This window comes from Bacillus rossius, assembly GCF_032445375.1.
Source record: "Bacillus rossius redtenbacheri isolate Brsri chromosome 9 unlocalized genomic scaffold, Brsri_v3 Brsri_v3_scf9_2, whole genome shotgun sequence".
Taxonomy (NCBI): Eukaryota; Metazoa; Arthropoda; class Insecta; order Phasmatodea; family Bacillidae; genus Bacillus; species Bacillus rossius.
Window position 1 is genome coordinate 32,128,866 of NW_026962013.1, and position 72,089 is coordinate 32,200,954.

At 37.1% G+C, this 72,089-nt stretch overlaps 2 protein-coding genes across 4 annotated transcripts; one reads left to right on the forward strand and one right to left on the reverse strand.

Moving 5' to 3' along the window:
* Positions 1 to 2,367: 2,367 nt before the first annotated feature.
* Positions 2,368 to 23,635, reverse strand: LOC134543300 (erlin-2-B-like). 2 transcript variants are annotated; one of them, XM_063388218.1, is made up of 8 exons: positions 23,403 to 23,635; positions 20,288 to 20,399; positions 18,567 to 18,647; positions 16,476 to 16,584; positions 14,026 to 14,132; positions 10,596 to 10,747; positions 6,594 to 6,775; positions 2,368 to 4,729 (listed from the first exon to the last, which is right to left on the reverse strand). In XM_063388218.1, exons 2-8 carry the CDS (start codon positions 20,393 to 20,395, stop codon positions 4,440 to 4,442), a joined length of 1,029 nt encoding a protein of 342 aa, XP_063244288.1. In that variant the 5' UTR covers positions 20,396 to 20,399; positions 23,403 to 23,635; the 3' UTR covers positions 2,368 to 4,439. The 2 variants fall into 2 exon arrangements, with proteins under 2 accessions (XP_063244288.1, XP_063244286.1); XM_063388216.1 differs by having other exon boundaries at positions 16,461 to 16,584; positions 23,403 to 23,619.
* On the forward strand, positions 23,541 to 39,169 carry LOC134543301 (clavesin-2-like). 2 transcript variants are annotated; one of them, XM_063388220.1, is made up of 6 exons: positions 23,541 to 23,750; positions 25,805 to 25,943; positions 26,996 to 27,200; positions 30,212 to 30,548; positions 33,493 to 33,704; positions 34,349 to 39,169. In XM_063388220.1, exons 2-6 carry the CDS (start codon positions 25,814 to 25,816, stop codon positions 34,401 to 34,403), a joined length of 939 nt encoding a protein of 312 aa, XP_063244290.1. In that variant the 5' UTR covers positions 23,541 to 23,750; positions 25,805 to 25,813; the 3' UTR covers positions 34,404 to 39,169. The 2 variants fall into 2 exon arrangements, with proteins under 2 accessions (XP_063244290.1, XP_063244289.1); XM_063388219.1 differs by lacking the exon at positions 23,541 to 23,750 and adding an exon at positions 23,767 to 24,285.
* Positions 39,170 to 72,089: the final 32,920 nt, after the last annotated feature.

The following is a 72,089-nucleotide window of genomic DNA, read 5'->3' on the forward strand; positions in this document are numbered from 1 at the left end:
CAACACCGAAGCCCCGCGCCACGCGATGGCGGACAGGCTCAAGACAAACACCTGTAGAGTCTGCTACTGGCCATGGTGTAGAGACCTGCGGACGGGAAGGGCTAATCCGCTGCAGACATGCAAATGTGCGCCAGACAGCAACTCACCGATGATCAAGACCAAACCCCTCCTGGAACAGTGGCACAACAGCATGGAGATGCATACACAGGCGAGAACACCACCTGTAAACAACACCCCCTTGCTGGTCCACACCACACCGGCGATCACCGTCTCCTACGACCACCCACGCCAGCGACTGGAGCTCGCACACCGACCACGCGCCGGAGACGACCAAGGCCAAATGTGTGTGGCCCGCCCTGGAGGACCTGGCACGAGCCCTGCTACCCAGCAGAGTGACTCTGCTGGAGCCCCTCATGAGGACCCGAGGGAATTCCTAGGACTATGTGAAGCGCTACTAGTCGGGTGCACCAGTCCGAATGGACAGAGCGGGTCAGCAAACAGCTGCAAGGGACCGCCCGGATCTGGTGGAGCATGTGGGGCAGGTTCGCAATGCTTTGGAGCGAATTCGCCAACACCTTCAGCCACCGATTTGACACAGGATCGCCCCTTGTCGAGTGTTCCGCCTACTTCTATGGGACCCAGCAGAAGGACGACGAGAAGCAGTCGAGGCGTTCATAGCCACGAAAATTCAACTGTTCTGCAGCATCTCACCCGGCACCGACCTGTCCGGGGCCATGCCTGTCATCACAGGCTTGGTGAGAGACGAGCTGCAGCCCTTCCTGCACCGCTGCCACGCCAGTTGCGTAGCAGAGTACGTGCAGGAAGCATGCGAAACAGAGCGTAACTTTCAGCGGGCCTGCAAGCGCGGCCCGGCCGCGAACGCCCGAGTGAGTGACAGCTAACCGGACGCCCGGCAGAACATGGCACCACGGGACACGCCCTCATACCAACCCAGAGGACCACGCGCCATTGAGGCGCTGCCATCTCGGCGAGCGGAGCGACCGCCGCGGGACGCCGGAGCACGGGAAAAAGTCACCCTGTGTCGCTTGGGGTGCCCGCATGGCGAGCGCCACTGGCACAGCGAGTGCCCACAGGGATTCCGGGCAGCGCAACCAACCACACCGCCACGCCAGGAGGCGCACGCGAGACCACCTCCGCCGCAATGCGCCAGCCCTCCGGCACCGGGAAACGGCTCCCGGGGGGACCGGGATTAGGGCGCCCTCCCCCCGCACAGGCCCACAGCCCCGTGCTCGGAGAGGGACACGCCCTTCCGACCTTGGGACAGCTGGGCCGCCCGCTAGAGAATATGTTCCGCATTGCCATGGAGGTCAACGGACGGCCAACCGCCGCGCTCGTCGACATCGGAGCGAGCGACGTCTTCGTGCGCCCCTCGTTCGTGCCCGCCAGCGTGTTGCGTCTGGGTGACAGCAGGCTACCACTACGCACACTGGGCGGATGCTTGGACACGCCGAGATTGTGGTGAGTACCCAAGAGGTAAACAGTTGTGTATCTGTAGAGGTAGTTCAGGATTTGTGCGAGGTGGTGGTGCTGGGACTCCCCTGGCTAGCCCAGCACGACACGGTCTTGGAGCTGGGACGGCGGAGATATATGTAGTGTAGGCCCTAGGACAGATGCCCCTCCACCAGGACACGGTACTGACCCTAGCGGACATGCGCCACGACGTCCCCCTTCCTACCAGGCTGAGGTAAACAAACACTATTTTTGCTTGTGTTTCTTTTGTCAAAGGTTAAGTAAGCTGCGGACTTGTTTCCAATAATATTAATAATAGTTTTACTTATGGTAATCTATAAGTAAAAAAAATAAATCTATTAAAATATTTAAAATTCATGTATATTAAAAAAAATTTAACGGGATCCTTAATTTTTATTTATTAAAAAAAAGTAAGAAACCATGATAGATTAGTAGGACAGTGATACAAGTTAGCAAAAAAACAAGTTAAAGGCCACACACTCAATTTAATATATGATTTTTTCATTGTTACAAAATTATGTACCTATGCTTGCACTCATAAGTTAAATAAATTTCATTCTAATGTTTTACACAATTGCTACCTATACATAAATTAATTATGCATATTTACAAAACATTATTTTAAAATTTTAATTAAAAAATGAATAATAGATACATAAAGAAACTTCAAGAAACATAAAAAATTCTCAGCTTTGCCATTAAGGCTCAGTCTAACATACCATGTAGGTTATTTAACTTGACTATCACTTCTCAATTATATTTAAGGCCTATTATTTCTCTATATTTATAATGATAGCTCTCTTAACATAACGTGTCTCATACCAAATGTTGTCACCACATTTTTAACAAGTGTTATCGAATAAGTACCAGCAGAAGTTTCACACACATGTTTATAAATGCGATCACTTACATGACATCTGACATCTTACAGCTCACAAATAACCTTTCAACCAAACATCAAATCAAGAGAGCTATCAACATATGACAGAAACAGTCCTCAAATAATAATGAAGACAAGGAAATGAAACTACCAACATGGTGTGAGAGACGCAAGTCTAAACCTGCTTTATGTCGCAGAATAATTTCTTGGTCCCATTTAAAGTGTACAAAAGAAGTTTTACTTTGTAATAATTGTTTTCAATAGTACATTTTCCTGGAATTGATTTACCTCTTTCTAAGCAATAGAAACTTCATATGTTTCACAAACTATGAGACTTGAGTGGGAAATTATTATTATTATTTTACAATTGTGAATAAAAGAGACTACAGAAGAGGAACAAATACTCAGTGTTACAGTATTGGACATCTATATATACACTGCAGTGCTCTTACACAAGCTCTTGAGCTTCAGAATTATCACAATAATTCATGTGATCTCGTGCATGATCGCGACAGGTGACAAATGGTGATCACAATCTCAGCCGTGGCAGCTACACCTCACCAGCTGCATCACGTGACGATATCGGTCACTCACTGGGTGAAGCACATGATTCGGAGCGACATCTTTCTGAATGACACAAACTCACTGGCACAGTGCAACAAAACAACCACTGGAACACGTGATTCTTCGGATGTGATGTGGCAACGTCTGCTTAAAAAAAAAAAAAAAACTAACGAAAAACAAAACATAAGATGAAAAGCACATACAAGTATGGGTCAGAGCAGAATAAAAATAATCAAATTAAATTAAAAAAACAGGTTGTGCTAAGCATTTAGGCACAAATCTTCAGTCCAGGTGTAAATTCACTTGAAACACATTCAGCAAAACTAAACCTAAAACAATTATCTAAAAAGTTACAAAATAAGCAATGTTAACAATTTCTTGACATTTAACATGAGTGCCACTCATACAGTCAAAAGCATGACTTGATTAGAATATTCTTCTTTGCAGTGTACACTAATGAACACAATTGTGATGTAAAACCACTTGCAAGTGTTTGTTGACAGTACCATTTTCTCAGTTTTATAAATTTAACATTAAATTAATAACAAACAAAATATGAATGATTTAAACTCACTTCACATCAACTATCCTTCTGTTTTCTCCCCATTCCAATTTTATTTCAAAGTAACAGTTATTCACAAGAATAAATACCAACCTATAAAAATGGCATTACATTAGAGTGCATAGATACCTGAGATATAAAGTTTGAATTCATATTTGTATGTAATAAATAATAACAACAATTATTACAATTTTATTCATTTAGATAAACACTACAAATTTCTGTCTTTCTTATATAATTACCTAAAAATGTACATATGTTAACACCTCAAATAATTTATTGTGCAAAAATTATGTTGCACAAATCACTGTTCATACCAAAGGCAAAAATACATTTTCCCCAGATTCTGCACTTCTGCTACATACAATGTAGCTCTCCAAATACCATGATTGCAAAAGTTTTCAATTATTTTTTTTTATTATCAATTATAGTTTCAAGTGGCAACTTTTATTTTTAAATTAACTCTCACAATAACATCTGTCACACACACAAAATGAAGAACTGACGCAAGCAAGTAACAGTAAGAATAAAACTGAAAAAATTAGCTTGACATTAGGTACTTCTGAATGCACAAACCCACGGAATAATGAAGGAAATTTATTCACGCTAGCTACGCTATTTTAAACTGCAACACGACTAAATTACTTAAACAGATAAAAAAAAAAAAATCCTCTGCCATTCACAACATTTGCAGACGACACTTTAAATTACTATCCCAAAAATGCTTGCACCACATAAATGAAGGTTTGAAATACCGTTTCATTCTTTGTAACTACGGCTGTTTAAACCAAAATATACTTTTTTTTTAAATAACTGATTTATACACAGATGTGCAGTCACGCCCAGCAAGAAACTAAAATCAGATGAAAGGTAAAGAAATGTGTGGTTTTAGAAGGAAAATGAAAGTGAAACGTCGGTGTTTCAGTGTCTGACACGGAGCTGCTAACAGTTGCCGGTGCAAGCAGCCTCCGACTTGGCCTGCGCGCCGCCCTTGTCGGAGCCGGCCGCGGCCGCCAGGGGCGCGACGTCCTTCGGGTCCAGGCAGCCCCCGTGCAGGAACATGCTGGGGATCTCCGGGCCGAAGAACACCTTGCTGTTGGTGGCTATGGCCTCGTACTTCTTCAGCTCCAGGTACTGCCGCGACAGCAGGATGCTGTTCACCTCCGCCTGCCGCTTCATCTCGTAGTGGTCCGCGTCCGCCCGGCTCTTCTGCCGCGCCACGTGGATCTCGTCTGTCGGCAGTCGCACAATCCGTCCAGGGTCGCGTGACGGACGGAGACCAGATTTCATGGTTTCATTTTTAGGGCAATTTTGTTTTTAAAACAGGAGGTTTTTATTTTTATAGAAACGGTTTGTTCATAAAGATATATATGTACCGTGTTTTCTCGCATAATCGTCGCACATTTTATTCTAAAATCAAGTTTGAAAAGTAGGGGTGCGACGATTATGCGAGAAAAAAAATTTTTTTTGTTAGATAAATTTATTTATGAAAACAAAACCCATTCGTGGAAAGTACGTTTATTTAAAAAGTGAAGTTTTAAGGAGCACGCCAAAAAATTTAAATAAATAAGTCATGCAACAAAAAACCTTTCCTTCAACTTAAATAGAAAAACCAAAACTCTGACGCGGATGCAAGTCACTTGAATATGTGACGTGAACTAACGTGTCGTAGTACACACTTGCCACAAAAGAATGCGGGCCATCAAATGTAGTTAACTCGGCCGTTGACAGAGAGCGCGCGTTGCAGGAATCGGCAAGATATCGATATTCAACTTCTTGTGCACTCTATACAGGAAGCAACATAACTACATACCCAAACACAAACGATACCAACTAGCACTTTCTACATTTGTAAATGGTACATCGCGACGATGAAAACGAAAAGATAAAGGTAATAACGTTTATAAACATCTTTAAAAGAAAATTTACGTCAAACAACTTTGTATTTCCGTTAATTAAATAAGTAAGTGGTAATGTTCGAATAAATATTAGATTTCTACTTTAAAATACATTGTTTTATATGGTAAACATTCCTACACAAAGCCGGCATCTAATAGCGGGACCAAAAACAACATGCGACGTTTACGCGTGAAGTTTTTTTTATCCCAATTTTGACGGCCTAAAATATAGGTGCGACGATTATGCGAGTGGAACGATTACGCGATAAAAGAGGGTACATATCTTATTATTCAACAAACATAAAACAAAATATTTATAAGTACTTATTTAACAAAAATAGTCTCATTTTTGCCTGATACATGATGCTCTTTAATAATACAATAATTCATTATAAACATGTCTAGAACAGAAATATCCAGAAAAATAAAAATAAATTGGCAAACCTTTGTGTTTGAACAACGTGCCAACATCATTAATGCAAAAATTGTGAACCATGGCCTTAATAGCTTTTCACTGTAGTAAACAAAACAGCTGCAGTCAGTAGCTATTTTACATTCATTAATAAATAAATGTTATCAAGAAGTGTAAGATTTTTTTTGCTGCAATAGTATATTTTTATGTATCTAAAAGGGGAGACCATTAATGTTGTAAACATTTTGTTAAAATAGTAAAATGCACCATACAATGCACATTTAACCACCACAATCACATTAAAATGTTACCAATCCACAATGTGTAAAATACTGAAATAACATACTAGTTACAGACATAACTGAACGATATGCAGATCAGACGTTTTCTTAAGAACGTTGCTTCCTGGGCAGATGCTTTTAAAAGGCTGCTTAAGAGAAATCAATAATACTAAAGATTATATACATTGTATCTGCTTGCCCAGAAAAGTAAAGCCACTGGTGTGGTTTTCTGTGTATATTTTTTTGTAAATTTTCGTTAAAATGATTTATAATAATTAAACCAATGCCCATTAATAATTCAATAAATTTTTGAAGGGTTAAAGTAAGTAATTGATACAATATGATTGAAAATTTGTACACAGCTCATACATGTCCACAAATTCTCATGAAAATGAAACCAACATTTCCCCAAAGTCAAACCTTTTCATTCAAATTTCTAAGAAGCTGATGGCTCTTAATTTTTTATTATAAAGGGACTGAAAACAATACAAAACAACAAACAAACCTTCTATCTGAGACATTCTTTGGATAGATTCCTTTTCCATGATTTTTTGACCAAAATGAATTTTAGCAACCAAAGCTTCTTTCTCTGCTTCAATTATGGCTTTCTTGCGTTCTGTCTCTGCATCTTTCTCCACAACCTTCTGGTGCTGTGTTGATATCAGCAATTTCGTTTTCTCAGCCTCCCTGAAAAAAGTCAAAACATGTAAAAACAAAGTTACTCTCACTAACTATGCACATAAGCAGTCATTTCCAATGAAAACAGATTTAGAACTGAATGATACAAAAAGTAGGAAAAAGCAGTCTAGATAGCTAATACAAAGAACAAACAGAACACGTACAGACAGTTACACAAATAACCAGACAGCATGCTGTTTCACACAGCAGAGATGGACACTATAACACACTGAAGTGTCTCAACTCATTTGAAACAACACAGCTAACTGAGTGACAAAGCACACACAAACAAATGATCATGTAACCGAATGATGAGGCAAAGGAATAAATGTTATGTTTTACTCAGTCACTCTAACACAGGGCTCCTTTACACCATACTCTCAACATGGTTCGTACCCTCTTCAGCAGTCAAAAATTAAGGGGTGTTTATGGACCCCTTCACCTTCAGCAATATCAAAAGGTCGAAAAGCTTTTGTAATATCACAAAATACCTCAAGAAAATTACAATGTCAAATAGAAAATAACAAAAAATTTTTTTTATTGGATGGTTAAATTCTTACAGATGACACACATCTAAAACAAACATAGTGCCTATCTGAAATGTATAGTAAGACAGTAAAATGCACCTTTTTACTTTAAAGGGGAGATACAAAATATGAAAATGAATTAAAAAAGTATTTTATTTACAAAAGCTTATCATGTGGCACATTCTATAATTTGGCATCAATCAAGCTGCTTATGTTCAGGTTTTTCTGGGTGGATTACAGTTGTTGAACTTGACCGCAAGGTTGAATTACAGCACTGCCAGCAATTTTATTTTTAGTTCACTCACAGTTACATAATTGTTAGTACTGTTTTTTTTTTTTTTTTTTTTCATTTCAGTACAGGGTTTCCTGTTTTCTAGCGAGTTCCATTTCCGTAATAATATTTTGAAGAAGATATCTGAACAATGGAAAAAAAACGTGTTATCAGTTTTTTTTTTTTAAATAGTGACACTTAGCTGTATTTTTTCTTTCACTAGATTAACCTACTAAAATTTGTTTTTAAAGAAATTGTACTGTGCATTAATTTTTCTTTGGTATTTCCATTAAAACTACACTGAAGTACAATAATCTGAGAAAATCACTTATCCCTAATGGCTGTTAACATGCAGGATTAAAGACGTGTCAATATATTATTAATAATTTTTTTTCAACTCTATCTGAATACAAATACCATAACTTCAAATAAAATTAAACAAAACAAATCAACACCTGAGTCTCACTGTCAAAACCAGAAAAGCAACTTACGATAAAAGAAACCAGTGTGAAGGTGGAACGAAACCTACTACATATTTAAGTACAGTCAAACCTCTATCTATCGTTTTTCAGGGGACCAACAAAAAAATTCAGTAGATGCGGACATTCAATAGATGTGGACTTCACTCTAAGAATTTTTAAAAAAATAATATTCCAACCTCAAAATTAGTGTCAGAAATATATCAGTTACTTGTCTTTAAAGTTAAATCAGTTGAAAAATAAATACAAATGAAAGTATTTTTTACTTAATTCAATTTACACTTCCAAAAAAAAACATACACACAATAAATCTACATGGCAATTAAAGTCTTTTTCAATATCCTGAAGTCTGAAATATGTTTACTCATGTCATCAAATGCAGAGCTGTACTGAAGAAGCCGATTTTGCCAATATTTAGTTGAATCTGCATTTCTGCCGACTTCCGATACGCTTGTTAATTTTCGGCCGATATTGGCTGTATCCGAATACTGGCCTAATGGATCCCTTAGCTAAGGGATCCACTAAAAGTGCATCGTAGTGGACGCGGCCATCTTTGTGTTGAATCCGAATTCTTACAAGGGATGCCGATGCATCCCTTCACGCATCCACTAATTCGAGATTTCTAGGGATGCGACACTCGCATCCACTAACGCGTCCCTACATCCATTAGCTTCGGAATTGGGTTTTATTTTGTTTGTGTATAATATTACTTCAGATTTTCTGCAAAATATTTGTTTAAAACTTTATAAGCGAAAGTGATAACTTAAACAGAGACAAATGAAGACGTTAATAAATATAATAAAAATACGAATTTAAACTTAAAGGATAATTCAAAACTAATAAGTATTTTTAAAGTTTACAATTTATAAAATGTATTTTATTTGGATCGCTAACATATATAACATACACGTTACATTATTTTTTAATTGGTAGGTATTTATTATTTACGTTTTGCTGAATATTCGTAGATATCCCTACACAAAATGACTGCGTGAACATTAGTACGACTGACAGTCAACAGGTGGTGCTAGTAGTAAAAGTATTCGGATACTATCCATCCATTAGAAATGCGTCCTCTACATTGTGGCTGCATTTGCTAAGGGATGTAGGGATGTGAGTGCTAAGGACGCATCCCTATGTATTCGGATACAGCCATTACTGAAAAACGAGAGACTGCCATAACCTAAAAATCCACGAGTATCCTTTTCACTTTTCGTAGTAGTACTGCATTCTTTCAGATCGCATTATTTCTTCGTAACATGTGCCAAACGTACATATAAAAATTTAACATCCTTTTTTTCAATAATGTTCTTTAATTTTAATGTCATAAATAAATACATTACCGTCACGGTAAATATACTTCTCGGTTGTTACGGTAACTGTAGTGCAAATGTGGTAGCTATCGTGCTTCTGTAGTAATTATGGTATCGACAAAGAATCTTTAGTTCTTTTTATGGTAATTATCTTAGGATAACAATTGGGTTTGTACTCTAGTTATGGTACATCATCCATATTTATTCGTAAGGTGTTGTTCATTTGTCTTTTCTTCATATTTACGTGCTCCATTACTTGGCTGCAGATTTAAGGTGATTTTTACTACTGTATACTATCGTTACTGTTTTTATGGCGGTTTCTTTCTAAGAAATTGTTATTTCTGCAAAATCTTTATGGTTAAACGATCATCTATTATAATTTATAGTGACGGGACCACATATTTTGTACGATCAATGCGGACAAAACGATAATGCCAACATCGGTACAAGCGGACTTTTTTTAACCTTAGTTGTATGGCAATATTGCCGGGACCGTAGAAAGTATACGATAAACACGGACAATCGATACATGCGAGTTCGATAGATAGAGGTTTGACTGTAATAAGCTAGCCAGTCACTTGAAACACTGATAGTTGCAGCAGCTCTAGCGAGCTCAGGCAGAGCAAGATCAGAGATGAAGAAAGGGGAGTGCATTGAGTGTGGGCCACCCCGGATGACATCACTGAGGAGCGAGACTAAATGACAAAAAAATAATTTTAAAAATGAGGCTCACAGCACCTTTTTAAAATGACATTAGCTTTTAGGATTCTTGTTAACATTATGTGTTTTAGTAGCATCATGTGAGAAACTTTTCCAAACGATAATTAACCATCTTAGATCCACTATGAATCAATCTTGGCTCTCTAGCTTAGCCATCTTGTCAATTGAAAATAAAGTAAAAAAGAAAAAAAATTTAGTAAAAAATTTGTAAGTGTTAATATGTTTCCAGCATAAAGTAAATAAAACAGAAAACAACACCTGCAACTATAGTATCTTATTTTTACTTCTTTTAATAACTTAATGTCTGGAAAAATTTGGGCCAAGAGAGGGGGATAATAAATTGCCTGCACCGGGTACCATCTGACATTGCTACGCCACTGAGCAAAACAATTTACGTGGCGATTCACAAAACGACATACACACTACACACTTCACATAACAGATACACATTAAAATTATACCCCCCCCCCCCCCCACCCCCTCTACGTGAGCACAAACAAAATGTACTGTAGTGCTTACATGAGCTCATAGTTTTTGCGAATGGTTTCCGGTATCTTTGGCTTGGTGACCCGCACGGCTTGTATGTACAAGCCAGGAGCCATCTCGTTCAGGTCACGCTGCAGGGCCACTTTGAGGTTCTCGTCAATTTGATCAAACAAATCAATGTACACCTATGCAAGGAGGAAAAAAATTAACGCATGTAGTTAGTTGGTACAGTGCCTAGGCCACAAGGAAAGCATTACTGTACACCCCGGCTTGTGGCGAACTAGCTTTGCGTAACTGGTTGCCAAGTATGCTATCGGCTAGTATGCTAGGACATTTTTTATTAGCTAGTATGACACAAAGAGTGTTTAATTTACTATGCTCATTATTAAACCTGAGCTGTATTGAAAATATTAATAAGTTAATTATTATTAAAAAATGAAAATGTTTATTTATGGGTTACTTATACAACTGTTTCAAATACTGATTCTGTCTGAATTAAAATTTATTTTTCAAAACGTACTAAAGAGTTCTAAAACACAAATTCAATGATGCTATTTTAATGCAACTATGCTGTACACCTTTAGACAAAGCCTTTAGTTTCAAACTGGAAACTTAGTAATCACCTAAACTATGTTTTTTTTTAAATACGATAAATTGCACAAACATTGATAGCATAATACATCAATATAACGTGAAAAAAAATCTTAAGTTTATAATTAATATGTAATCAAGGTTATCTTTAACTCAAAGTAATCTTTTAACCTAATTTATAATGTATTCCAATATGTCTTGTTTTGAGGTGGGGTTATACTCAAGTCAACAGTGAATTTAGCTCAAAACAGAAGGGGAAGGTGGAAATTTTTTTCAGAATTCAATATCTTTCTAGGAGAGGAAGATCTTATTACTTCTAATAGATGATGCAATGTCTCTATTTCATAATTAGTAGTTTCTTTCAAAGTGTTTAAAAAAAAAAAAACAGTTAATAAATTTCCCAGAAAGTTGTAGTTTATTTTTTCCCCCCACTTTGGTACTGAGAAGGGGAGCAGTTGCCACGCCCCCTCCTCCCAGGTTCACATTTGCTCAGGTTGTCTAAGTTCTAACAAGTCAAAGTTCTAGTTGTCCAATGTTAAAGCAGACGTGTAATTTATATTTCAAGAACTGAAAATAACAGTTTAAAATGTTGATTATTCATGGCTGCCACCCACCGGGTATATAGAAATTAGGGTGTTTTAAGAGATCTCAGGCATAACATTAGGGAATTTTTAAGAACTGTTGAAATGAAATTAGGGACTTTCTGAATTCATTAACATTTATCTGAATTTCTTACACCATACATTTTGTCAGAAACACGTCACATAAAAATTCTTACATGTAAATATTTCTACCAATTTTTAAGAATATTGAGTCACCCTTCGCCCAGGTAAGCAATGATTTTTGCAATGGGGAAAATTGATTGAAATAATTATTTTGGACATAAGCTATTGCTAGTTTGCACTGCTATGTCATAGAGAAAACCCAAAGAATAGACAAAAAAACAAAGATGACACACATAGAAAACTAGCCAAAATCAGCCAATGTCAAATATAAAATATATAATGACAGCACAGAGAATTCTGTGGAAGGAATTAGTCAGAACAATATCACAGGAGAGCAGGAGAGATGAACACAGTGGGCTACGACGAGATAGTTGCAACAAAAAACCATAAATACGAACAAAAAACAACGGCAACAGGAAACCAACGATGATACTAATCAGATAATCTGTACAACGCACCGACAATGTGATGTACTTGTAACCTTGAAATGAAATTAACAAGGTATTATGATAACACAATGAAGACAGCACAGAAGAACGCAGTAACATCTGTCCAGTTCCTCACATGTAAAATTAAGCTTTGACCCCACTAGGAATTGAAACCAGTTTGTTGTGAGAAGCATTTGCAACCTGACTGGAATACTGCAGCCATAAAGCCTTGAAGAAAATTTAAAGTAAAGGGTGTATTGCATTATAGATGACAAATACACATATTACAATAAATATTTGTTTAATTTATTACAATACATCCTCCCCTTCAGCCATCCTTACCTCACAATATGTTTCATAGTTACTGTACTGACCCGAAGATAAGCCAAACCCATTCCTCATCACCTTAAAAGGATGAAATATTTGAACCACAATTTTAACAGTAACAACTTATTCTAATATTTTAAAAAATAAAAGTTACTGAAATGATTTAGATTAAGTATTACATTACTCATGAAATTTTGTACCCTTTGTTTGCAACCTTTAACTAATAAATTAATTCAGTACACATTATCAAGAAAACTGAAGTGTGAACTCGACCAATCACTTTGTTGCATCATGAAAATAAATTGTTAGATACTGTTACGATGTTCTCATTTAAAAAGTCTTCCAGCTTAACAAGTTTAAATAATTTTGCTCTTAACTTAAACACATAATGCAACATAACTTTTAAAGAAATTTTCCTGTCTAATATGTCTACTTTTCCCTTGAGAATCTGTAAACTTCTGAACAGTTTACCTAATATTTTTTTGTCTTTTATTCAATGAACAGTATTTTGTTTTTTCATTGCAAATGTTAAACATATTTCCTTTGCAATAAATGCTAGGACACCACTGTTCTCGCAGCTTCGAGTGACTAATACAAGACCTTTCCACGGGATGAAAGGGCAGGTTTAAAATATCTACGCTGAAGTGAACAGGATGAGTGACCTCTCGGCAAGAAATAGTGGATGACGAGGGCTGGGCTCCGTTTGTGAAGATAGGAGCGTTGGGAATGGTGTCACAACACGGGGAGGTGAGAGCAGCGCGAGGCAGTGTGCTGGGTCAGGGGTGCGCGGTAAGAGACCAGCAGTAGGGAGAGCCACTGTCTAGCAGAGCTCCAGTGGGGGGAGTGAATAGTGGACTTAATGAAAGGGTGACTAATTTGTGGACAGACTTGTACCTACATTGTTATAATTTAACTACAAGTGTAAATATTAGCTATAAATTAAAACTGAAATTAATTACGTAATTGGGTTATCCTTCTGGACCTGTTTTCCCCACTCGTGACAGTTCTAAACACTGTACACAAATATAGACAACATTATGTAAATCTATGTTGGTATTGGAAGAAAAGAAAATTTTCTGAATGCAAAAATTTTTCCTCGGAAAATTTTACTTATTCACATATATCTAAACGTGATTAGATTATAGTAAATAATTTTATAATACAGAATATAAGTGTATATTAAAGTTATGTAGTTATTAATTTGTATCCTATAACTGTTAGCAGGCACATGTAGGTAACCCAGCAAAACATTATTTTGAAAAATGAGTTATCTATATCATCAAGGAAAATTACAGAAAAAAAAGAAGTTAATTTAAAGATGTGATTGAATGATTGAATCTATATAAGAATTTTGAAAACTTATTTTATTCTAACACACACAGTAATATATACCTCTTGCAGGCTGTGGACACTGCAAAACTGGTTCAGTTCATGGTGCACTTTGTTGAAGATGAGAGTTTTATCATAGTCGGCTGTGTAGTTCTTCACTATGTCAAAAACTGAAACCCACAAAAATCTTCTTTAGAACGGCAGTAAGTGAAAATGTATATTCTGTTGCACAATACCCAGAGAACATGAAATAAAAACTGATATTAAAAATTAAACACTGAAAAACCAAAATTTTGTGAGTCTGGACAATTTACAACAGTATTAATTGCTCCTGCATTTTAATGCTGTGCTTACATATTAAAAAATATATTAATTAAAACACAGTTAAATTAGTATATGTAGCACATTATAAAAATATTTATTGAGGGGCATATTGAAAATGATGTCACAGGGGTTACAACCATCCCTTTTTCCCCATATATTTTTGTTCTACAAAAATATTAATTAAATCTACTAGCAAAATCCAAAATAAGCAAACAAGAAAAATAAAAATAAAAAGTGGTAAATGTAAGGACCAATCATTAGTTCATTACCTCTAGCATGTTAAAAAATTTCTTAATTGACTCCTAACGATGAAACCCAACTAAATTGGTAAAATTTAAAGCTTTGCAGAGTCAGTCGTGGTCATTTGACTGAGAGTAGAGTAATGTTAGAAAAAGTAAAATGAGAAGACAGCTTGGTAAAAATTTTTATGATTATCCATATAAAATAGATATTTTAAAAACCAAATAAAAGCCAAGATGAAAATCAGCTAAGAAAAAATTATCATCCAGTTTTCTCGAATGAGTTTTGTATATACGTAATGTAAGACAAGAGCTAGGCAAACACATATTTTTCTTGCCATGAACATGTAAAATGGTATAATGCAGCAATGTTTAAAACACTATGACCAACAAAGATTACCAACTGGAAAAATCATTGCTTGTAGTCTTATTTACTTTTTAGTTTTATTGGTATGTCTTGGCATAGTGTGTCTACACAAATCTGTCATAAAATTTCCCTGAGTTTTCTCTGACTTAAAATTTTATATTTGCCCAAATTCAAAAACATTCCTGCACACGCCATTTTATAATGTGTATGACTATTCACTAAAACACCATCTGGGTGATGGCAAACTGGAGCATGGCATTTTCCCCTCTAATCACTATCACTGGGGAATTTCCATAACTTTTCCAGGTTTTACAGTAATTCATTGACTTTTCCTGACCAATTCCAACTTCCCTGAATTTTCCCTGACTTGCCAGACCCTGTGACAATGCCATCAAAGACTGACAAACACACATCAAAAGCCAGGAAAACTGGGAAGGGATCACTCCTGGCCCAAAGTGAGGAACAAACCTAGTATTTGCCTGGAGTCCTTTCACCGCTGTACCAACTCACTCGGAAGCACGATCATGAACATTTTTATGAAGCTTTAACACCAGAAACCATTTTAATCTATATTATAATTACAGGGAGGAAAAAATTTGCAGATACATTTTGCGGTTGGTTGGAATTCCAACCCTTTGTACCTTTATGCTGCTACTGCAACTGGTCCGCAGTTTACCTGAAGGGCCATGAGCCAATGAGATATCAGTCGAAGAGGTCACGAATCCACGACAATCCAGTTGAGACATCTCCTAAATCAGAATCCAATGAACGAGTGATCTTCGCCACAGTGTCCAGAGGTCTGTGGAGTCTATCCTGGATTTTACTGAACCCCCAAATTTTTCCAGTCCCAGATTGTGCTACACAATTTCTTCCAACAACTAACACCAAGTATACAAAAAAACATGTTCAAGGTGACATTTGAATTATCAAACAACACCCATAAAATACTGTGAGGTTATTTAAACATTTTTATGGACATACGTCATTGCTATTTTCAATTTATATCATTCATAGAGAAACCAAAAGAATTGAAAAAAAGATAAATACACAAACACTTAAAAAAAAAAAAAAAAACTATCAAATGTTAAAGTCATAGACAGCACAGAATTTCATGGAAGGAATTAATCGGAAAAACATTACGGCACAGACAAACACAGTGAGCTGACGATGACGAGACAGTCGCAACAAAAAAACAGGAAAAAAGACATACAATATCCTTGGACAAATAAAGTGACAAACAGATGAAGCTAACGATGACAGATTACATGGACAACACAACAAAACACAAACCCAGAGGTAAAATTAAACAGATATCTTGGACAACACGAACACAGTCTTTTTAAGACAAAACAGTGACATACAGTGAAAAACGCAATTGGGTTATGTCCATAGAAATGTTTTTAAATTCAATCTTCCCCCCAAACTTCCCCACTGCAAGAACTGTTCGAAGATAGCTATGAAGTCTATATTTACTAACATGTATGTACAACAAATCACAAATAGAAAACCTTTAGTGATAAATTTTTAAATAATAAAAAAAGTAAATTTTTAATTGAAAATAGGCCTACTTTGTTTTAACCTACCACTGCTAGCACTCAAAATGTTTACTACTTCAATGCGATCAAAGTAAATCATGACCCCTCCACTCGTGCCACAAGGAACGTTCTTGACTTCATCTGTCTGCAATGTCACCTGAAAACACATTTCAAAAAAAAAAAATTCACAGTATCAATTGTCTTATTTTGCTAAACATTAGAGGACTGTCAACAATAATTTGTCAATGAAAACCATTCAAAAAGGCACTGCCCCATTGAAAATTGATAATTACTGAATGCATTAAAACTTTAAAAAAGACTAAACAGTATTTCAATGAAATAATGACAACAGAAAAATTCTACATAATACATACATAATAATATTGCATCAACAAGTTAAAGTTGAACCTCTCTATGTTACAGATGATTTCAGTCTTAGTTTGTATACAATAAAAAAATAACAGGCCATATAAGGTTAAGTGTTTCAATGTCAATGGTTTGTTATAAAATCACACAAAAACAGCAAACTGCACTTAAATACATCAGTCCATAACTCTGGCTAGCAAAACTGTCGGATGTTACATACATATAAACACTTGAAATAATTTTCTGGGTTTCAAAAAATTAATTACTTAAGTTCCATAAATAATTGCTCTCAATATTGAGGCTACATATTATGACAATTCTCTTGCGTGGATAAAAATAATTTAAAAAATAGGTAAAGGTTGTTGATTATTTCTTTTCATCAAACACAGAATATGGCAGTTATTTTACAATGACAAAACATTTACAAAAATGAAATTCTCAAAAATTTTCACGTAAATGGCTTAGCAAAATACCACTTCATCTCTCGGAAACAAGTGTTGAGTGAATGTTCAACATAAACTCTGATAGTGAAACTAAAATCCCGCGTTCATTGACAACTCACGGTTCAAATGGCCAAGAACCCTTGTTCTCTCGGCATGTCCACCAAATATTAAAAAAAGGCTTCACCTTGGCCTACACTGCTAACCTGTGGTCGAAATATTCTAAGTGAAAATTGTCCAAAATAAATACCTAACAGCTGTCCTGAGCCTCCAGTATGAAATTTTCCGCAACTCACATTAAAATATAATTTAGTAAGCCACCATTCAAAAACACTACCATTCCTAAAGACTTCCAAGTGATCACTAAACAACAGTGACCAATGAGTTCACTTCATCTCTCCCGGAGGGAATTGAAGTTGTCGGCCATCACAGAGCATCTTTATAATTCTACCCAATAACAAGGCACTTTACAATACTCAAAATCTCCCAAGATTCTTTGCAGTTTCCATCCAAAACAATCTTGTCCATGAAACACCCTATGAGTACCTGTTACCAAACTATTATTGTTATTGTTATTGTTATTGTTATGGTTATTATTATTATTGTTATTATTATTATTATTATTATTATTATTATTATTATTATTATTATTATTATTATTATACTGATTTAATTTACAGACACTGCATCATTCTACATCCAGACAAAAACAATGGCAAATAATGACTAAAAAATATTTGAAAACCAATCCACAAGGCAAAAAAAAAAAGTAAAAATAGCATTCAGTAGCTTTTTCAAATTAAATAAATTAAATTATCAGAAACATTTAAAAACATGAGTTAAAGTAATACACGAGCAAAAAAAAACACATTGCTAACACACACAAATACCTTTAAAATGTAAAGCATAAATACATATTTATGTAAATATTTAATAAGTTGGGAAGGTAAGGGCCTGCCATATGCAAGTGTACTAGAGTGAAAAAACAACAACGATTAGTGTCAGAAAGCCAAGCAGTTGATGCTCATATCTGGGGATTGAATAATGTTAGATTTTTAATAATACATATTGAACTTATTAACATAATTTTTAGATCTTAAAGTAAAAAAATATTGTTCTAGATAATTCAAAGATGTTGACTGCAACATTGTGTCATTATAAGCTTAGTCTTAATTATTGCAATTTAACACTAATAATAAAAATAATAAACAATTTCCTATTTAACAGCTTAAATCCCTGATAATTTCCTGTATTTTGTTTATAAATTTCCTGGTTTTTTCCCCTGTCTATATCCACCCTGCTTATTACCTATTACTGAAAGACTCCAGCTCACCTGAACAGCTCTGAAGGTTGTGATGAACGGGACCATCATGTGGAACCCAGGGTGGCTAGTGTTCGACAGCAAAGCACCACCCTGAAGCAGAAACATCCAGTTATAAAAACCATGACACTGTCTTCTCTGAACACTATTATGAATAACTTAACGTTACAACAGGTTGAATGTTGTCACCGCAGAAACAAAATAGCCTCTGTATTTAAAAAAAATTATAAAAACCACCAGAAACCAGAGATTTATCAAATTAAAATTTCAAAACATTAACAGTTTGTAAATTTAAAAAAAAAATGATAATGTGTTGCATTCTTATTACAAATCATAATGCATATAAATGTACTGTAGAATTAATTCTAGCGCTGTTCAACATAACGTTCTTTACCTTCCGATGTAAGAACGACAGGGGACTGAAATAGTTTAGAGGAGAGATGACGAGGAATGTGGAACAGTTCAGGAGTGTAATGGAAAAGTTGGCAGGACTGCTAGCTACCGGACTTGTCCCCAAATGCAGCAGGATTTTGATTTTATTCGGAGTCGACTACGTATAATGATAAAGATAAAAAATTGTTGGGGCAAATCCGCGACTTTCATTCAGTACTGTTTCATTTTCAGTCATGGAATTTCAAGGGTACGACAGGATATTAATTTAAATTAGGTCAAGACATGACAAAAAAATCCCTTAAATGTTTAACGATCAACAATTTTAAAGTATTTACAGCCAAATTTGTAATTGAAAAATGAAAATTACTTATTAAATGTAAAATGAAAACCTGCCACTCTCTTCTCCAATATTTTTATCTGCCAATTTCTGGAAAAATTTTACAACCATTTAAATAGATAAAATAGTCGACATGCAGTACACATTGTAACTCTGGAAGATCCTGCCCTCCACAGCTTTAATTAGTATTTTTTCAAGGAATATATACGTATTATGTTATGTCATTCAGAGGGATCAGCTGGTTATGAACGTTCAAGGTCACACTGACCAAGTTTTGTATTTATATTTTATTGTTGGGAATACTCTTATAATTAATTTTGATATTTAATTATTTTATTTAGAAAAGTTTTACATATTGAATTGTTTTTTTAATGTAAAAAAATTTAAATAAAGTAAGCAGTCCACTGTGTTTGTGATTTGAAGTTGTACATATAAATTAATTTTCTGATTTTGAAGATATGTATTATAAATAGGAATGGGCCAATAAAATCCTCAAATACCATGAAATCCTTAGTATTTGAAGTATTCAATATTCAAGGAAAAATATTCAAAGAAAAAATATTAAAGGAAATAATGTAAATTAAACATTCAACACTGACAACCTCTGACATTTACTAGATCAGTTTTTTCCTTCATACCTATCCTGTTAACATTATCCAAGATATCATACTTTTAATAATAAAATTACAATATCGAAGGATTCTGGAAATTTAGTTAATGAATAAATCAATTAAAAGGTTAATATTTTTCATTTCTTATACATTATTTTATTTTGGACACTCATGACCAAGATTCAGGTTTTAGTGGTTTATTCCAAGTTCTCTTTGGGATTCGAATTCAAGATTCAGATTCGAGAAAATTGGGATTTGACACATCACTAATTACAATTAAAGCTTACAATTAAACTGGATATGCAGTAAGAAACAATTACTGACATAAGTTTGTCTCTACTGATACAATACACGTGCAGTTAGCACACGAGCCTGAACCTCTTGGTACTCACCCTGTAGTAAACACCAACATGGCCCTCTTCGATCTTGTGGAGAGAAAAGTTCATCAACACCGCCATGCCTACCATGGCCCCAACGCAAACTCCCAGCATCTCAACCATTTTCCTGCACACACAAATAAGAACCTCCACAAAACACTGTCTTTTCAAAACTAAAAAGGTGGGTGTGGGGATAGAATAAAACTCTTAGTTTCCAATGTAGTCTAACAGGAAGAGAAAACTCATAGTGCACTCAAATAAAAATATTTTCTAGCACTAAGAGCAACGAGTTGTCCTCAATGGCCCACCTATCTGGACACACAAACAGTACACAAAGCTTCAGAAAAAACACGCAATTTAAAAACTGCTCAAGATACCACAGTGGTGTCTGTTTAGGAAAAACATCTAAGAATAAGTTGAGGTTGGATGATCAGTGTTTCCACATTGCATTTTTAAACTGTATTTTTAGAAGAGTGAAATTGGCTAAAACACGTGTTTTCAGAATATTTTTTTTGGGCATGAAACATCTGGTCAGATCCTTGAAAACACTCAAAGGCCATGTATAACACCTTTATCTTCATTTGTCCACCATACCTTTAGTGTCATGGTTACCGCTCAAATCTCATGACGGAAATACTGCGCTTCAGTTTGGAGCCTTGCGTTTAGAGGAGATACAGTGCTAGAAACACCAACAAGCGATCATCCCGCCTCACTTACACAAATACACCCCTGAATAGGCAGGCCCCTTAAGACGTTAGAAGCAACCTGGTCAGGTCATCCTTGTTTTTTTTCTTTTCGTTTTCCATTTTCTGAAATCAATCCAGGCAAATGCTGGGGTGGCTCCTTACTATATCAGGGCCCATTCCTTTGATATCCCCCACCTGTGTCGTTGTGTGTTATCAACTTTTATCTCTAATGACCAAGCTGTTGATGATAAGTGAAACCCATACAAGTAAAGGTTTGACCACACAGAACGCTATGCTCACAATGTTTGTGATGTGAGTAAAATATAACCAGCTGCATCTCAGGTACCACTGCACACACCAAGCTGTGTTTGCTATGTTTGCTAAGTTGGCGATCCTGACGATGTCGCCGGGTGTTTGGTTCTCAGCTATTTTCCTAAACGGCGCAGATAATAAAGTTAGCATATGTTTTCACGTGGAATTGGGCTATACTTCTGCAATTGCTTTTTATGAAGTTTTGTCTCTCTTGGTATTGTGCTTTAAATAGTCACGTCGACAGAAAAGTTCACTGAAGAAGTATGAAAATATCCATGTTTATGGAATAAATCTAAGGAATAATATAGAAGGCAGGGCATGCAGGACAATGTCTGGGAATGCTAGCAAACTGAGTTGTATTTATTCTGAAATTATCCATAAATTTGGCTTCGTCTTCACACGCAACTGCTTCATCAAATGATGAAATTCTTAACATTCTTTTCTTTTTAGATTAACTTCTTGAACCCCTTTTTGTTTTACATTTACATACTGTGACAGCCAGCAGAAAATCATAATCATTGGAATCATCACTTGAATCCCACGCATCTGTGTCTCAGACATCGTAAACTAGACTGATCTGTCTGGCCACCTAACGCAGTGAACACAGCATACATAGCAAACATAGCGAATATCGCGACCATAGCCTAGCTTTCTGTGGCGCCTCACCAAATGGATAAAGAAAAGTTAACATGAACATTAGGGACAGGTAGGGCTACCTCCAAGATGTAACATCTTTAAAAACTTAATGGTTATTTTGGCTGTAATTGAAATTATTTTCTCCTTGTTGCTGTATTTAATTGTGCTGTTAAGCATTTTTGTTGGCACTCACATTTCATAAGTTGGAGTATGCATCTGTAAATGGAAATGAAAGCTGGAGAAGGTACAGCACAGGGCAGTGAGATGGGTAATGAGTATGTGAAAAAGACCTTCAGAGATAATCAAGGAACTGGAATGGGAAACACTACAGGGAAAAGTCAGGTAGAAAAGCTGGTGAGACTGTGATGGGGAAAGCTGGTACCTAGATAGTTTACACCGAGGTGGGTTCAAAGAAAGGTGAGACCATGAGAGGACGATACAGAGGGAGTAAAGGCGAACAGAAGAGTGAAGCACTCATTCCCGGTGAGGAAGAGACAGAAGTGGAATGGGCTTGCAAGGTATTGCAAGTGAGAGGTGCAAAGGACTGTTGAAGGAAGCTCCAGGAGATAAGAATATAAGAGGGTGAAATAAGGGAAAAAAAAAGGGGGGGGGGAAGAGAGAATCCTTTCCACCGGGAAAATGCCCAAGTACAGGTGTACATTTGAAATTCAAATGCCAATATATGAGATTTTACTTTCTAGAGCATAACTCCTATACTACTCAAGCTAGGGCAACTTCCCATCAAACCTTTAAAATTGATCCTCAATGAAAGTCATGACTAAATGTACATTAAACTTAGAGATATATTTTTGTTCAGGAATAAAATTATTGAAGTGGTATTGGCCCATTTTACGTGACAAAATGGCTACTCATCAGAGAGCACAAAATGTATCAATTTCATTATTTTTATCAATTTTATTAATTTAAGTACCTATATTCAAATAGGATATAAATCAATCTTCTGAGCCAATATCTGGTTGTACATTAAGTCCTGCAGCACTACTATTGGTATGATGATAATTATTTGTGGTTTATTTAATTTATTATGATTGTGTATCGTCAGACTGGCACCTCAATGGCAATACTTTTAGGAGTATAACTACCTTAATTTGGATTCAAAGCTAACTTATCAACAGTCTATACTTGGGCTGTTTTTATACCAAGCAAAAGTAACTAAAGATAAAATAATTTTTTTAAGGTAACCACATACTAAAGGACGTAGGCCTATGTATACTGCACTATTTATCTGCAGTATTTGTTCTTTAACAAATATTTTGTAGTCTATATTGTAATTTTGTAGAGAAGCGGCTCTGTAATAAAGCAAGAGTCGAAGCAAAATAAGAAATGATTTCTCCCTCCACCTACACTTCCTGACATTATTTTATAATTATTCTCTAAGAAGGCATTGTGATATTCCAGTAGTACTAGATGCAATAAGACTGACTATTAAACATTAAAATATTTATAGCTGTGAATTCATTTTGGTTTATACTAACCTACAAATCAGATAGTGGCTGACGACTCTTTTCAAACACAAATATAAATATAAGTCACTTTATACACATGCCACAAGATATTTAAAAACAATTTTATCCAAGCCAACAAAATTCATTATTGTAACTTATTAAAAAACGTAAACAAAATTTTCACGGCGTTACTCAAATCCAAGCACCATGTATGTATTCGTTCATCAGTGCAGCCAACGAAAAGTTTGAAGAATTCACGTGTGTGATTGAAATTTGTTTTGTGTAAACAAAAGCTCATCAATAAGATATCATGTGGGAAACTAAAGGATTGTATCATCGTCGATAATGCATAATTTGTTGGAATCATTCGCAATAAAGGTATGAATGCGAGGGCTCAACGTAACTTGTATGTTATAAGTTATTGCCTAATTATGTTTTTCGTTAATAAACGCTTACTTACGTTTGTATTTTGAAGTACCCAAGACTTTCTATTACGTAGTTGATGAGGAAATAATGGGTAAATTCGACTTTTTGACTGTGGTATATGGATATGCAGTGGCGGGAGGCATACAGGAAGATTTGTATGTTCCAAATTGGAAGAGTGATTTGAAAAGAATGACACTAGGATTAACGTGGGCAAGACAAGAGTAGTCAGTTGAGGTTCATTTATTAATAAAAAAATGGATAAGAGGGTCTAACAATGGAGGGGAGAAGAAACTAGAAGCTACAAATACCTAGGAATAGTGCTCCAGGAAAAACTTGGGGGGGGGGGGGGAGCATTTGAAGGAAAAAGTGAAAAAGAGCAGACAAGCCTTGCACATATGCACTGATGATAAGTTAGCTTTGAATCCCGGCTTCATTTCAATACTCGTACCATAATTGAAGTACAGTGCAACAAAACTCAGGAAAGAAAGTAAGTAAGGCATTAGTTCAACAACAGCATAACACATATGTCACTATCACTATGTTTAAGGAGCTTAAAAATGAAAATAGAATTTTGTTCCTGATAGACAGGTACCACACCGTAAAGAACACATTGTGGAGTGCAAAATAGAATATTGGATTCATTGTCATATATAGTTGTGTTTGTTTTACAAGCCTCTGAATTGAGCACTTTAGAACACCAATCTGTCGAAATCACCAAGTTGAGTATGCAGGGCAGGGTAGTGAAGCTGTGTACTTAGAAGGCTTACACCACCATGGTGCACCCCATGCTTGAGTATGCTGCGGCAGTTTGGGATCCGTACACAATGGTGTTTGAGAGGGAACTGGAGGAGGTACAAAGGAAAGCAACTTGGTGGTTGAAGAGGAAGTGGAAGTGTTTAAAAAAGGATGAAAAGGAAGAGTACCTATATAGACTCTCAGAACTAATGATTAAATTGGGCTGGGGGATCTTACAAAGTCTGAAGGTGAACAGAGAGGGTAGTTAGGATGTACATGAATGAGTTGGGTGGGAGAATTGGGAAAGTTGGGATACGGATAGAGAGAGGAAACAGGAGAAACTAGAAACAGGAAGGAGAACTTCAGAAATGTTTAGAGAGGAGGAGAACAGAAAGGGTAAAAACTTTCTAGTTATAAGAATTATTAGGGAATGGAATACTTTAAATGAATTAACCATATGATGATTATTAATACCTTCAGGAATGCCATATTGCAGGTGTACACCAAATTATTTGGATTATTCAATGGTAGTATCATGTGAAAAAAAGCTCAGGATGTTTTTCAGGACACTTAGTTAAAGAAGGACATTTAATGATGGTGCTGGGTCTTTCTCATCCTGCAGGACAACATTAAAAAATGTACTGTGGGGCAAAACACAGGAACATCCGGTCACCTTGCTATGAAATGTTCCGGTGAAACTGGCAAATTTAATTATCCAGCCAGGGCTGTAGCCAGCCAACCCTCTGAAGTCTTACCAAACATACTTTGCAGTGGCAGTCTTTTCCTTGGCATGTTTGGTGTGGGCGATTGCATGTGGATCACGTTTTACAGAAACACTCAGATCACGCAGCGAGTCTCCTGGTTGATTAGGCTCGAGATGTGCAGCGCTCTGCCACACCTGGCCAGCTTGCAAATTACAGCCATTAAATAATAACTTTTTTTTGGGTTAGAAAAAAAACCATATCTCAACAGTATTTTAGTATCTACATTTACATTACCTACAAGCATTGTGTTCAAAAATTACTCATGTTAATATTTTTAGCTGGTTGCAAATAATGCCTTACGGATGTTTTAGTTATCTCTAGTCATCTAATATTCATGCATTATAAAGCTATGTTTATAATATTTTGCTTACAAAGTAAAATAAATTTTACATCAGTAAAACTTTCATTATATTTAAAACTGGTGTGTATATTTATGTAAGTTTATGTTACCGGTTAGGTAACTAGTTTATGGTTGCGATTACATACCTAGTTCTTTTTTTTATGCAGGTTTGAAATATGGCCCAGTTCTTGGAATTCAGTAATGGTTATGGCCCAACTTGGGAACAGCCTGTGATAAAAGTACCTCAGAGCACAAAAAAAACCCTATTAGAGCTTCATGAACTAATGAAAACACGACCAGACATTGGTGAGTTTTGTCTTTTTTTTTTTTTTTAATTTTGTGAAATATTATTACTTTGCTGAACCGGATGTCTTGATGAATATGATGAAATAATATTGTTGAGGGCATAATAACTGGAATAAGATAACCATGGGCATATGTGCTTTTTTTTGTATGAATTGTTTTAAAAGTCCCACCTGCATGTTGCTCTACCTATACTCAATACATTTCATGTCATTTAAATTAACTCACTGATAATCAATAACATTTGTACAAAATTTCAAAGTAAATAGCATTGTTTTTAATAATGAACCTTTTTCTGATTAAAACTGTAAGTATTAAATTTGTAAGACTGAAATTAAGAGGTAGAGGTAGTGAATTCATGTTTTATTGTATTTAATTACTTTAATTTAAGTTTTTTTCCCCTGAAATTTTAACTTAAAACCTTCCTTATATTTTTTGTTTTGCAACAAATATTTTCGACACACATTAACTTAGTGCAATGTCGCCTTTTTAAAGTTTTCAAGTCTTCGTAATTATCTTCATCTTCACTTTCACAACTCTTTACATCCGTGATATTACAATTAGTATCTGTTGATAATATTTGCGGTAAAATCACAAATGCAATGGAGGTATAGATTAAAATTTTATAAAAAGCTCTTCAATTAAAGTAATGTTATATATAAACACACACATACACGCACACATGGTATGTGAGACTGAGCCTATATATAAACCTAGTAAAAATATATTTGAACAACAGATGTAGATAACATAAAATGTCTCTTAAAATGGTAGCCTATATTTGTTACTGAATAAAATTGTGTGCTCTTTTTCTTATGAAGAACTGTATTTTTTTCCTTAGAAATTGTGTGCATGTAGTAAATTGAGTAAAATGTTAAATTACTTAAACTAATCTTGCCAAACAGAATATTCCTGTGTTGTATGAATGTTTTTAGAGAAATATTGGTATTAATGACAGTTTGGTCTCAACTGGAGTACATATGTATACTGTAAGCAAAGTTTTTTTTCTACTGCCTTTTTCACCTAAGTACACATGGTAATGTACTGTCTTCTAGACTTCCAACGAACAGATGAAGATTTCCTCATGCGTTTCCTGCATGCCCGAAAATGCATAGTAGAAGATGCATTCGAGCTGTTGGTTAACTATTATTCGTATCATCAGCGCAACGAAGAGCTTTTTGCAAGGTTGTCCGTGGAAGATGAATCCATTCAGCTGGCTCTGAAGGATGGCTTTCCCGGGGTCCTTAAGAACAGAGACAGGTCAGGCCTGTTGGTTTTTCTTGCACTTAACTAGTTTTGCATTTTTTAATACTCTTTATCAGGCAAAATAATGTGACGGGTACTAACTTAATTATTTTTATTGTTTAATAGAGTACTAACTACTGCGAAGATGTTTTGTAATTTTTTTTTGGTGAAACTATTGCAAATAATTAAAAAAATATTGACTTACACATGTACCTACATACACACAGTAGTGTCTCCTTTATCTCTGCACTTTTGGAACGAACCTTTTTAAAAAAATCACTGCCTGTTACTGCATATAATTCAATTTTAAAATCCCCGAATTTACATCCCTCCCAGTAACCATCAAATCAGGATGAAAAAAAAATTCTGACATGGTATTGTTGGCCAAGTTTCTTTTTGTATGTGAACAGTAAGATACAGCTCAACAGTAACACATTTACGTTAGTGACATTTTCACAGCTGCTCGCTTGATCCTAACTTTAAGTCATGATGAGTGCTAAGTTGTTACCCAAGTGGTTTGGAGGCCACTTGAATCTTGGAGGTTCCATCACCTTAAGCCTGTGTGCATGACAGTGCAACATAAAACCCAGACAAACGAAAACAGCTACATGTGATGGACATGTGCATACAAATCTCTGGACCCAATTCAGTGTTGAATTTTTTGTCTGGCGGAGGGGTATTGAATGTTGATGTCTGGCAAGACTTCCATATTGTTTTCTGCTTAGGGGGAAGCAACTGCAGGTGAAAATGTGTTGAATCAAACATTGAAATGCACTATATAGCACCAAAAAACAACAAAAAAAGAAAACATTAAATTTACCAGCATTGTAACAAATTGTTTTTCTTTTACTTTGTTAATTTTAATGAGTGTCATTTATTTAGCAAGAGGTTTGTTCCAAATCATTGGCTCAAATGGATCAAATGGCTAGAGAAGACTTAATTTTACTTTGTTTGATCTTTGATCTCTTACTGACTTATTTTTATGTTACAGCAATTTGTACATTTTTCAAACAACTAATTGTTGGTCATTTGATCTCAAATTTTTTGGATTAAATTTTTTCTAGGCAATTAGAAGTATTGCTTATCAAAAATTATTTTATTGTAAAAATGCATCACATACCACAGTCAAAATTAAATTATTTTAGTTACATAAGTATTAAAAAAACATTCTAGTGCCATATTTGTTTAATAATACACAATATCTTTATGGATAAACAATAGTCTTAGAAATAAAAAACAGCACTAAAATATGTTGTCTCAAAAACAAAACTGACGTAAAAATACAACCCTATAATTTTGTCTTTACCAATAACTATTGGTATTTGGCAGGGTTCCCCCCAGACAGGGGAAAAGGAAAAATCTGGAAAACAGAGAAAACTCAGGGAATTGAAAAGATGTCCTCAAAATTTGGGATGAAACAAAGGGAAAGTGTGACTATCAAGATACAAAACAGTATCAGTAATATTTCATACTGTGCAATATCTTTAACATCATAAACCAGCATGTATTATAATCATCACTTCATGTGTGGTTCGGAATCCATATCAGATTTTTGACTGTCATTAATTTAATGTAAGGGATACAGGCAGCTGTGTATTATTCTATCATTCTTTAGCATGATCACAATCATAATTGGTAATGTAAGATTTCAAAGCTTGATGAAGTATTGATTCATAACTCTTTTCAGACTGGCAGTGTTGGTTATGAAGTTTTTGTAGAAATGATAACAGTGAAAACTGTATATTCTGCAGGAAACCGTTAAAATGTTATTGAACCATGTCAATAATTCGCTCCTGAGCTTAACAAGTGCGTGCTCTACTGCTGTGCTGCCAAGTCTATTTGGAATTTAGAAGGAGTACCTACATGTAACAACATTGTGTTGCCAGTTTTCTTACGTAGTTTAATAATTGTGAGTACTTTTTATTATGGCTATTTTAATTTACCAAATATATTCTGGGATAGTTTCACCATCATGAAGTTTAATTTGGCATACCATTACCTTTCGTATGTCCCCTAATGTTTATGAAAGTGATTATATATGGATTTATGTTGCTACACGTGGGTCCACCATCTTGACTACTCAGCACTGTGGGTACACATTTACGTTCCATTCACGAAATTACCCCCACCAAATGCTGTATGCCCAGAGCTAAGATGTAACGCATCAAAATTGTTAGATGTGACAGAGTAAACTCAGGGTGGAAGACATTGCTTCACGCACGAGGTTGTTTGTTCTGCATGGCAGGAAAGGCCGCTGCGTGATGGTGTTGTTTGTCGCTTCACGCGCGGGGTTGTTGGTTCCGCATGGCAGGAAAGGCCGCTGCGTGATGGTGTTGTTTGTCGCTTCACGCACGGGGTTGTTGGTTCTGCATGGCAGGAAAGGCCGCTGCGTGATGGTGTTGTTTGCCGCTTCACGCACGGGGTTGTTGGTTCTGCATGGCAGGAAAGGCCGCTGCGTGATGGTGTTGTTTGCCGCTTCACGCACGGGTTGTTGGTTCTGCATGGCAGGCAAGGCCGCTGCGTGATGGTGTTGTTTGTCGCTTCATGTGTGGGGTTGTTGGTTCTGCGTGGCAGGAAAGGCCGCTGCAAGATGGTGTTGTTTGCCGCTTCACACACGGGGTTGTTGGTTCTGCATGGCAGGAAAGGCCGCTGCGTGATGGCGTTGTTTGCCGCTTCACGCACGGGGTTGTTGGTTCTGCATGGCAGGAAAGGCCGCTGCGTGATGGCGTTGTTTGCCGCTTCACGCACGGGGTTGTTGGTTCTGCATGGCAGGAAAGGCCGCTGCGTGATGGTGTTGTTTGCCGCTTCACGCACGGGGTTGTTGGTTCTGCATGGCAGGAAAGGCAGCTGTTGTTTGCCGCTTCAGGCACGGGGTTGTTGGTTCTGCATACCAGTAAAGGCCACTGCGTGATGGCGTTGTTTGTCGCTTCACGCGCGGGGTTGTTGGTTCTGCATGGCAGGAAAGGCCGCTGCGTGATGGTGTTGTTTGCCGCTTCACGCACGGGGTTGTTGGTTCTGCATGGCAGGAAAGGCCGCTGCGTGATGGTGTTGTTTGCCGCCCACTGGGACCCGGCGGCATACTCCCTGCTCGCGGTGTACCGCTCCATGCTCCTGTCGCTGGAGCACCTGGTAAGGAAGCCGTGCAACCAGCTCAACGGGTTCGTTGTCATCGTGGACTGGAGCGACTTCTCGTACCGCCAGTCGTCCAACCTCAACCCGCGGATGCTCAAGCTGATGATCGAGGGCCTGCAGGACTGCTTCCCGGCCAGGTTCAAGGCCGTCCACTTCATCAGCCAGCCCTGGTACGTCGACACCATCCTCACTGTCATCAGGCCCTTTCTCAAGGAGAAAACAAAGAAAAGGGTGAGTAACTACTCAGTGTTTGTAATCACAGTATATTAACGATTATATGATTCGGCACATTCTGTATTTATTTATTTATTTATTTATTTATTTATTTATTTTAATTTTCACATGCCTTTCTACAGCTAGATGCCTTCGATGGTAGGCACAATACTAAGAACTTATCAAACAACATAAACATTAACATAAAGCTACATAGTGACCCAGCACAAAACTGGTACAAAGACATGAATGTTGACAACACTAAACAATACTGGACAACATATTACAAATCAGATCAGCTCTGCTAAAAGACAACCTGACTTGAACATTCACAAAAGAAAAATCTTCAAAAAAAAATAAATTCTGTAAATGTTTGTAGATATTGTAACCCCTCTCTTTGCTAGACAATCACTGCAAACCTATTACCATACTGTTGGGAGTGGAGCAGACCTTAGTAGTATGTAAATGTGCCTCCGAGGACAGACTTCAGGCTGAGGTGCCAGGTGCAGGGGTTCAGGCTGTGGATTGTGATATCACGGCGGCCATATTGGATAACCTTGACCTTTGACCGTGAATTTTGCCATCTTGTAATCAAGAGTCCTAATCCCTGAATTTTGCAATTTTCGTAATGGTTGTAATCTTTATTGTGACATCATGACCGTCATCTTGTTTTTTTCAGCTGGAGGCCGCCATTTTGAATTATAATAACATGTCCGCCATCTTGGATCTGATTTCACAGCCACTTTTTCAATTCTGACATGTCTCCCCTTTTTTTTCATCTGTTGGAGGCCGCCATCTTGGATACCGACATTGTTGTTTCCTCTGTTTACTCCTAGAGAGTGCCAGCATCGCTCTGTCTCATCACATAAGGTTGATGTTCCATTACCTATCAGAGCTGTCATGGTCCTTATTGACAAATTAAATTTAATTTTTTTATGCAAAATACATTGGAAGCGCTGTGATTCAAACCAACGCAGCTCTGACCTCTAGGTTGGAAAACATATGCTTTTAACTGCTCGGCCATTGAGATATTTACCAGACAAAATTAAATAAGGTATATAAAAATAACACATATTCAGACTTGTACATTTTTTTAATTTAAAGGAATAATAGCATTTTCAAGTCAGAACTACCATCTTGTTTTCAGTATTCACTACCAGTAGCACTAGTGTCACGTACCTAGTATACACAGCATCTACTAGAGAGTACTTGTTACTAAAAGCCTAGTGACACTTAGTACACACATCGTCTGCTAGAGTGTATTACCGCCATATTAGTTTAATTTTTACCTGCTAGAGTACAGTAATCATTTATTATTGATATTTGGATGCCATCTTGGAAATTCGTAATTGTTCAGCTATAAATTTGGGGAAAAAACCGAAAATTCATTAAACAAAAATCACTCATTAATATAATGATTGATTTGATCTATATCTGTCCTTTGTTTGATACTTGATGAATGTAAAAAAAAGTTATTTGAGAAAAAAATACCTATTTAATAAATCATGTTCAAAATCCTAAAATCCGTTTAAGTTTCTCATATACCAGCCTCCTATAAGCCGATATGACAGCCATCTTGGAAATTTGTATTTATTGACCTAGAAATTGGGAAAAAAATTCCAAAATTCATCAAAAAAATCAATTATTAAAATAATGGGCCTCGGCTGGATCACGAGTAACTGGGTGACCGAGGGGTCCCAGGGATGTGAAAGGTGTGGGTCTGTGTCGGTGACCCTGGTCCCTCAGTGGGGGCTTGCACTGGGGGTAACCTGGGGTAATACGGCAGGTTGATGGCTGGTTCAGTGGTTGGGATGGATTTCCTCAACCTCTCAACGTAGCTGTTCAGCTATCAATAAACATACCGCGTTTAGAAACGGCGTACCCATATCTCGGCTCTCGGAGCCCATGCCCTTGATTGAAATTTATTCCAATTCTGGACATGTAAAAGAACCATCCTTCACTGCTTTCGGGTCTGCCCTTCCAGGGAATAGTTACCGAGGAAGCGGATGTGCACAGCCTTGTAGACCGCAAGAGACTTGTAGGTGCTTCCTGTTTTTCTAGGGGGTTACATTTCATATTTTTACACTTAGTATGCCCATCAAAACTACATTGGTGTTTGATTATCTAGGAAAATCATTTACCTGGCTTGACCGCAGTCCTAAACATGCCAGAATAGGACTTTACTGTAGAAGTGAAAAAAAAAATTTTTATAAAAATAATATAGTATATTATATATTTTATAAATTTTATACATTTTATAAAAATGTATATTTTTATGTATTTATTCGTAGTTTACAGTATATTTTCAATATAAATATAATAATTTTTAATATGTCAATTTTTATGATTATATTTTATAAATGATATGATTAATAATTCACCTAATAGCATTTTCAGGTATTCTCAGAATTTTAGATTCTAGTAGAGAAAACAGATATAAAACCAAACTATGTGATCAAAATAAAATATATAAGGGTAGTGAGTTGTTCTTGTGTAAATTGATGTTGAGATGCATTGCAGAATGTTTCATTGTATGACTTTTCATATTATTGCATCGGTATACATTTTGTGTTTTATATTAATACAGTCAAACCCTGTTTTTGTGGAACCTGTTTGAGAACAAATTTTTTGTAAGGATTACTGTTTTGGCAGTGCTGAAAAAAATCACTTTGGAAATAGTTGAACGAAACATGGTTGCAAGCTTACAGTGTTAAAAAATTTACTAGGTTGTAAAATAATTAAGTTTTGTATACCATTTGTAGTAGTGGTGAAACTTGAAAAAAATTAATTATTTAATTAATTGAACACAAAATATCTGGGTTTGTTTGTTTGTTTGTGACCTTTAAAATATTTGGTTTATTTTCAATTTAAGTACATGAACTAGCATAAAATGTTAACATTTGAGGGCAATACTAACTTACATAAGTGTTTGGTTGCAAGCGAAATATGTTTCATGTTGCAGATTTTTTTGCACGGCAACAACTTGAGCACACTGCATGAGAAAGTGCCCAAAGATGTTCTGCCAGCAGAGTTGGGCGGGGAAGGGCCGTCGTACAATCCGCTTCTGTGGGCCAACAAGCTCATTGAGTCAGGAGCAAACCTGGTGGAGGCCACGCCCAAACCTGTCGCCAGCAGTCAAAATGAAGAAGTTCGGAATGCTAGCAGTTCTAAAAGGTAACCTCCAGCCCCAAGGAAGCTTGCTTGGAATACCACGTACAGTATTAGATATTGTTATGAGTTTTATTTATTAATCAATAACTATGCTATTTTTTTAATTTACAACTATCTAAATGTTTGTCCTTTATAAGTACACTTTTTACTCTTCCCACTGGAGCTCAGCTAGACAGTGGCTCTCTCTCATAGTTCGTCTCTTACCATGCACCTCTGTCTCAACACATTGTCTCACACTACTCACTCATCTGTGCACATACAGCACTGTCCGTAAGAGGGGCATGTAGACCCTGGTCGATTTCATTACAGTGACAATATGAAAACGGTTGAACTAGTAATAGGAGGGAAGGGGAATACTAGCAGACTACAGGAAGTGTTGGAAGCCTCAACACTCGAATCAGGCTCAAAACAGGTATCAATTCTGCTAGCCCTTGTTTTCTTTACTGATGTATATTTCGGCAGTGAGTTAGACCGCAGGAGGTTTTTTTTTCCCTTCCCTTTTTCTACTTACAAGCTGGTTCAATAATTTTCAGTCACTTACTTGCTAGCTTCAGTTGTCAAAACTCATTCAAAAGGACAGGGAATAAGCTGCATTCCACAGTAAATGATTAAAAACAAGAGTTGTGATAAAATGTGTTTGCTTTCAGGACGTCTGAAACGTACACGTTTGATGCCTTTTCAGAAGGAGAGGAGGATGATTAGATTATGGTCATGATCATGAAGTGTTCAGGCTGGAGTTATTTACTTAGCTGGATGATTCTGAAGGATGACAGTTTTTGGGGTTGAGTGAGTTCCTGAAGTTCATGAACATTGTTTTTAGACATTCATCTTCAGTTATGGTGTTTGAATATAAATACTATGTAAATTGCCAGGGTACATGGTTGACATTTGTTTTAATTTGCATTTTACTGTGTACTTTAAGCCAGCATTTATTTTGCATTTATTTTTAAATGTAAAATCATTATGTATTTAAAATCCTGCATTTATGTATGATTTGCTGTAATCAGTGTAAATTTCAATGTGTAACTCTCCTTGCCAAATTTTATGTTAATGAAGATGTAGTGTTAATGAAGTGAAGATGTAGGTACTAAAAAACCTGGTTAATTCAGCTGTTACTCATCAGTTATATTTAAAACTTTTGGTAATTTAAAATATTAAGAAAATTAAAATTCTAGGATTGATATTGTAAATAAAAAAAATTACACTTTAACAAAATCTTATCCTAATTTAATTGGAAACATGCATAAGTTCCTTTTATACAAATATTAAAATCCATATTTAAATAGTATTTATTAATCTGAGTGCTTATTTTATTTTTAATTTAGAACTAACTTTCACAATTCAAGTATGTAAAGTAAATTAAAAAAATATATCTAGTTTCAGCTTGATGTTTTATTTAATGTATTATGTTATTTGAGCATATGTAGTCCCAAAACTTTGAATTAAAAATGGGTTCTGTACTAAAACCTTTGTTAACAAAAGTTATGACATTTTACTATTGTTTAACCATTTTATGTACATTTAAATTAACTTCATGAATTTTTGGATTGATTTTTATTTTTTTTTTTTTTGCTTGCAGCTCCTCATTCAAAAAAATAATTTGGTTTGCCTATTTTATATTTATTTTTTTATTTTATTTTTCCAATGTTGTGGTAAATGAAAGAGCTACCTACTTTTGTGGGATATGTTGATAAGCATTGATTGTTATTGTTCAAGTTATTCTTTTAAGTTTTTTTGTGTTTGTCATAAATTTTAATTCATACAAATTATATTTTATGGAATTCCCTTGAAAAATAATGCAAATGTTAAGGAAAAAATATTTATGATAGTTTATTATTAAGATTACAATTCCAGGAATCTGTGTCTAGGCATTTCTTCTACCTTTGTTTGTCTTGCATGGACTTCTTAAAGGGAGAAGAGGAAAAAAAGAAAATTTTTTTTTCACAGAAAAAGGCCTGCTAATAAAATACGTTTAGTCCCCTATCGTTGTAAACAATTGTAATTGATATATTTCTAAATTTATAATGTGATCAGAGTGCATTTATTTTACTTGTGTTGTATTTAATGCTTTATTGTTTTGTATAAGTTAAAGTGTGGTAATGTGGCCTTCTGAGCTAATTATATACAAGCATTTTATCGTGAGAATTGTTTGTATATGTTTCACTTCAAAAGAAGGCTTTTTACAGTAGAACTTTTTTAACATGTCCAGATTTTACATTATCCTGCATTTTTACCCTGTTTTTCTGGTCCCTTGTGTTGTGGAGGGGGGGGGGGAAGGGATTGTTCTCTATGTGTTATGTTTTATCAGTATTTTATCTGGAGCCCACATAGGTGTATAAATTGTCCATATTTTGCTGTACGAAATGCCAAAAAAAATTTTTTTTAATTGGAATTGAATTAGTTTGCAATTATTTGTTTCTAGATGCATTGCATGTTGATTATAGCTGTAGGGAATGAACCAGGGTATCGCAACTCTTGTGGTGGGCTAACAGAGGTTTTGCTGAATCTCTGCATCCTTGATTCCATCGATAAATGCGCTAGTAACTAGCTGCTGTTGGAACTCTGCAGGAGCATCTGAATAGGCAAGGTGCGCAAGTCTTTCGATGTCCGCCTCAAACTCCTGAAGGGTTTCTGAAGATTGGTGTTGACATGTCTTCAATGCAGTCCTGTACTCTTTGCCCATGTTTCGGTCGCCATGAATATTTCAAGAGCTTCTACTAATAAGGCATAGTCCTGATACAGAACTGGTAGCCTTCTCTTCCTCGCTCCTCTCAATCACTTACACAGTTAGCTCAAACTGTCACCTGTATACTGTCCACGAAGATTGGCCATCAAAGGTGGGTGGCTTGAAGTTTGAGTGGCTGTTGGTTGTGCCCCCAACCTTGACATTCCCGGAGACATATTCCGGCTTGCAGTAGCTGAAGCTTCCTTAATCAGTTTAAACGTGTCGTTCGGTGGCCTGTTTAAGCCGCATTAGCTGTTGTGCCACTATATCTTCATGTTCAGCTAGGTGTTGCCCCGGTCAAGAGTAGAATTAATGTTTCAAATGAATTGGGTCCTTAATTTTGGTTCAAACTTCATGAAATTACATGCATTTTTTAAATTATAATACAAATTTTTCATGATTTAACATGAGGTTTGTTTCGGTGCTACTTAATATTTTTTTTTTTTAACTTAATTACATTTTTATACTGTATAGTGATTTAATTGCATTTTTATGTTATATGGTGTATTAACTTGTATTTTGATGTTAAATAGTGTATTGATACGCATTTCAGTGTAATTAGGAGTTTATAGCAATTTACAATATAATCTTGTCCCTATTGATTACTTGTTTAACATTGTTTTGTGCCCAGTTTCTTGAAAACCTTAAATTATTTTGAATCTGAAATGGAATGTACCATGTTTTATAGCATTATCGTCGCACCATTATTTTAGGGCGTCAAAATTTGTAGGGAGAAAAACTCTCACATAAAAGTCGCAATATGTTTTTAGATTCCGAGCACTTTGTGTAGGTAGTAAACATGACACTATAAAGCACCGTGCAACACCAATCTGTTTTCAAGTTGCTGTCGGGCAGTGTGGTAGTTATAATGGGAAAGTACAGTATTAATCATGTAAGATGTACCCGCTCAATACAGTTTCCTTCCAGTATGGTCAAATGTTTCGGTCCCTCCATTTTCTCAATAAGATATATATCATATTTTTCCATGTAAGATGTTGCCCATAAACTTATTTTCCCATATTAAAGGATGTACATATTTTTAATTTGAAATATATTATTCCTTTGGATATTACCACTTATTTATTTAATCAATAGAAATACGAAGTTGGTCCGATGTGTAAATTTTCTTTTAAAGACATTGTCAAACGTTGTAACGTTTATTTGTTTTTCTTCGTTGCTGCTGTGTACCACGTACAAAAATGTAGCCAGCGCTAGTTGGCAAAAATTCATTTATTGATGCCCGTATAAAGTGCACACACGTAGTCGAATATCAATATTGATAGCTCGCCGATTGCTTGCAACGCGCTCAATTTGCCTAGTGCAGAATAAACTGCATTTGATAGCCCACACTCTTTTGTGGTTAGTGTGTACTACGATGATATTTATACATTAGTTCTGACTTATGTTCAAGTCACGGTTCATTTTTTTCTATTTGAAGTTGAACAAATATGTTTTTATTGTATGACTTATTAATGTAATGTTTGGTGTGCTTTTATATACTTTACTTTTTAATTAAATGTACTGTCCATGCAATATATTTTGTTTTTATGAATAACTTTACCTCAGAAATTTCTTGCATAAAACTTGCACACCTACTTTTCAGACTTGATTTTAGTATAAAATGTCTGACAATCATGCGATAAAACACAGTAAATTACTGGTACAGAAAAATCACCATTTACCTAAGTGCCTTAATTATCAAGGGAGAAACTTACAGGAATTAATCTAATGTGTGCCAAATTTAGCAGCCAGGAGTTGTGTTATCTGAACTAAAAGGCAGGAGTTGTTGGCACCCTTTGGCCGGTCACTGTACACAGTGTGCATTTAAGACTTTTATTGCTAGTTACACACTTGAACTCTGCAGTATTAAGTTGTATTTGTTATGTAAGAAAACTGTACATTTTTGTGCAGTGAGTGAAATGAATTACTGTTTGTACCATAATTATTTGCATTTGAAGAGTTTGCATTTAATCATAATATGTATTATGTACATAACATTTTTTATCATTTAAGTTTTGTGTTTATTGGTAATGGTTCTGATAGAATTAATTAGTAAAATACACATTTATATACAAGATGTCTGGTCTGTTATGTGAAGGAGAGTGTTGTTAATGTTAAAAGTGTGTTCAATAGTCAGAATTTAATATAAAAAAATTATAAATAAGTTTACTGTATCATTAATGAATGATAAGCAATTTTAAACACACATTTAACAAAATCTCTCATAGCTCTTTGTAAATATGAAGCATGCTTACAGTTTTAATTGTGTATACATTGTCTGCCATACTGTCTTTCATTCCTGAAAATGTAATTTTTCGTACTATCAGTATTGTAGCATTTCAGCATTTTATCTATAAACATGAATGTAAAAATTCTGTGAAATAACTAAAATGGTAAGTCTCTTAGTAATCATAATTTATAGTATACAAAATAGGTAAAAGTGATATCTTTTAGGGATCTTTTATGGATTGAAAAGTTGGTTGGTATTTGTATTTTCTTTTAATTTTAAGGGTTTGCGATGAAAAAAAGATTATACAGTTTAATAGTTTATTGTTAAAGTGCCTTTGAAATGTGTAATATATAGTACATATTTGTTTGTATCAAGAGACTATTTTTTACAATTGTGCCCAGTTGTTTTCCAACAATTTATTATTTTGATGCTTTTCACCACTATGCCTGTAGCATTTTGACTGAAGAAGCTACTACATTGAATAAATTTGAATAAATTTTTGGCAGTAAAATATTTATTTTGTGTCATCTTTTTGTGTCGTGTATGTAAACAGTTCTGGATAAAACATGTACAAGCAGATGGACACTATGATAAAAAAAAAACATCAGAACATTACAAAGAAATACTGCATAGGTAATATAGCAGGCTTACTAACATTAAACACATGCAGTGTGTGTTAGTGTTCTTTAGGCAAATTTGTAGAACCATTCCTGTGAAAGGGATTAGGGTTGGACAGGGACGCTTGCATGAAATTTAAAATATTTTCTTCGAAAATTAGATTATGTTAACAGGTCTATTAAAATGTAAAAATAAAAAAAAACTGTCTCATTTAGTTTTGTGAATTACAATAATTACACAGTGGAGTCTGGATAATCCGAAAGGCCACATAATCTGAAACAGAAAGTCAACATCCCTGTGGCTGTTCGTAAGAAAGAGCGCCAACACCAAAAATATACATGTTCAGTTAAAGTCAATTGTACCCCCTCCACCAGGCACACCTTTCCAACTGTCGAGCACTGTGACCTGTTGTTAGAACAACGTACATTGCTAGGCAGAGTTCTGCTTTCTTATCAGCCATTTTATTTTTAAACAGACAAATAAATTGTGTAATAACACATAATAATAAATATTTATGTAATCACACATTAGGTAATTATATTTTATTTTAAGAATGATTTCGCTTAATCTGAAAAATTTGTTAATCCAGAAAGGGTCATTCATTTTGGATTATCTGGACATTACTGTACTTAAAAAAATGTACTTTAAATAGAATTATAATTTGTTCACACCATCAATCTGAATGAGAACATGAAATCCCACTGCGACATCGAACTACTCCAGAAATATCTCGGCTGTATTCACGGACCCAACACTTAACAATTTACAAGTCACAATACTTTAGGAGCCCTCGATGAAAGAGTGGTCAGATCATTCGCCTCCCACCAAGGTGATCTGGGTCCGAGCCAACCTGGATTTCTCGCAAGTGCATTGCCGTCAAGTGTTACAGACTTTCAGTGATAATTAATGATTAGCTAATGATCCGCGACTTCGCTTGCGTAGTCTCAGAGTATTGCTGGTATTTTACCATTGTAAGAAAAGTATGTGTTCGATTCCAAACATTTTTACTAAAGAAATATACACAATACATTGTCAGGTGTATAAAATATTTGATTCCTAACAAAACTGTTAAAAAATTATATTTTCGTTAGTGGTTATGCATAAGCCTTTTTAATTTGTATTATAGATTAAGTATCTTGATTTTATTTTCTGTTTTAGTGTGTTCAAGGATTTAGTTTACCTTGTTGAAATAACACCCCATTTTCATTTCATAAGAGAATAGCTGATTTAAAAAGAACATGAATCATGCACCTATTTAATTTTAATTAAGATTATGCCATCATTTACACTTACATTTTCATTTATTTCAATTATAGCTGTGCTTAAAATAATTAAATAATTACGCCTTAGTATAGTTACCTACACAATTTTAAGATTTTTGAAACAACTGCATGTTTATTTGAAATGTAGATTACAGGTGTCGTATTTCTTTTTAATGTATTGATTCTTAGTTATGCTTAGTGTTTCTTAAGGCTGTTCAAGAGGTTAAAAACGTTTCGTAAATACTGCAGTTGTAACATTATGTCTATGTTATAAGTTGTTAACACTTACCAAAGAACTTTTTAATTCCAATTACAATAAAATAAAATATTATTTTTTATTGATTAATTTATATTTTGATACTGTAACTAAATTCTAACAATTGAGAGAAACTACTTAACTATGAGTAGTGAAAAAATTAATATCATTGCCAAATATATTTGTGAATGTTATGAGAAAGTTTTATAATTTTATGCAATACCAGTTAAAAGAAATGAAATATTTAGTTTTACACTATTTTTAATCGGTAAAAACATCGTAGACAACATTTTATATCATGAATAAATTACATATTTCTATACTTATATTTTTACATAATGACATAGCCACAACTATTGACTTTGCAATGATGCATCAGCCGTATCTGTGTGGTCAACAGTATAATAATAATGTTTACATAACGTACGCCGTGTGTAACCGCAGCGCGAGGTTTGTGCCGTGTCACCATTCCCTGCCCGTCGTCTTCTCCCGAGCGGCCGTACGCAGGCGCTCCCCGCGTGGCCCGCGGCAACTACTTGCAGCCGGCCTGCAGCGGACAGCTGGCTCCCTCCGTGAAACACGAAGCAAAGTTTCGCGCGCTTTGAGCCTGATCAATGCAGTTATTTTGTAAGCGTTTGTGAGTTGTGAGAGAAGCGTGTTTTCTGGCAGAGCAGAGATTGTTTGTCTGTGAAGCATGCCGAAGAGCCGAATACCACCGAGCCGGAGATACAAAAGAAGTATTAAATCTAAGATCAAGCGAAGGTTTTGGAGGGAAAAAAAAGCACAACTTTACGAAACGGAGAAATATTCGACACAGGCAAGGTAAGTAAGCTGTGGATTTAAGTGTACATTTCAGCTACAATATTCCTCGCAATAATTTTGGTAGTGGCATTAAATAGAAACTTAGGTATACTTATGCACGCGCGTTAGAAGTTGTACATTCTTGGCATAGTAAAAACTTTAATTACGCATGAAAATGATTAATAGAAATAAAATAATACATACGATTGGTGAAGTGTAAAGCCGGAGTTACAATAGCCCGTCGCCTCCGTCCGTCATCCGTCCGTCAGTCACGTGATCTTCGGCCAATCAGAGAGTCCGAAAAATTTCATCCGTCCGTCCGTCCGTCGAAAGTTTATCAAACTCATACTTTCGACGGACGGACGGATAGATTATGGCTGTATCCGAATACTGGCCTAATGGATCCCTTAGTTAAGGGATCCACTAAAAGTGCATCGTAGTGGACGCGGCCATCTTTGTGTTGAATCCGAATTCTCACAAGGGATGCCGATGCATCCCTTCACGCATCCACTAATTCGAGATTTCTAGGGATGCGACACTCGCATCCACTAACGCGTCCCTACATCCATTTAGCTTCGGAATCTGATTTTATTTTGTTTGTGTATAATATTACTTCAGATTTTCAGCATAAGATTTGTTTAAAGCATTATAAGCGAAAGTGATAACTTAAACAGAGACAAATGAAGACGTTAATAAATATAATAAAAATACAAATTTAAACTTAAAGGATAATTCAAAACTCATAAGTATTTTTAAAGTTAACAATTTATAAAATGTATTTTATTTGGATCGCTAACATGTATAACATACACGTTACATTATTTTTTTAATTGGTAGGTATTTATTATTTACGTTTTGCTGAATATTCGTAGATATCCCTACACAAAATGGCTGCGTGAACATTAGTACGACTGACATTTAACAGGTGGTGCTAGCAGTAAAAGTATTCGGATACTATCCATCCATTAGAAATGCGTCCTCTACATTGTGGCTGCATTTGCTAAGGGATGTAGGGATGTGTGTGCTAAGGACGCATCCCTATGTATTCGGATACAGCCTATGTCTGTGGTTTCAACTGTGATAGTCAATTATCACTAGATTAAAGGCCTATGGTATTTGTATTGTCTCTTTCGGATGTTTTTATTATGAAATTTGCGTTTCTTAAAACTCATTTCCAATCAATTTAATTATGACTCTAAAGTTTTCCAGGGATATACTAATACAACATGTGCAAAAACACGATGTAAATATTAAATAACATCGATATAATATTCTGAGAGATATACACTGATGGTAGTACTTACTTGGGAAAATACTTTGACGGACGGATAAAATCGCGTTGTAAATCGTTTGCGAGCTGCGTGGTTTTGACGGATTTAAAAGTGACGGACGGATGGCGGACGGAGGCGACGGACTATTGTAACTCCGGCTTAAGTTCAATCAAATAAATATGTATTCAATATTAAGTATTTAGCAAGGCCGTCTTAAACTATGCTGGGGCCCTTGGGCACACCAGAATTTGAGGCCCTTTTGGAAAGTAAAGATAGCGAATTATACCAACTTTTTTTTTATTATGATCTTCTATTTATTACGGGCAATCAAATTAACAATATAACATCTATTTTAGGCCTCGTTTAGACTGTGTAGCTTGACTTTGGAATTGGAGTGGTTTACATTTTTGATCGCTAGATGGCATATTTAGTAAATTAGGATCCGTTCTGAAATATTATTAATTAGTGCAACCCGCAAACAAGCATTTTTACGGCGGCGCTGTTAGGTACTGTGCTCTACAAAAATGTTTTGAGAATAAATGTGAGAGCAATTGTTGGTCCTTCGGGGCCCCATAAGGATGGGTGGCCCTGGGCACGGGCCCCGTGTGCCCTTATGGTAAAGTCGGTATTGGTATTTAGTATTTATAATTCAGAAATCAATATTGATATAAACTCGTGTATAAATTAAATATTTTAATTTAGTAAAATAATCGAGATTAATTGTAATTAATAATGAAAAGATATAACTTATACAAATAAATCGTTAATACAGAATCACCACCTCACCTTTTATAAAAACAGTTGAAAAAGTTTATAAATACAATTTCTAACACTAATATTCACAATAAATAAATAGTTTTAATAACATGAACCAGTATTTGTATGTAGCCTTTTTTCATCCCATCAATATTTGTTGCTGGTGCGCACATATTGTAAAAATTCATTCCTACATTTTTCCGTAACGCGGCTAAAGAAGTATAACTCCACAAAAATGTTTTTTGTACATAGCTGCTACTTGTGTCCGGTTGAAACATTGAAAAACAACGACATTTATATCACGAAAGCTGGTTAATTGGGAATTACATTAAATTTCAAGCACATTACTTTCACCCAACCATCAGTACTACAGTAGGTAGGTATATTGTAGCGACCCGAGAGGCGAAATTCTGCATTGGTAAATAAAAATAAATTAAATAAATACTCATTATTTAACATTTAATTCCATAAGATAATCTAGATAAATTTTATTTATAAAAAAAATTAATACGCATAATATTTGTAATAATAATCTAATGTTTAAAGGGTGTGAATGGTTTTCGCTACCAGTACCTACTAAATTAAAATACTTAGGGCCGATATTATGACCTCCGGCTAAATCCTCAGGTTAGCTAGCCTCCAGGTAAGGCTAGCCTCCGGTTAACGAACGAGGGGTGTATTATGACCCATACTTAGCCTGCGGTTGGCTAACCGTAACCTGACGAAGCGTGTGGTGTAATAATGGGTGTGTTGGTAATGAAATAAAACAGAATTTGGTAACTTTTGTTGCAAGACAGTTATTTTTTCTGGTAGAATGTTAGTCAGCTGTTTGTTTGTATTGTGATTCGGAATATTTACAGCTGCAGTAAAGAAATATGCCGCGAACTTTATCTTGCAACAGATATAATTAAATTAACCAAAAACTACTTTGACGTCAAACCTGCTTTGTATTAAACCATAAAATTACAATTTACGATTCAAAACCGTGTGTTTTCAACTTTACTCTTGTATTGGAACTCATGATTTTGTTAGGTTATATATTAAGCCAAAACTAACGAAGTAATTCTATACCAACAAATAAATAGGGATGACATTTTTGCTAGAGAACACTTATTTCTTTCATAAATTTATTTCATAATCAAATAATATAGACCCCGTTTCGGGAAAATACTTGTCAATTTTCATTTCACTGGTGTAGGTTTCATTTTTGTACTAATAGTTTCGTATCACGTATCCAAATGAATCCGATCCTGATGGAATTAGTTTGTGGTATAGGATGTTTGCTGTTTTAATTTAGTAGGTCGAGAGATCCTAGATATATTCACTGGGGAAATAATTATGATTGTAAAATGTATACGAAAGAAATATATTTTTACAAGACCTGACATAATTTGTTTGCATCGTGATATGTTAGGTATTTTGTGTTGTGTACAGGATTTTTCAACATTCTAAATTAAAACAGCAAGTATAATGTAAAACAAGACCAACATATAAAGGGTCATGCCGATAGGATCAAGGGATAAACTTGGATACGGTAAACAGAATAATTCCAGTGCTGTTTTCGTTTTTCACTTGCGTGGCAGGTAGATAATAAGTACCTAATGGTTTGTAAAATAGGGAAGGGATAATTGGGTAACATTTATTTTCACATTCAATTGTATTTATTGAATTATAACCACGTCTGAAGTCGTATGAAGTGCATTTCATTCCCGGCATATGTCCACTGTATTACGAATAAAAATTCACAGATACAACTTCCACGAAAACACGCATTTTATAGGTACCTACCGGTAATAATAACCCTCGTTTTGCAATTTTAAAATTCACTTATTTACACATATTCTTAAGCAGGAACATTTAAGTTTATATACATAGCATACGTTTATGTACTTCGTGATCAATTAAAGTCAAATAATAATACACGACTCGACGAGAATAGAAAAGCGTGACTACACTTTCATGCCATGTAATTTTTAATAAAACTTTGACGAAAGCGAAGCATTTTACATTTAGTAATAAATTATTCCATCGCATCCTGCAAATATTCAATAGAATTCCTCAAATAGTCATCATCACTAACAACAACTAACCTCGCCTGATACATCGCCATTTTATTTTCTGTTGCTTAGCCTCCGGTTAAGCAGCTAGCGGCCGGTTCATCCACCCGCTAGGTTAGCCGGGACTTTAACTGGAAGGTAGACGTTAACAGGGAGTCATAAAACCGAAATAAGAGCTAGCCTGCGGTTAAATTTTAGCCAGGGCCCTATTTCATAAACACAGTAATAATATTAGTTCCTAAATAGTAGTGAAATAAAAAGTAGCTATTAGTGTAGAAATTTGTGTTTCATAAACAAAGTTGAAGGACTGCTGAAATAGTTCACTAATTTTATTAGTTTAATAGTCAGCTGATGTTGGTGGGTAATATTTTGATGTTTACATTTTTGAACATTGTGTAAAAATGGCTAAAAGAGAACTTAAAAAAAGGAAATATTAAAATTTTCCAGAATAAAGATGTTCTGTTTGGTGCATTTTCTGGCACTTTAACAAAAGATGTGAAGAAGTTGTGTTGGACAGAAATACGTGATTATGCAGTAGCAATCGGTTTAGTAATAAACGACAAAGACTATGCCAATTGCCCCACAGACAGTAGCTTTAGAAACATTGTGCATGTCTGCTATGCAGTGGTATTGCACACCACTGCCAAGCCAGTGAAGTGCTATTTGCAGTGGTTGCTTAGGTGGAAGTGCCTGGTTCCGTGCTGTTGGATGGAATAAAAAGGTTCAATGCTTGTGAGCACATAATTAAAAACACCACGTGTTAACCTAACACGTTCATTGTACTCATATGTTTCCTCTAACAACATATAGGTTTTCCTTTCTTGAAAATGTCTCGGACGTCTTACTATTACATCATCATCTTCACTTCCACTAGAATCTGAAGATTCCATTTTCTTTGTTAAATTTTTGTACTTCACAAACAGATACCACTGCTGTTCTCTAAAAAATTGATGACTCTTAAAATGATTTATTATAGAGCCAAGATTGATAAATTTCAGTGCTAATAATCAGTGCAATATATTTGTGTTTGAAGTTTATGAAACACTCCTGATTTTGAACTCATTTTATCACTCATTATTAGGAGTCCTACACTACTAGCTACTTTTTTACACTACTAGTTTTATGAAACAAAACTTATAATTAGCAGCTACTTCTATGACTCCTGACTCCTAATTATGAGACTAATAAGTTTTATGAAATAGGGCCCAGAACTTTAGCCGGAGGTCATAAAACCGGCCCTTAACCGAGTTGCTAGAAAGTTTAGACGAAATCTGGATTTAACTTACACGTGTAGGTATTTACAAACGATACAAAATATTTATACTGGTAAATGTTAAGAATTATAAATTGAGATAAAAGTTTACAAAAGTTATCACTGAAGCGAAATTTAAAAAAAATATGCTACAGTTAACCACTACTTAGAAAAATATAATCAGGAAATATGCTGAACTGTCACTTCTACGACTTTAGATTACAAATTCATAACTTTTAAATTAAAGTATTTTTATATTAATTGTAATTTTAATACAGAAGTGATGTTTTGGTAACAATGTCAGGTTACAACACAGACGTCTGAAAGTATTATTAAAACGTTAAATTTATATCTATTATTTGCAGAACAAATTCAAGTTTATAAGTGATTATCAGGTTATATCTCTTGCATGGACTTTGAAATTGCCATAGTAACCAATTTAAAAAGAGTAATGGATGTGTAAATTCTGCATACATAAAAAAATTCATAGCACGACACGTGGTTGTTTACCTGCGAAAATATATTTTTTGCGCGTGCCAAGAGCTGTGTGATGGTTGGTTTCCTGTCGTTAGACCGAATGATATGTCCACCAGGTTCAAACAATGTTGCAGCGGAGGACATAGTTGCCAGCTGCTCCAGACTAACCGACCACACCACTACGTTCTTACTCATATACATAGTTCAGGGGAATGCAAACGCAAACGACCGATCAATTTTGTCGGCTATAGTTTCGGTGCGGTGAATTCAAAAGTAGAAAACATCACCTTATTAATATTTACATTTACTTATGATTACGTATTTTCAAAATAAAATTTTCAGTTTAAAATTCACAATATTCTTTTAACTGCGATAATCCTTTTTTTCGAGTTTTCAATTGGTATTTATTACTAAAATTATTGATATATTAATTGATAGCATGCCAAGAAAAAAGGATACAGAAAGAAACTCGTGAAAACTAGGCTGGACAAATAATGTGAATAATCATAAGAATGGCTGAAGACAGCATGCTCTGTCTTTGTTAATCGTGCATCCGTGAAGGTGGCTGCTATTTTATACATTTATTTTTAATTTAGTGAGTAACTTCTGGATGGCATAAATTGCAAGGTCAACGCATATCACGTTGATTGTTGGTAGTATTCCAACATATCAACAAACTTTGACATCATGTAGCAAAGTAACGACTCGTTTACAAACCCATGTTTTCTAACAACTGTTGTTCCACTGCCTGTGTACTACCAGCTCTACTGCATTGTAACACAAATTTTTAAGCAGCTTACATACTTTACATTGGTTTATAAACACTGAACTAAATAACTGAAGGCTATGTAAGTCGTACAGTGAAAACTTATGTCATAACAGTTAAGTTAAAAGACTCCAAAAATTATACAAATCGTTATTTTCAGGCCTGGGAAACATATTTGACAGAAAAGATTCAAAAATCTGGCGAAGAAGAGAAGAAAATAGCAGAAGGCAATGAACATTTTTGTAATGGAATTCCATACATAACAGTTGTAGGTGATGGTGGTTGGGGAAAACGCACTTACGGACATGGATATAATTCATCTACAGGAGTAGTGAGTATGCAGTGACTACTGAAAGTAATATACATACAGTAATTCACATACTGTGAATATTTTTTTCTTTAGGAATGTTTATTACTTTTCATAATAGTGAATACCTATACTAATAATCAACTGGAGAAAAACCTGCGTCCAATGACATAATGCTAGAAAACTTCACAATATCATCTACTGTCTCCTTTTAATTTTTTTCTTTGGCTGCTGATTTTGTGAAAAGCTGTTAATTTTGTTTATCTCATATGACAGATAAATCATAAATCAACTCTGTTATTTTAAAATATCCGATGTTGGTTGAATTTCTTCAACGGTCACTTATACCTATATTGTAGGAAAAAAAATCACTCTTTACAGTCTAGCCTATCGCTAAGAAAATATCTCATCTTGCCTGCATGTGTAGATAGTTAATGCAGCAAACTAAACATTAAGCTCTGTTAATATTTTATACATAATTTTAAAGCTACATATACTTGCATATTTGTAATTCATGTTAATTGGTTGTGTACATGTATTCACTCAATCGCCTATAAGTTGTTACAAGTTACTTTTCTGATTTACAGGCTGTTATAATTGGACAAGAAACCCAAAAAATTATTTTTCTTGGAGTCAAAAACAAATACTGTAGCATTTGTTCCTTGGCAAAATCAAAACACAAAGATGTATCAAAACACGTGTGCTACAAAAACCATACAGGTTCTTCAACTAAAATGGAGAGAGATATTATCTGCGAAGGATTCAATCGCAGCATTGAAATGCATGGACTCATGTATAAGCATTATACTGGAGATGGGGATTCTGCAGTTATTGCAGCAATTCAACAAACATGTAGCTACGGACGACTAGTTACAAAAGTAGAGTGTGCTAACCATGCTACTAGGGCATTTTGTGAGAAAATGCATAAGTTAGCAACAAACACATCATACCCATTAGAAGGTAGAAAACTTCTTTTGGAGACTACTGTTGATAGTAAAATATCAAGACTAGAACGACTAGTCAAAGGAGTTAGAACAGCAATAAAAGAATCTGCTAAACTTGATGGCATTTGTGCAGTTGAAACACTTAGAGCAGATTTGCGAAATGCTCCAGAACACGTGTTTGGGTGCCATGAAAATTGTAGGTCAACATTCTGCAAAAGAAAATCAACTGGATAAACAAATCTTCTTCCTGACCTGGAAAAAGCTGGACTCCTCCAACCTCTCCGAATTTTAATAGCTAATTTGGAAAAGAAAGCTGACAAACTCGTTAGTAACAGCACCACGAACTCCGCAGAACGGTGAGTACCATTTAATATTTTCATAGCTTATGTATGTTAAATAGTTTATAAGCTTATATTTACAATGTTAAATATTATCCTATATGTGGGCAATGTTTGTTACAGGTATATGTCTCTAAATGCTAAGTTTACTGGAGGTAAACGCATTGATTTTGGTAAACGAGGAAGCTACTACAGACGTTGTTATGGAGCAGCTATCGCACACACAAATGGCCCGGGCTGGCATTCTAGTCCCTGGAAGAAAATGCACGGCCGCAGTCCCGGTTCAGTGTGTAAACAACTATGCCACAAACGTGAAGAGAAGTCTTCGAAACGAAAACTTTACTATCAGGAGAAAGGTGCGCCCAAAAAAAAAAGGAAACGAGGAGGAGGCCCCGATGAACACTATGGAGATGAAGATTTAATACCAGAACCTGACATTCCAGAACAAGATTTGGCATACCGCTGCGACCAAGTTTTACGTAAGCTTAAAGAAGAAGCTGACACCAAAGAAAAAATAGATTCCATAGAGATCGCAACACGTGGTCAGCATGATAGTGAAAAATGGCACGAGTATCGCCTCAATCGTCTTACTGCATCAAATTTTGGAACAGTTATCAACAGACGCGATAACACATCCTGTCACAATTTCGTCCGAAATTTGTTATTTCCTAGGGAATTTAATTCTTTATCAGTAATGTATGGGAGGGTACACGAACCCGAAGCATTGTTAAAATACAGTGTTGCAAAAGGAGTGACTGTAAACCCATGTGGTCTCTTTATTTGTGGTGATCAACCTTTCCTCGCTGCAACTCCTGATGGTCTGGTGGATGAAGATGTGATAGTAGAAGTTAAGTGTCTACCCTCTGTAAAAGACAGAAAGTTAGTGGATGCAGTACAAGACAAAAAATCGTCAGTTTGTTTGGAATTAAAAAATCATTAGCTACGATTAAAAAGAAATCACAAATACTACTATCAAGTTCAAGGGCAGCTGAACATTTCAGGGAGAAGATATTGTGACTTCGTAGTATTAACCGAAAACGATTTCTTCGTTGAAAGAATAGAAAAATATGAGAACCTATGGATGAATGTGATGATGCCAAAACTCCAGAAATTTTATATGAACTGTGTATTGCCAGAAATGGTAGATAGCAGAATCAAGAGAAAAATGAGTATTCGAGACCCACTCTATATTATTCAAGCACAGGAAGAAATGAAAAAGAAAGCGAAATCTAAGAAATAAGGCGCCGAAGTGTTTTCACATCAAATTTGTGCATATGTATAATATAATATTAAGTAAATGGCGTATTGTTTGAGTAAATTTTCCAATAACTTATTTCCTAAATCTTAACAACTGACAAAAATTGGCACCGCAAGACTTCGTTATTTTAAATCTTCATAACGGTGCAGTGTTAATTATTTTGTGTTCATATTTGTAAATACTCTTCACAAAAAGAGTTATGTTATGTTAGTTTTTGAGCTGCACTACTCTTAAAAATATTATTGTTACATTTTTACAACACATCTTGAAATAATATGCAATAACATTATTTGGATTCGTTATAGTAGGCCTACAGCATTACGAACTCAGGAGAATATTTAAGAATGTGTTTGGTAACGAAAGTGTTGAACTATTTAAGCTTAAAACAATTTAAATATCGCAATGTTCTAGACATAGTTCGACGTCCAGTGACTTGCAAGTTAAAAAAAAATAAATACCCAATTCTGTGATAGATTAAATAAACTTATTTAAGATGCTACCAACTATGTAAGAGAACTAAAGCGACTCGAAGCAGAGACCATTCCGGCGTCGATTATGAGAAGACGGATGGGTTTCTGCACTCGACGTAGTGTACTTGAATTGCTGCAGTTCTCATTGTCCTCGTCCTGCTACCGACTACACCGACGGAACACCATCAGCCACGACGCATACTATATACGCCTCTCTGTCTCAGCAAGCGTAAGTCATTCCAAATCAAAGTACCATTTGTGTGTATGTGTGTGTGTGTGTGTGTGTGTGTGTGTGTGTGGGCTCTAGTGCTTTAAAATAATATTTTATAAATATAACGTTTATTCCGGTTTAGCCTAGGCGCATGGCGGAAGTATTGAAATACTTCCAGGGTATTTAAGTGTTGTAATTTATTGTGTGTAGCTACTATATATTTATACTTTGGTATATGTTTTCTAATTTAATCTTCACGATCAAAACTATTTTAGTATTTACTATATTTGTTTGAAATTGTATCAGATATCATAATTTTAATTTATATTGTGTAATATTTAATTAATTTGGTCATTTGGTATATATCAAAAACAGTTTTACAGTCCTTAATGCAATTTTATCTGTTCTCTGAGCATTCCTCGTTCTGTAAAGAACTTATGTCACAACTTAGGCACAGAGAGTACACGAGCTGCAGCCATCGGCAAGTGTTTGTTTGATGTTTGCAGTCTGTTAGGATACCGAGTCCTAGGAGCTGCAACACATAAATCTTTAATATATATATATAGCCTATATATATATATATATATTCATACTCAAACGGTATTTTTTAAACAAACCTTGATATTCTAAGTAGGTATATAATCTTCACATTTTACACATTGTAACCTTTGTACACCTACTGTATAGCAAACGCCACTTTATTCAGTGAGCTCTCTGTTGAATCAGTTAGCTACATAGAAGGTTACAGATAAAGATTAACATAAAAAGTGACCACAAACCCTAGTATGCAAAAAAAATAACAACAATTTAACATTAGGGGCAACCAATAAAACATTTAATTGTAATTATCGAAAAAAATGTATTCTGTTTAAACAAAATTTCATTTGAAGCAGTAAAATAACAATTATTAAAATTGGACAAATACTTTAGTTATAGAAATTAATGTCAATAAAATAAAATTTAGTTTGATGCAGTAAAATAACAATCATTAAAATTGGACAAATACTTTAGTTATAGAAATAAATTTCAATAAAATAGATTGTTCAATTAATTTTACACAGTTAATAGAAATTATGACCAAAGTGATAATAATATATATATATTTATATATCGGGTCAAACCAATCCAGTCCAAACTAGACTAAAATTGTAAAATTGCATTTAGGACGGCACACTAGAACAAAAGTTTTAGTTTTCTCAGGGATAATTGCACTCGGTCTAGCTCAACGGTGGAATCAAGTTCTCTTGGTTACAGACCTCTGAGTGTGCCGTCGACAGTTTAAACTCATTCAATAATTTAAATTTCAGGCCACAATGTTCAAAACAGTTAATGGAATAAAGGGAAAACAGTTTGTAGAAGCTTATAGGGCTTTAGGGGGCTCATGTAAGTCGCAGGAGGTACGGCGTCAGTATCCCCGAGCCACGCACAGGAACGATAATGGCCTACCTCTAGGCTGATGCTGTCTCTGGTGGTATGCCGCAGATATCTCGTCCCAGAAGCGTGCACTCGGAAGTCCTGTTGTACAACCACACTACGGCTATAATGGGTAGATTTTCTAACCACTCAAACGTTCTATATTAAAACTTTTACATCGCCTGGAGCAGCAGTGGCCTGCTCCAAGCCTACACCCTTATCAGCAAGATGGCGAACTTTTTTAAAAACTTGTTCCTTCGGCCCTAAAACCCACGCTAACTTCGTTTGAAAGCCCGGGCAACAAAGCATTGTTTCCCGGAGCCAATCAACGTCCGCATAGCATGATTAGATCACGGAAAAGCAGTTCAAAACGAAACTTATCAAAGTCACAAAAACGGTTCAGAAATAAAATATAATGGTCCGAAAATTCATTAAAATCCACCAAAATAATAATTTAGTTAAGTTCATAGCCGAAAATGTCACTTTTAAATACCGTCAGTAAAGTGTAAACAAACAGACTGGTTGCTATGGCAACGACGGCATCGTGGCTAGCGGCGCGCGCATAGAGAAAATAACTCTATAATCACGTGTGATTATAACATACACAAGGAAAAATAATAATTTTATATTTATTTATGTTTAAAAAAGACAAAAACAATTCCAATAATTCTTAGCATGCCTTGCAGTAACCTTCAACTCATATTTTTTTTCAACCTGTAAAGCTGAAATTGTGGGTTTTAGCAAACGAAAGTGCTACTCTTATGAAGTGCAATACATTATAGGAATCTTTTTTTTTCATATTAAGATAGTAATGAGGATTTTCTGTATTAAACTAAACTAACCTATTTATTATCCTTTGGACGGATGTTTTCCTACAAACGATTTTGTCGAGAATCTTCATCACTAGTCGGGAAGTAATTAGAACAAAATACGACAGTTATGTGATCCGATATCGACACGCTTTTTTTCGTGGACGACTATTTTATAATCTCTGTGTCATAAAACGAAAAACTACATAATATATCCCCGGCAGTCGCAACATGGTAACGACTACAATAACGGTAAACATTTCTAGCAACCCCAACAAATATGTTAACATTTTCTTACTGTTTATAAGAAATCTGATTTGTGCCAGGCTTTATTTATAGTATTTCAATAACAGACAAAACATGGCTACGTTTTTATAATTAAAAAGAATATAATAGGAAGAGATCAATTAGTCAATGTGAGTGGCACAGTTGTTCTTTTGGGTTCGGGCCCACCCATAATTTTGTAATAAAAAAAGTTTATACTATTTAAGTGCAAGTTTTTATACAATTGTGTTAAGTAATAATTTACTATTATAGGTGAGCTGAGCAATTATTATTCAACTTGTTACATATGCATATAATAATATAATAAGACGCAAAAGAAATGTTATACATACATAAGTATAGATACATGAGTATTTTTGTTTGAAGGCCTGTATACAGTAAAGAGGCAAGCCTACTAGCTCCCCTACTAAATGGCCAATAAACGAAATAATCTTGCAAAAGAAAATAAAAAAATTACCCTGGAAAACGAAATGTTTTTATTGCAAATTATATGTAAAATGTCTAAGAAATATAATAATGTAAAAAACCTAGTACACAACTTTTCTTTAAAAATGGCCGGATTATAGGTGGAAATACTCAAGTCTGAAAAATTTGACAAATGTTTCTGTATTTAAAAAACCTATTTGTTATTATTCATTGAGATTTGATTATTATTATTATTTTTACTTTCGGTGAAAGCGTGTCTCTTATTTTTGCAGTGTTGAGTTTCTTAAAATTATAAGCAATTAATTCGCTTACCAGTTAGTTTCCATGTATTTCAAACTAGGAAATATGCAGCGCATGATACGTTGATAAATTTCAACGTATTTATTAACATCAATAATAATAATTAATCGACTTATCTTAGATACGAAAGCTAAACGTTATATATATATTTATTTATATATATATATATATATATATATAATTTTATAGCACACAGTGCGCAGGAAGTATATGTGTGGATGAAGCATCAGAGAATTGAGGAAGAAAATTAAACACAGTCGAATAACTATCTGTGAAAATACGGCATTATAGGCGTGCCATGGAACACATGTAAACGCAAAATTTTGTTCCTTGCTGACGTCAAGCTTCGGAACGGGCAGCAAGTACCAGGCGACCGACTACGAGTGGGTTCTGCAACTCTGAGCTGCCTCTCTGTGTCACCGTTTCCCCCTCCCCCTGAGCAAACACCAAGCCATCGCGACTACCTGCTGCCAGCCTGCAGGCAGTTAGCCAGCCCTCCGCTAGGAGAAGCACGGTCGATTTTCTTCCGCGCGTCCCCCTGTCATTGTTCGGGAGCCCAGCGACATGACCTTCCCCCTCGAACACTATCTCGCAACTGAGCGCGCAGCGGCGCGACCCTGAGTCTTATACAGTGCTCTTGGGGCGTTCAGTGGTCAGTTTTTATGCTATTGTGAGTGATGTATCAGTCTGAAGTCATTCGGAAGTAGGGACTTTTTTGGACCTCTTGAACAGCCTTAAACAATATCCCCAAATTTTTCACCCCTCTCCTCTTTTCTCACAGGGTTGCCTATGTGAAAATTCAGAACTACAGATTTAGTAAATATGGCAATATCCATTAAATAAATAAAACCAAACTCATCTTGTTATTTTTTACCATAGATTGAAATTGATAATATTTTTAATAACGTATATACAAATTTTATTTTATTATCTTCCCAATATGAATTTAGTAGTTCCATAGAAGTTTTTTTCTCCTTAAAATAAGTCTTCCCCCCTGTTACAACTTGTAGTTGATGTTTCGGAGAACATTGAATAGAGAAGGTAGTTAAAGGTATGTTTGTTTATCATTGCTAGTATCTTAAATTAAGTTTGATTTAAGCAGAAGATTTTTTTAATGTTAAAACCATATTTACAATCCTTCACACCTTAAGAAATAGAATTTCAGTAAGTAGTAAAAATGAGTTAGTAAATTTTGTTTACAAAAGTCTCTAACACAGAACTGGCTGCATTTTCGCTCTTTTTGTGGTCAAATTAGAAAATATGGTAAAGGTAAAAAAAAACATTATTTGGAATCATAGAATGTGCATTATTCTTGCCAGTTTCTTACCTCCAGATTAATTTTTTGGATATATTATTTATTACTTTTTAGTTAACATATCCCCATTTCACTGCCTTTGGGATTGAATGCTTAAAAATGGTAAATTCACACTATAAAATTAATAATTTAAGTTATTCATGCTCATTCTTACATGCAGATTTTCTTTGGAGATATATCATTTTTTGTGATAAAACAAAAATGTATGCCATTATAATTTTTATGTGATAAAACAAAAACTTACCCCATTGTAATTTTTTTGTGATATAAAATGAAAACTTACCCTATTTTCACCCCTCAAAACAAATTTCAGGGAATGAAAAAAATATGTTTTATATATATATAACACTATATGCAGGTTGTTCTTTCTTAGTTTCTTACCTAGTTTTAATTGAATCGGAAGTGTTCATTTTTTTTGTTTTAAAACCATACTTACCCTTTTTAAGACCCTTTAGGGTTTGAATGAAGCAAAATTGTGAAAGTGTTGTTGGTAGTTTTGGTATAGCTATTAATGGTACTTTATATCTTTTCTTATGCTTGATTAGACTCAACGATTTATTTATTTATCTGAAAAACATATATACCCCTTTTTCACCCCTTAGGATTTGAATTTTGCAAAATTTTAGAATTGAGGTTGGATGTTTAAGTATGTTTGTTATTGGTACTAAATTTATTTTCTTATCAACGTAAATGAAAGAGATGGGCATTGCCCAGCTGGCACATACGCATGCATGTCTGCTTTTTTTCTCAATAATAATGCAACTCAGTAACCAGAATAAATTAACTGATGTGTGGTTCAATTTATGGCCAATGAATCATGCAAAATCAAAGAGTAGCCTATTCAAACATGCATTGAGTGATACTTTATATTTATGATTTTAAGGTTTTGAAAAAGCACTTAAGGTTTCTCAGCCCCCCCTCCTTCCATACGCTAATCCGGTATTAATTCCACACCATCCCTTCTAAGATCCCCGAAAACAGATCTATCAAAAATGTATTCTTATAGCTTCCTTCGGCCCCACTCGTCCACAAATCCTCGCTACACCCATCCTTCCCTATTATTTAATTAAATAACTTTTCAAACCCCACTACCTATTAAAAAAAATCTAAAACTTCAACGTAACTTTGGTTATACTTAACTGTAAACCTGATCGCATATAACATCATAACTTGTAAGGTTTCCCATGAACTATATTTACAAGAGACGTGTAATTTTCGCCCTATCAGTGTAAAATATAAAATTAAAAAAAGGCATTAAAAATTTAGAAACCCAATGGGAACGGCAACCACCCCCTCTCCCCCCTTGTCATTCCATCCAGACGTTCCTGGTGCCATTGTAGATACCTACTCGTTTGCATGATTTATGCATCAGCGTACGTCATCCGCGCGTAGAACAGGCCTAAAAGCAAAAATACATTTATATTTGTGATGGTTTGACATTTCCACCGGGTCTGTGGTCTGGTGGAGGAATACTGGACGTAAGCAGTGGCGGATCCAGAGGTTCACCTCGGAGGGGGCACTCTAGGATTTCAGAGTAGCCGGAGAAAAAAATGTCTTGAAATTACTAAATTTGTATTTATTTAATCTACACTCACACTACACAACCGCCAGATTTTACGATTCTATACAAGAAATTCATTAATTATATTAAAATATTTTATTGGTTTCAGAAACAATCATTTAGGTCGGCAATATTAATGTAGCAGACAACTGGTTTTTCGGGGGGGGGGGGGGGGGGCACTTGTCCCTGGTGGCCCCCCTTGGATCCGCCACTGGACGTGAGCAGGGCTTCCAACTGCAATGGCAGTAACGATCCCGACGCCAGGGTGCGAACCGCGCTGGTCGACCCAAGGCCGCGGTGAAAGTGGAGTGGACCGGTTCCCCGTCCTGAGGTCGAGGTTCCCCGCAAGGCCGTTGCGCCCTGGCGGCTTCCCGCGTCGCGCCAGTCGAATAGGTCTCCGGCGTGGCCAAGAAAGGAAGCCTAAGATGTACATCAAGTTCTGTCCCTGCCCGAACACGCCCGAATATTCACCTTCGGCCAACCTCGGGTTTATTTATATATATATATATATATATATTTATATTTCTCTGTTTATTTTAATGTAGCTATACTAACAACCTAACTAACCGTCCATAGTGTTCTAAAGTGTTTTAATGTAGCTAACCTAACCGACCACTTTTAATATTTGAATTCATTTTTCCTGCGCAAAAATAAATCCCGAGGTTGGCCGAAGGTGAATATTCGGGCGTGTTCGGGCAGGGACAGAACTTGAGAGAGTTCGCTTTGAGCCTTGGCCGAGGACGGACGCATCAAGCGGAGCTGCGAGATTCCAGGAACAGCCTGTTTGCTCGCACACAGGCCAGGTGGTATTCCCAGGTTTTTTCTAAGAAGTGTAAGCGTGCAAAACAACCCGGGTTGTAGCTAACCCTACAGCCTAGCCACAACCCGGCTTAATACCGGGTGCGTGGTCAGTGGGTGTTAGTGCGTTGTAGGGTGTAACTAGCGACATGACTGACCAGTTAAGTGACGAGCAGGTGATGCAGGAGTGCATCGATGTGCCCCTGCCGAGCGACGACGAACAAGAAATGTCTAGCGACGACGGCTTTACAACAGTCGTCTCAAAAAAACAAAAAACGGGAGGAAAGGACGAAAGACTGCGCCCCCCACTGACGAATCCCGCGATCGCCAGGCAGCAGGCCGAGCGACTTCGCAAGCAGCCCGTCAGAAGGGCAAACAACTCGGCCAATCAAACGGCCGCCAACACGCCCGCAGGTTCGAGCCCTGCCCCGCCAAACCCTGCCCCTCAGGCAAAGAAAATGCAGGTGAAACCCCTGTATGTATTTGTTGATTCTGGCCACAGCTACCCGGCCATTAAAACAGTGCTGGATGCAGCACTGCAGGAGCGCTGGTCGTGCGTCAGTCGCGGCCATGACCAGCTCATGATTCACACTGCCACCGTGGAGGAGTACCACAGGGCAGTGCGTGCACTGGAGCAGGCCGGAGTGCAACACTCTGTGCTGCTGCAACGGGACGAGATCCCGAACAAGTTTGTGTTTTGTCGAGTGCATAGCAGCACCGACAAACAATTCATTCAGGCCGAGTTCGCCGCAATGGGTCTTCCAGTGCAGAACTTCTGGTTTCTGTACAACAGGCAGACAAGGCAGCCTATAAATAAGTTAGTCGTAGAGCTCCCGAAGGCCGTAAATCCAGAAAGGATTTACGGCCTGAAGTCATTCGGAGGCCTCAGCATTCGTGTTGAGGACTATCGACACCCCAAAGGCCCCCTCCAATGTGGCAACTGTCAGAGGTTTGGCCACCCCGCAAAAGGCTGCAGAGCCTCCCCTGTGTGCCGATGGTGCAGCCAAGGGCACAAAACCGAGGTTTGCCCCCAGGGAGGTGACAGGACGAAGGCAAAGTGCGCGCGATGTGAAGGCCCGCATTGCGCCAATTACAGAGGCTGCATGGCCTACAAGAGGGAGAACTGGCGTCACCTCCCGCAACAGGAGCGGAAAGACAGAGAGCTGCAATCCAAACGCGCATTGCGCGAAAACAAGCGAGCAACAGCCGCGGCTCAAGTCCGCCCGCCCCCACAACAAGCCGGCCCCTCAGGCTACTGCCCCCAGCCCCCAAGGCAGCCGTGGCGAGCCCCGAGCTACCCCGCCCCCCCGCAATGGCAGAGCCCTAATCAATATTCAGTGTTGAGCGATAGACATGAACTGGAGTACCCTGTCTTGGCAAACCCACCCAGGTCTAGAGGCCAGCCCCTGCCCCAGAGGCCCCCGAAGAAACACCATTCGGGGCACAAAAACGGTAAAGGCCGGGCGCAAGGTCAAGTGATGGATCAGCCAGGTACTAAGGCGCCACCCAACTCCACCACTCCCCCCAGTGATTCCAAGAAAGTCGCGCCTGGGCAACAACAAGCCAGCCCATTGCAGACTGACTCACCAACAGTAATGCCAACTGCTTCACCGCAGCTAAATCCCGCGGAGAAGCCAGCGATGGACGCGAGCGACTTTCTGAAGCTCGTAGGCCAATCGGATGCCATTACACAGGACCCTAACCTTGCACACGTCCTGGAACCAATGTGCATTTTAATGGCTATTTGGTGTAATCCGTCCAAGTCAATAGAGGACAAAATAAAAGCCACCACGGGCTTCGTGACAGCATTAGCGGCCAGCTTTAATGCCGCACACCCTTAATTTAGGTTCTGCCATTAATACTACCCCCGTAGACAGTAGATTAAGTACCATCCTTTACTGGAATGCACGAGGAATTAGAAATAAAATAATCGAATTTACCGATCATTTAATTAAACATAATATTAGAATCGCGGCGATAAACGAAACACACTTAATTCCAACAGATCGTCTAACTATCTTAAATTACACTATTTATAGGCGCGACCGCGATACCAGAAGTGGAGGGGTTGCCCTACTAATCCACAGAAGTATACAACATAGTGAATTTCATTTACCTGAATTTAATAAATTAGAAGCTGTGGCAATTACTTTTAAAGTCAACAAACAACAAATTGTGCTTATTTCGATGTATGCACCACCGGGCAGGTCACTAACTGAAAACGAGCTGGACATCTTATATGGCTCAGCTCCCACATTCCTAGCAGTCGGCGATATTAATGCCAAACATAAAGACTGGAACTGTCGGAGCAATACAGCCAATGGCCTACTGCTGCAAAGACACGAGTCTAACAAAAATTATCAAGTACATGCTCCCTCAGAGCCCACTCACGATAGCGGAGTACTAAGGCACAACCCCGATATTTTAGATATTGCATTAAATAAGAGAGTTCAAACGGGATTCGAACTCAGAGTCTTTCACGAAATGTCGTCTGACCACTTTCCAGTACATCTACTATTCGATGACGTGGACACTGACATCAGTCCTCCGAGAAAAATTAAAGACTACAAGAAAGCCGACTGGAGAGGCTTTCAGACGTATTTAGTCGATAATTTGCCTGCTGCCAACTTCAAAACAAAAGATAACATCGAATCAGCAGTCACTGAACTTACAGTTAAAATTCAAACTGCAATTAACTCGTGCATCCCAGAAAAGGTGGTTAGATTTAAGCAAGATGAACTGCCGGTGTATATTAGGGATTTAATTTCTCAGAAAAATAGATTAAGGCGCGAATATACTCGACGTAGGCAGCGCGACATTAAAGCGAGAATTAATGAATTACAGAAAATAATTTCCGATGAAATAACTCTATGGAGGAGCAGCCAATGGGAGACGAAAGTCTCTCAGCTACAGGTGCAAGATGGTAGCACCTGGAGTATGACAAAGCGATTCCTTCATAAGATAGATAAAATACCTCCGCTAAAAACACGAACTGGGTTCGCTTTTACACCGACAGACAAAGCACAAGCCTTCGCGAATACCCTTGAATTAGCCTTTCAACCTAATATCGAACCCTGTGACCCGCAATTTAATGCCAGAATATACAGAGACCTTACAATTAAACTTAATCAGCCTTTAACCTCAAAACCTTACTTAACTCAATCTCAGGAAGTTAAACAGGCTATCAGGCGTATGAAACCACGTAAGGCACCGGGAAACGATGGCATTCAGGCAGTAGTCCTTAAGAAACTGCCCGATGAAATTTTGGAATACCTAGCTCAATTAATAAATGGAATACTTAAACTACAGTATTTTCCATCGCAGTGGAAAGAAGCGAATGTGATAGTTTTTCATAAATCCGGAAAAGATAAGACACTGCCCCAAAATTATAGGCCCATTAGTCTGCTGAGTACATTGTCAAAAGTAGCTGAATGCATAATTCTACAGCGACTAAATACTCACATTAAAGAAAATGACGTACTGCCGGACGAACAATTTGGTTTTCGCAGCGCGCATTCAACAACGCATCAACTGGTCCGTATGACAGAACAAATAATAACTGCGTTCAATCAGAATAGCTATAATCTCGCAGCGTTTTTGGACATAGAAAAAGCCTTTGATAGAGTACTTCATGAAGGCTTAATTTATAAATTATATAAAACTGGCTTCCCCGATTGTTATATTAAATTACTGGCCTCGTATTTAGAAAATAGATCGTTTAGAGTCACGACAGAAGGAGCACAGTCCGATTTAAAAATAATTAAAGCAGGAGTCCCACAAGGCAGCTTCTTGGGGCCGGTTTTATTCAATATTTATATCCACGATATGCCTAAGCCCGCACACCGATCAGTTCAGTTTGGCTGCTACGCGGACGATACGGTATTGTTTAGCAGATCTAGTATTCTAGAACTCGCAGCAGACAGATTACAAACCGCGTTAAATTCAATAGAACAGTGGTGCACAAAATGGCGAATTAAGGTAAACCCTACTAAATCAGAAGCTATAGTTTTTACGCGTAAACATCTCCCGCCACTTGAAGATAGACCACGACTAACACTTTTCAATGAGCAAATTCCTCACAAAAATGTGGTTAAATATTTAGGCGTACACATGGATAGGAAACTACTATGGCGCGATCACATAGAGGCGAAAAGAAAAACAGCTTTCACTAGGCTCATGACTCTCTACCCCGTCATGAGCAGACGTTTAGGTAGCTCTGTTAAAAACGGAATAATAATTTATAACGCACTAATAAAACCAATAATCACGTATGCAGCGCCGGTGTGGGCAACAGCAGCGGAATCTCACTTAATCAAGCTACAGAGAATTCAGAATAAGAGTATTCGTATTGCGACAGATGCGCCTGTGTATTGCCCCGTAAGGGCTATGCACAGAGAGCTCAAACTCGAACTTTTAAAACATTATTATTTCCGAACTGCGCAAAAATTCTATGATAAATGTGCCATAAGCAGAAACCCATATATTTCATCACTGGGCGAACAAGATCCAGAGTTGCATGGAAAATATAAAATGCCAAATTCAATCTTGGCTCACAGACCTCCGTAGTGTGCTGTGGCTGGCTGAGCGATCGGCCAATCAGTCTCCCGCGAGTTGAAACTTAAATTATAGACATTAACGAATAATTTGCTTATTCAAAATGGTCCGAAGCACGCAGCTGTAGGTTCGGCTCCCGGGAGTTCACTGCCTGTTGTGTTAGGGCTGACTCCCTATGTACGATGGGCATGGCCCGCCTGGCAGGCTTCACCTCCAGTGCCGGTTGTGTTTCTGAAAGACATGGGATTTTGAATTACAAGCTTGCAACAATGCCAGAATGCGAATAGGTCTTGACTTAATTCACCTGTAACTTTATACACCGACAGTTCCTCTATATTTAACTAGTAGTATAGTAGTAGATATTAGAGATTTGTAAATTAGTAATAAGTCCTAGATACTAAGTAATAGTCATCAAAAATATATATTTCTAAAATAATAATAAAAAATCTAAAATATATATATATATATATATTTTTAGTTCTTATTTTAGTTTTATCTTAAGCACTGCACGTCCATCCCTGAGTTGGGTGTTTGCATATTTCGTAACGAAATGCCTAGTTTGTAAGTCATTTATCTTTTTTCTGTTTTAGTTTCTTAGTTTTTTAGGTGCTGACTGGCGGCGGAGTGAGTGGTCAGTGCAACCACTCACCACCAGGGGCGCTTGCGTCCCTGGTCACTAAATCCAGTCCTGGATAAAAAGCAAAGCGGACTACGAGTCCAAGTTCCCAACCCCCGCATGGTAGACTCTTTTCTACTCTGTCCAACACTTCATCCAGACCATCCTCTGTCTCCTGTAAACTCCTACACGTAATGCATGCCAATTTGCATCCCGCATGAATGTGCCCAGGGTTTTCCCTGTGTCTATGCAGGTTTTACCTGGGCCCAACCTATCTCTAGTTATAGTCTAGATTTAAGAGTGAGGGGAGTTAGTCATGGCGCCAATCGCTGCCATGGCTGGCCAATCCCCTCCTAGCACATGATGCATGCGACCCTCTCCTTGCATGGCTAATCCCAGCATGACTAGGCGTATAGGCTTCGGCCTGAGACGCACCAAGGTCCTTCCCTAACCCGGACTCCTCCAAAATACACTTAGTTTTAGTTAGGTTAGGAAAAAAAAATAAATAAATCACAGAACTTGATGTACATCTTAGGCTTATCGGCCAAGAACGTGCCCCGGGGGAAGCGCGCAAGCTGGGGCGTCGAGAAAAACCAAGGGCCCGGAGGCTGATCATTTGGGAAGCTCCCCCCCCCCCCCAACAATCTTTCCATATTACTAAACGTACAACTTTTCTAAAGACTGTAAACGTGATCTGTACATGTGCATGACTTTTTTAAGTTTGCAGTGAATTCGACAGACTTGCAATTTTCATTTTACGCATTAAAAAAAAACAACCTTGGAACGTAACCAATTTTCCCCCTGGTGCCGGGCTCATGGAGATTTGCCCCCTCCCCCTCTTACCCTTTTTTCCTTTTCCCTCCCACCCAATTTGTTCACGGCTCTGAGCCCAACCAGTACGAAGCATCGAAGCATTTTAAGTCTGGGTCATGTAACGTTTTTTTTTTTTCTTCCTTCATATTTGACCGTTATGAATAGTAGTACCAGTGACCAGTGGTACCTACTTCCCAAATGTCACTTCCCAAATGTCACTTTCAAAGCAACAAATGATGTTTGTTTACGACCGATCGTATTCTCAGAATTACATTGCCCGGGGGGAATAAAACAACTTTTGTTATCAGAATAATAGTTTTTTTTTTTTTTTAAGATTGTGATAAAGAGTGGGGAATAAATCCCCTTTCTTGCCGTCGTTCCTGCTGTAGACAACCACGTGACATGATGCATCGACCATTGGTACTGCTTGGGATTACTGTCAAGTTCGAGACAAGTTACGCGACACAGCCTAAGAAAAGACCCTAACTTCAAAGCCAGAGTCCCAGGCGGTGAAGTGGTTGAATCAGGGTTCGACTTCCGACCGGGTCAAACCCGGGTTCTTCGCTAGTGGAAACGTTGCGGTTAGACGGTAGTGTGGTAGTTGCAAAACTTTAAAAATTAAAAAAAACAAACATCGGATAGCAACTCAGCTAAAGTTTTTTTAAAGACCGACTTCTTGCAGCAACGACGAAGGATATCACCGACGTTCCGGTTGATGCAATCACCATAATCAGTGTAGTAGTTACCTACAGATGTTATTGCAAGTTCTCCTGCCGTTTAATACTCTCGCCTGAGAAAGCTGCAGCTGTGGACCAATCGGAAAACACTTCCCGATTGTAAGTTGCAGCATTTCTGAGAAGAAAAAAAATAATTCAATGCTAAACACCAATTATTATTTTACAGGAAAAACTATTTGTAACAGTCAGTCACTATTAATTGCAAGGCATTCCATAAAATTATGTGCCATGTTCAAAAGAGCAAAAAAAATTTAATACTAAATAATTTTAAAAAAATTGTTGACAAACAGATTAAACCAAGATGGCGTCTCGCATTAACGACTGCGTAGAAATTTAAAAATATATATATATATATAATCAGAATGATGTGCTTGATGAAATACTACAAGAAAATGTCTTTCCAAAATTATCGTTCAATGTTTCAGATACAATTTATATAAAAAAAATTTTTAAAACATTACAAAGTTGTGTCTAAAACATTTTTTTGCTCTATTGTGTATATCTGGCAACAGAGCGCACCGAAACAAAGACAGCGCTAGTGGCGGAAAGACAGGGTAAATGCACGCTGCAACCTACCGATGAGACGCGCCGCAGCTGTCCAGGCTAGGACCGGTGCTGCTTCCGCCAATCGCTGCGTCCGGTCGTCGATGAGACGGAGAGCCCTCGAACCGTTCTCTCGGAGACACTTCAGAGCCGTAAGCCAGCATTTCATGGATAAGGGGTTCTAGTACAACCATCACATCATTTTTATGAGCAATTTTTCTTCATAATTGAATTTTTTAATGAAAATTTATCGTCTCACTAAAATATCAGGGAATCGTTGGCTTTCAGAACTCCAACGTTCACTCATATAAATTTAAGTAATTATTTTGCTTGAGAAAAGAAAAATGAACATTTTAGACATTGGTGTATATTACTGTTATTCAATACACGAAACACACGTGAAAAGTTAGTATGAAAGACATGATTGACAGTAATTAACGTGTGTAAACCGGCATTAAATATAAACTACTTAGAAGCACCATACCTGTCGCTTCTGTGTACGAGACATGTCGGACAATGGTGGGAAGGAAATAAGGATTGCATATTACAATAATCCTTCTAGAATAATCTCCCTGTAACCTTATGTATGTATAGCTAATTTGCTAAAATTTTCTTGTTCTAGCTTCGCTTGTGTGGGCTTTATTTTTATGTGTAACATCTTAACTCTCGGAATACGTAATTTCGTGGAAGTAATTTCGTGAATGCAAATTAAGTCAAGGAACGGAAATGTGTAACAGGAAGTAGGAAGAAGCGCGCGCCATTCAATTTTTTTTGGCGCTTGTGCTACAGCGTTTCGGTGAGCGCAAACATTTCCGTGGCGTTTGGAAAGAGAGAGGGAGAGAGAGAGAGAGAGAGAGAAAGAGAAAGAAGACAAATTTGTTTACCATTCGTTCCGATAACAGCTGCAGTCTTGAACAACGCGACGCATTGTCATGTGGCTTTTCTAGTGCGTTATAATATAAATTCAATAATTTTATAAGTGTTGTATTAAAAATATGTTTTGTTTGAATACATAGTTTGTAATACGATAGGTTAGATGTTGGAAGACTCGCACACGTTTTTTTGACGTAACAACGTCTAATAAATCGATGAACGCCGGCTGCACGCACGAAAAAGTGTCCCGTTACGCTGTGTCCCGTTACGCTCATTGTACGCTTGGGCCGCATCTCTCTTCCACTCTATTGGAACAACCATCGATTTGACATTTTCGAGGCACATTAAACTTGAAATATTTCCATTCGTTTCCTTCTTTTCCTATCATCGTCCTATCCTTAACAGAATAACACAGATTGTAAGAAGTTAAATAGCAAACATGTATAAAAGTTATAGTTAAAATAATCTCTTCGTTAAAGTAATAAACATATTTGAATTAATGAGTGCAAATAAAAGTAAATTTATCATTTAAATTGTAGATTTCATTTCACTCCTTCTTTGTATCCATACAAAATAGTGATAATTCAATAAAAATTATTCAATTTTATTCATAAAAGTATGCAATCATTTCATCAATGTTTTGTTAAGGCGTCACGTTAAACTATCGTCCGTAAACCGACTTTACAGACAACCAATTTTTTTTCTTTTGTTTTTGTTAGATCCTGGCTGCCTGGTTCCTCCCTTGAGGGAACTGTCCCCTCGTATCGACCCCGACTGCTCTGACGCAGATTCGCCCCTGCCCCTGACACGTCCAATCAACCGGCCCACGCAGCGTCACGCAACCCCGCCGCCTGCACTTGATAAGGTCACGACAAAGGGCGCGTCCGTCCCTTATTTGAGACGCGACGACGATCTTCCAGTCTCCGGGATGTGTTCCAAACAGAACGTCACTCTTGCCCATTTCTGTGCACAAGTTATAAGTTATTCCAAAGCAGGCGCGTAGGAAGCAAATATTTAATTGGGTGGGAGGGGGGGGGGGCAAAGGAGAGTATCATTATAAGTGGTGGATTTAACAAAGGGGATGTCCGGGGGCTCTCCCCCGGTAGAAAAAAAAATTGTATTCTAAGGAGCCGAATGGTGCTATTTAAGCATCTTTCGTAAATAAAAATGCAACGAGCGGAAACATTTACTGGTCTTATATCCCACAATAATATTTCCGCTATCAGCACTGTGAAACGTGAATATTTAGAAGAAAACAAGAACAGTTGCCGCGCCGTATTTATTGTGCCTGTACACTTATCGAAAAGTCTCAATTTATTTTAAGAATAAAGTAAAGCACAGACAAGAAAATCCCGCAAAACCACTTAGGATTGCAATGAAGACAATGCTTGTTCACCTGATGCAATGGCCGGGCAAAACCATCACTTTGCCCGGCCATGAAATTTTATGGCCGGGCAGTCGCCTGGGTCGCCCCCCCCCCTCTCCCCCTGGTTCCTACGCACCTGTTCAAAAGACACCGAGGCTGACCGAGAGAACTGCCAACGTTCGCGTTATTTCCTGGCACTGGGATGAACTCCACAACCTGTGCACGAATAAGTCGGTGTATTTTTTTTATTTTTTATGTTGCCACATCTCACCTTCCGGCCGGATTGCATGTGATTGTGTCATTTGAATGGTGTATTGTCGTTACTGGTTTCTTGTCTTCCGGGCCTGTTGACACAGCCCATTATTTATCGATATTTTCAGCCTCTCTCTAAACAATAATTCGGATTAATTTCTAATAGTCTCTCCGCCTTTACAAATTACAGTACTTTTACGGACTTTTCAACAAAGAATTAAAGCCAAATAAACGAAGAGGTATTCGTAATTTTAAATAACTGAATATTCGTAAAAACCACGTCAAACTTAAATTTCTTAGTTGTATTTTTCGTTCTAAACAAACACACGTGTGGGAAAAAAAGAGTGTTCTTGCCGTAACCTTGACCACTTTTTGAATATTTCCTTACTACACCAGGAATATTATTTTGAATTCATGCTCAAAGTATGTATAACTCAAAAGTCCGTAAATTTTACGAAGATCTCTGGATAATTTGTAAAAGGCGTTCTTCGTTAATTAAAGAAGAATTTTTTTTAGCAGTGTACACGTGAGCTATAGGTACCCGAGGTTAGATTCCCGGTAGTGTATAGGATTTTCCACCTTTGGGATGAGTAGAACCAGAAGAGACAATGTCGATGGAACCACCAAATTTTATAGCGGGTTCCGAACCACTCGGGCACCGACTCAGTGCTCATAATATAGGCTACTTGATTCATGTTGAGATCGAACCCACAACCTCTCGCACCCGATTGCGGTCACCTATGACCCTTTACCGGTGTCTCTTCCACCACGGCGATGTCTGGGGATCGGAACCAGCCTCTCAGCTTCCGCACTGCAAACGTGTGACACGATCTTGCAGTCGTTTCATCGCGTTGGGCGACTGTCTCCGAGACAGTCCGCGCCGCCCGTGTACGCCCGCCGTCCCTCGTCGCTATGGCTGGATGTGGTCCCTACCGGCCCGACGCGCTGTCCGCATTCATGAGCTACATCATAGCCCGCAGTTGGCCTGCGCCAGACCACGGTCTTGTGCTGAGACCCGTTCTACAGTGGCACGGAAACGGAGACAGATCTACCGTGTAATATAATATAATAAACCACAAAGAAATAATATTACACTAGATGTACTTACACTTGAAAATATTTTTAATAATTTAGAACATAAACAAACATGGCTACCACCGCAGCCAAGTACTCGGCTTCTATTGGTTTGCACGGAGCAACGTAAACGGAAGAGCTCAGCATTGCCGAGCTGATCCGTACGTCTGCGTACTATTGTAGAAGCTCTGTTCCTTGAAATCCGTTTACGTGGTCTGTCTTCGTTTCTGTGCCATTGTAGAACGGGCCCTAGAGGCTATACCCTGCTAGTAGCACCAGTGAGCGTCGCACGCATCATCCCGCCTCACTTGACTAGGCGGGGCTATGTGACGTACGTATGCCCTGGTGGAGGAATGGGAGTAAACAGTCTCTAGTGGTGAAGTCTGTCTCATGTGTAACGTGACTCAAAAGTTCTATCATTGGTCTACATATCATTCCGTCACTGTTTTTTCTATCAATAGTGTTCGTAAACAACTTCACGTTGTCGTCAGTGTTCCTAAACAAACATCGTTTGCAAGTGTCAGTTGGGAAATGGGTACCACCGTTGGTACTCTTGAGAATTTTCAAATTTGAGACCACTTAACGTGATACAGACTGTTAGGTTGTGAAGGCGGGGGCTTCTAAATGCTGATTACACATTCCAGGAAACTCAGAGGCCACGTCGAATTGCCTATATATGCAGTATGGGGCTGTACCCATCATGTGTGCGCCCGAGCGTATATTCTATGTACAGACACTACTACGTTTCAGTTTTACTATATCGATGTTAAGAATATCTTTCCTGAAATACGAGAAGGTATTTCTGCTTGCGTGCAGTCTGATAACGGGAACAGTCGCAACCGTTTTGTCGTAGGAAGCCTGATTTGTTCGTCTGTGCTGTCGTCGGTCGTTGTGTGGTTCGCATTATCTGTTTAGCATAATCGTCGGGTTCGTCTGTTTTGTAGCTGTGTAAAGGTTGTTTTCTTTTTTATGTATTTACTGTTCTTGCTGGAACTGTCTCGTCGTCTTGTGTTGTGATATTCCGTCCAAACGGAATGTTGTTTTACATGAGCTGATGTGGGCTTGTTCTCCCGGGTGTTCGTCTATGACAGCCGGTGCGGAGCTGCAGTAGGGTGTGTTCGGGAGGAAGGTGTTTCGTCCCGACGTCGCGCGGGTCACGCTCTGCTCTGCTTCCCGCCCGCGGGGTTCGCCGCGCTCGGCCAGTCGTGGCGGGGCTGACCGTTAGTCCGTGTCACACCGCGCGCTTCTGCCGCTGCGGCTAGAAGCCCCCCGCACACGATCGTCAGTCCAAACTGCCGTGCTGATTAGTCAAGTTCCGTGGAATTTCCGCACCAGTGTGGACCCGAGGCTGCGTGCGTGGAATCTCAGCCAGTGGCGTAGGTAAGGTGACTGGCGCTCCTGGCCAGAATCGAAAATGGCGTCCCCTCTTGGATTAAAGAAGGGAGGTGGGAGGGTTCAGTAACGCGAAACCGTCGCATCGGGGACCCCCCCCCCCACTCTCCCTTCCTGCTCCGGCGCCCCTGGCGGAGGCCATCCCTGCCACCCGCTTGCTACGCCACTGGTCTCAGCAGACGACAGGTGGCACTCAGTCCGAACTGCCGTCTCGCGGGCTACAACATCAATCAGTCCATCAGCTCAGTTGTCGTGGCAGGCATCTTTGCTTATACTTTTTTGGTTTCGGTTACTTTGATAAGTGCAACTACAACTGCCGCTTCATCTTCCGTATTCTACGGTGAAACGATACGTCCTGGGAAGGTCTAGCAGCCCTCCGTAGTGTCGCGTCTTTAGAATCCCCGACTCGACACTCGAAGCTCCAAGAACAATGGCGTCACGGTTATGCCACTTGACACAGACGGGACTCTGGGAACGTGCGGAACCCTCGAGAGAGCTAGAGAGAAGGGGGGAACCTTTGCTAATGGATTACCGGTTAGTGGTCAATAGAAGTGCGGGCTGGCCGGCCACCCTCGTCGCCAGCGTCCCCGTAAAAAAAAAAAACGAATTTTACAAACGAATTTAGTAAACAAACCCTCAAAAATACTTGAGTAATGATTGTAATGCAACAGTTTAATCACCATTGGAATACAAAATTCTGACGCTCATTTCACAAACGTTGCGCCAGAGAAACGATGGAAATTTAAAAAAAAGTGAGCAGTTATTTCAGTATTCTCCGGTGATGTGTAAATATCTAACCTAGGTAAAGAGGAAATTTATGATTTCTCATATTGCAAAAAAAAAATAAAAAATAAACCTAATACAAACCTCGGACACGAATTTAAATATAGAATTATTTAAACTAATGCAGAGAATAATAAATATACGAAAAGTAAATAAAATATTTCCCCTTTTTTAAACCTTACTATAATTGTGTTTAACAATATGGTACTATTGCTTTCTTAGGGTTAGCCGAACAACGGGAGTACAGAACGCGTCGCATGTAAATGCCTCAATGCTGAACCTGTGACATTTGCTCCTGAAACGGAATTATCATCGCCTACGTTTTTGAGGTTATACTTCTTTAGGTGCGTTGAGGGTGAAATTTTATATGCACCAGAAATGCCATGAAATAAGCGCGTAATACACAACGGAAATTTAACAGATTGAGAATCGAATGCGCATGCATGTAGAAACTGCTATAGCCACGACCCGAAGTTGAA

Bases quoted from the DNA above. Each gene is read 5' to 3' on its own strand.
- LOC134543301 (XM_063388220.1), top strand. From the start codon at position 25,814: ATGGCCCAGTTCTTGGAATTCAGTAATGGTTATGGCCCAACTTGGGAA. The intron at 25,944-26,995 runs GTGAGTTTTGTC...ACTGTCTTCTAG, and splicing joins GAAAACACGACCAGACATTG to ACTTCCAACGAACAGATGAA. The intron at 30,549-33,492 runs GTGAGTAACTAC...TTCATGTTGCAG, and splicing joins AGGAGAAAACAAAGAAAAGG to ATTTTTTTGCACGGCAACAA.
- LOC134543300 (XM_063388216.1), bottom strand. From the start codon at position 20,395: ATGGTTGAGATGCTGGGAGTTTGCGTTGGGGCCATGGTAGGCATGGCG. The intron at 16,585-18,566 runs GTGAGCTGGAGT...ATGTGTTTTCAG, and splicing joins CAACCTTCAGAGCTGTTCAG to GTGACATTGCAGACAGATGA. The intron at 4,730-6,593 runs GTTTGTTTGTTG...GACTGCCGACAG, and splicing joins AAGAATGTCTCAGATAGAAG to ACGAGATCCACGTGGCGCGG.